At 41.4% G+C, this 60,948-nt stretch overlaps 2 protein-coding genes across 6 annotated transcripts; both read left to right on the forward strand.

Moving 5' to 3' along the window:
* Positions 1-11,032: 11,032 nt before the first annotated feature.
* Positions 11,033-12,092, forward strand: XCR1 (X-C motif chemokine receptor 1). Its single transcript, XM_027659374.1, has one exon. It carries the CDS (start codon positions 11,079-11,081, stop codon positions 12,090-12,092), a length of 1,014 nt encoding a protein of 337 aa, XP_027515175.1. The 5' UTR covers positions 11,033-11,078.
* Positions 12,093-18,405: 6,313 nt separating this feature from the next.
* Positions 18,406-60,660, forward strand: FYCO1 (FYVE and coiled-coil domain containing 1). Of its 5 annotated transcripts, none has more exons than XM_027659377.1 (19): positions 18,406-18,506; positions 27,849-28,031; positions 29,593-29,699; positions 30,725-30,850; positions 34,415-34,521; positions 35,395-35,538; positions 36,272-36,365; positions 36,759-39,389; positions 40,289-40,381; positions 41,426-41,544; positions 42,466-42,633; positions 43,063-43,212; positions 44,616-44,821; positions 45,169-45,313; positions 54,449-54,532; positions 57,409-57,504; positions 58,536-58,746; positions 60,016-60,125; positions 60,538-60,660. In XM_027659377.1, exons 2-19 carry the CDS (start codon positions 27,977-27,979, stop codon positions 60,611-60,613), a joined length of 4,722 nt encoding a protein of 1,573 aa, XP_027515178.1. In that variant the 5' UTR covers positions 18,406-18,506; positions 27,849-27,976; the 3' UTR covers positions 60,614-60,660. The 5 variants fall into 5 exon arrangements, with proteins under 5 accessions (XP_027515178.1, XP_027515176.1, XP_027515179.1 ...); XM_027659375.1 differs by lacking the exon at positions 18,406-18,506 and adding an exon at positions 19,064-19,456; XM_027659378.1 differs by lacking the exon at positions 18,406-18,506 and adding an exon at positions 19,064-19,300.
* The last annotated feature ends 288 nt before the right edge of the window (positions 60,661-60,948 follow it).

Raw genomic sequence — 60,948 nt, forward strand, 5'->3', positions numbered from 1 at the left:
AGTCTCAAAGCCTCTGCAGGGGAACATAAAAGCCTTGTCCTTCCTGGAGTTGAGACACCAGGGGTCTGATTCTTTGGATTGGGAGAGGGTAGGTGGGATCACATCCCAGTTTTGAAGAAGGAAATATATTTGTTGATTCTATGTCCGGAGTGGATTCTTCATGTCATCCATGGGTAATTAACCTGAATTTCCTTCTGAATTACCATCCATAAATGTAATTAAAATCCGTTTTAAGTAAGGAATAATTTGAAAAGAGAAAAGATACAAGGGGGCTGTTTTATAGATTATTTCACCTTTACACAAGCCTAAAGACTCGTGCTAACATCTCCTCATTGTCTTACTGCCTTCAGCTTCTTGCCTTTAGGTTCTCTGCTCTTTAATTTGAGTGAAGGAGTTGGCCATATTTCTCAGCTCACAAACTTGAATTTCCTTGAGATACAACAGTCGTTGTTTAACATGGTTGGAGCATAATATGACTAAAGAAGAAGAAAATGCCTCTGCCAGGCAAATTGAACAGAATAGATGGCCTGAGCGACTGGAGCTGTCTTGAGGTAAGCACAGTGCAATCTAGGAGCTAGGGAACAGTTTTGGGAAGAGCATGTTAACCCTTGTTGCATAAAGTATTGTTTGCCCTCACTGCACTTACCACAAGATCTTGCCAAAGGGCAGATGGCCAGAGGTGTTATGAAATGGCTCAGGAACTGGAATATTAAGATTTTGTCTCAGTTCACCAATGCTTCATGCACAGACCCCCTGATGTTACCTCCTGCTGTGGAATGCAGGCTACAGCTGACTTTTAGCTAAAGAACCCCTTATCTGGGTGGAGTTGCTGCTGCTGGCCACCTGCTTGTTCATACTTTGGTGCTGAAATATGTGCACACAAGCGACATGGTGTGGCAGATGGAAATGTGCAGATGCCTTCTGCAAAGCGGTAAAGAACTGTGAGATGCCTCTAGTAACAACAGTGAATCTTCAATATAAGAAAATGAGCAAAATGCTAGAGAAAAAGATGTCAGAGTATGAGACCACGTCAGGTCTAGCAGGATCCTAAGAATTGCTGGGCTCGGACTGAAGGTTTCAGCCAGCTGTATTTCAGCCCAAATCTTTGAAAGGAACAGCTGTGCTCACAGGGGTAGCCAAGGGAAAGGATTTCTTTTCTGAAAAGCCTACTGAGAGGAAAGCATGCACTGAGTCTGTCTGCCAGGAGATGGGTCTCACCTGGTGGCATGGACCAAGCGCAGTCCAGGGCTATCTGAACTGCAATCAGTGCAGGATCAGCTTGAGAAGTCACTGTTCTTGCAGTTGTTCTGGGGAACTGGGGGAAAATATTTGAAGACATGGGTTCCCCTCTTCAAATGAAGCTTTGCAAATGTACCATGCCTGGGCTGTGCCTCTGGCCTGTGAGCAGACATGGCACACCAGGAGGAAGTTGCTGGTGTTTGGGGAAGTAGTGGCTAAAACAGCACAGGAATGTTTTCGGTTGTGGTCAATCGTTTCTGGTGCAAGCTATTAATTGCCTCATTGTTAACGTAAACAGTGCTCTGAATGTACTATGTTTTGTAGGTTTTTTTATCAAATATGATTTATTTTGCTTTGACTCATGAGACAAAGAGAGTTGGGAAACAGTGGCTGTGGTTTGGAAAGATCCTTGCACAAGGAAATTCCTCCTGTTCTGTCTTCTGTAGAACTTAATTTTAATTATGAAAAGCTTTGCTTTCCACAGTCAGTTTTCTTTTCCCAAAGTCTGACTGAGCCAAACCCATCACTGAGCCACTTTCCCACCACAGTTCGAGATGCTGTCAGGTTATCAACCCAGTAAAGCCTCAGGCCATTTCTCCCTCCCGTTCTCCCTTGTAATTTTTTTTTTAAAGCTGTTATGCTCCTGACCACCCCTTATTTCTTTCTTTTCTCTGACTCCAAATTTAACCCAAAGAACAGTCCTGGCCTTTGGTTCTCTTCAGAAGCAGATGGTGACCGGGATCAAAGAGAATATTTTGCAGCATACAATCTTCTCTAAGACCTGAAGGAAATGAGTGGTCAGCGGTGAGCAGAGTGGTTTCTTTTGTTTTTGTTTATTGTTTCATCTGGTTTTCTAGTATCAACGTCTTCACAAGCTGCAGTGAGAAGTGGCAATTTTGGGGGCCCAGTAATTCAGTAAGGGGTGGCAGCAGAAAGAGCAGCACAGCAGCAGTAAGGTATGCTCAAATGCACTTTATCTCCATGGCAGGTCCACAGCCTCAAGAAGACTGTGCCAAAGATTGCCTCATCCAAACTGCTGTCAGACCACTAGCAGCTGCCACCTTGAGAAAAAGCAGGGACAGCACAGCAGCCAACAAAATTGACCTAGTGACAGAAAAATGCCATGATGTGATTTTCCTCATGTTGAACCACCTCTGGGCACAGTAGACTGCTCGTACATCAGGTCTTAGTCCTCACAAGAGCTGCAGTGTGTCCATTCAAGAGAAAAACTAACAGTTCATACTGGTAGAAGAGGGAGCATCATACAGCCAATGGAGAGTGGGACACAGCGGTGCTTTGTTCATTGACCTGGCTGCAGCCCTTTGTTCTTCAGTCTCGCTTCTGCTTCTGCAAGAAAAGGCTTCCCTTCACTGTCTCAACTGGGTGCCACGGTGTGGGAAGTGTGCAGCAAGGGGTCCCAGCATAGCCAGGGCTGTCCACTGGGAGAGGTGGAGGCCCACAGGGTGATACCCACTTGTGTCTGGGTGCCAAGGAGCATCCAGGATCAAAGTAGGCAGTAGCTGAGGCCGGCAAGTACCAATAGGGTAAATAAGGCAAACTCCGGCTCTGTGCTGCGCTGCAAACTGTAAGGGATGTGATGAAGGAAAAGCAAAACAAAACTGGTTACAAAGCAGTGACATACACAGTTATGTTGTTTGCTTCCTTATGCTACACCCAGCCTTTCATTTTGTGCAAACATGGCGCAGTGGGTAGCATTTTCTCTCTTTCACTTCTTTCTCTCTTTGGCTAAAGCCTTATGACTTTCCTGGACTTTAGCATCAGAATGGCTTACAAGTGTAAGTAGCCTGATACCAGCAAGCCCATTTCATAGCCAATAAAAACAGAGATGGGCTGCACTGCAGGGATGAGGACAGCCTCTGTGACAAAGCCAGGCTCCTTGCAGCAATGTTGCTCAGCTCTAGAAAACACACCTCCTTCTGCCTGCACCCACAGATGCTGAGGCTGCCCCCATCCCCTGTCACATCCCAGGGCTGCAGTCAAAAGCGTGGCCTCAGGAACAGGGCTGCACTCCCTTGTACATACTGGTCACATCAGTGGCTGACAGTGTAGTTTCTGTCTGTTTCAGCATCATTCCTGCAGTAATGGGCTCAGCAGGAACACTGGAAATCCCACTAAAGATGTGGTACATAAATTTTCTAGACATATGGCTTATAATCCTTCTGAATAAAAAAAGGTGCATATAGCCTAAATACACCAGTAGCAATGGAATTCTATAGAAAAATACAACCCTGTTCTTCATGTTGTCTCTGAGCCACAAAATTGAGTTCATGAACTTTATATGGAGGCTTGAGTTTTGCTAAATTTATGAGTGAAGACACATGACTATTTCTCCCAAAAGTGTGTTGTGCTCCTTTGTCTTAATAGTTGTCTTTATTTTGCTACTGTAAGGGTTTGTGAGAGAATAGAGCCAGCTTCTTTACACACATTTTACATAAAAGACTTCTTATTCAGCTTTAAGATTGCTATTTAAATATAGCATAGTGTCTGGTGAGATCTTTTAAGGACAGACCTTGTCTTCCAGTACTTTGTCAGACAGATACATGTAGACCTGCACATAGAGAGACAAAGGTGGGTGGGTGTGTGTCAACATTTTGTTGGCAGAAGAAACCTGCAGATATGTTCTGCTTTAACCAGAAAAATAAGAAGTGGATTTGCTTGGTTTCTACTGCCAACAAACCCAGCTACTAAGAACCAAAGTGATGCTCTTTTCACGGCCAAATAATGGAACCATATTCTCTATGGAGCAGATGTGAAAGCGATATGTCATGTCACTGCTGCCTGGCCTGAGAGAAACAAGCTAGTGTTCAGTGCCTGCCAGGAGTGTTACTATTAAGACAAATCAGAATTACATGTCAGACACAGGGATCAGTGTAAGCTCTTTGTTTGCAAAAAATATACTGTAAGATCTCACTTGTCTACACTGTAGAAACAAACAGACAATTTCTCCACTCAGAAAATCCCAGGAAGCTCCAGTTTTCCATTTCCTCACAGCCAGTTATTACCTAAAGGACTATTTCTTATCATCCCTGCCTGGCTGCAAGAAGGAAACGATGTTCTCCTTTGCACCATTCCAGCCAAATTAAGGGGTTGGTTGGATCGCTCCTCACCCTTGCCCTTGGGAACATGGGGAATACCCATAGCTGGAACCGCAGTGGCACAAAACCTGTTGGAGGAAACCACAGGCAGGATACCAACCACCCTCGCTTCCACACAAGCCTCCTTGCTAAGGTTGCTCCAGTCTGTGCTCTGTTGTACAGCTGCTGCCCAGCTGCTGCCCAGCTGCTGCCACCACATCCTTTCTGACCAGCCTTAGTGCCAATAAAACCTACTGATCAAATAGACATGGGGTCGTGGTTTCATCGTCACGCACCACAAACCTCCAGATAATATACTCTCACCCCAGCACCCCTTAAGGGGGCACAGAGGAGTACATTTGTGCTTTGGACCAAGTCTACATAGCAATCATGACTTCCAGGACCTTGCTGTCCATGTGACTCTGAGACAGATACCAGTCATAGTTAGGGTAGCAGAGATATTAATGTGTTTTAGCTTCCTTTAAATCAAGGCTTTAAATCAAATGGCTTCTCCATTAATCTGTTTGAAAAACTAAAATCTCTTCCTACCAGAAAAAGTCACATTGGGATTTTTTATTCCTATCCCAATCTGGAACAAGAGATTGGCTAAGGAAGCAGCTACCAGATAAATTCCAGTTTAGGGGAACAGAAATTTATTTTCTGAGTCAACCTTTTTTGTCTGGGTAGCTAAAGTGCAAACCAGCCTGCAAAACCAGATAACTTTTTCCCCTCCCTGAGAAACCTGGAGAACAATCTGTGAAGTGCAGATTACTTTTTGAATAAAGTGAGTAAAAAATGTCATCAGTGTATGCCTTATGGTAGGGGGCATTATTTTCCAATTAAGATGAAATTAACCTCAATTTGGCTGTGTAAATGCAAGGAATCCCCTTAAAGGGGGCTCTCTCAGCTTCCTCTGCCTGGGGAGGAGACTGGCATAGAATAGAGCGAGGGGTGATATGGCTCCTGCCAGTGCCTCTCTGACAGTCCCTCAGCTGACTGCAAAGTGAGCAGACAACTTCTCCCAGCCACTCTTTCAAATGCTCAGTTTGAAAATGAAATAAACTGATGAACAATATGTACCTTCCGCTGACGGAATTCTGACTGAATTTTCAAAGAAAAAGAAAATTGAACTGGTGGCCACTAATAATATCACTTCCCCATTTCTGTATTAGAATCCTTTTTTTTTTTTGTGATGCTCCAAGGCAAAGCACAGCACTGCTAGAAAATGAAGACTTCTGGAAAAGCAGTTTTTCTGGATAAAGGGGGAAATGAATGTTGAATGCCTTGCTCTTCAGAAGGGTAGGAATGACTTTAAACTGTATGATGTTTTTCCTCTGTTCCTCTTTGTCCTGACAACAGAAAATAAGGTAATTTCCATTTTTCAGCCAACTTCTGCTCTCAGTTGTACCATAATATATACAATGAAAACAGTTGTATGATTTGTATTTCCTGTTTGACGCTAACAGGTTATTAGCCTGTTGATCCAACCACATAATTTTTTATATCCCTCACATTATCTTAACTGAAAATCCATGCACAGTAGGAAGGGGGAATTAAAATACAATAGAGCAAAAATATAGGGTTTGATTCTAGGAGTTTTGAGGTAAAAAGGAAAAGATCCAAGTGCCTTAGGTTCTTGCAAGGTTCTCCTTACCATTACTGACCTGATGGAGGGTTTCCCAGCTGGTACAAATGTAATATCAAAGCCCATAATCCTGATCAACCATCCAGGAGGGCTGATGCTTTGTAGGCTAGAGCCTCCATCTGTAATTCCCTGGAGCCTGCACCAGGCAATATGGCACAGCATGCTGTACCATATAGATCAGTTATAACTGAACACAAAGTGCAAAGCTGTGTTTACCCTGAGAACGCTGAGATTCTTCCAATGGCAAGTCAGCAGTGAAGATCCTCCATCGAGATCTCACCTGCACTGGGAGCAGAGTGCAGAGGTATCATGCTCCGGGCAGCCCGACATCACTGTGAACAACAGAGTGAACAACATCTGCAGGGCCTGGCCCTGCAGCAAAGAGGAAAGAAGGAGCCAGTTTGAACTTCAGATTCCTCAGTGGACTGGAAGCAAGGAGGAAAGCTGAGGACACCATCTGGGAAAGGCACAATAGTTGAGGGAGAAAGAGCAACAGCTGAGGTAAGCAGAGGCATTACCACCTCTCCAAGAGTGAGCTGTGGAGACGATGCAACCTCAAGAGGGCAAGGAGTTGGTGGGCACTTGGAAACTGAGGAGCTGAATGTGATGGTGGATGTTGCAGTGCACCACAGTCTCCTCCAGACTACCTGGATCAAGGTGATGAGATCTTGGCAGCAGGGTCTACACCTCGCTGTGTAGCTTTGCTCAGGAAAGCAAAGCTTGCTCAGCCCTCAAGTTTGTCTACAGATTGACTGTTCAAATGCCTAATGTCCAGATTTATGGGTTTAGCAGTGACACTGAGGGAGAAACCCAAGACAGACAAACGAACTTGTTTTGTGAACTGTGGCATTATCCAAGAGCTAACTTTGTGGCACTGAAAAAGAAATAGGAAAAAGCTACTTCACAGAAGCATTTTTCTACTTTCTCTGGAAATTCTGGACACAAAATCAGAGGGAGGACACCTGTGCCCTTGCAACTGTTCCTTGCAACTGAGGCTTTTGAGTCAAATGGGTAAGATGCCAAGGCACACAGAGATTTAGAAATGGAAACAGCAAGAGTTTCTGACAGTTTCCGGTCACAGCTATGCACCTGCCTTCCTAGACACTCAACATCAGTGCTCTGAGGGAAGATGGACACAGGAAAATGGAGATTGTTTGGACTGTAAGAACTATTTACCATCTCCTATCATCTGAACTGTGAAGAAAATAGATGGGTTGATATACTTGTTTTATTTTGGCACTTAACTGTTACTTGACATAATCTCAAAATACCTTTGCAAAATGGTTCTTTCTCCCTTGCAAGTGTTGCTCAGCTCCTGACAACAAGCAGGAGGATGAGCAATGCTCCACAGCAGATATCTGGTCTCTAACCACTGCCTGCCCTTCAGCAGGGGTGGGAGGAGCAGAATAACATGGGGTGATGCAGGACAGGACATGTGCAGGTCAGAATAACTCTCAGACAGAGGTAGGGAGTAGGGGCTGAGGTCTTTGTGAGAAAGTTCCTGTGTTAGGGGCCAGCAGAAACTGCAGCAGAGGCAAGGAGCAGCCCAGCAGCCCAGCAACTGTGTAGCTCCTGGCAAGTGGTAGTCCTGCTCTGGGGCTTACTGTCACTGAGTGGCCAGCATGGGAGGTGAGTGTAAGTGGGGAAGACAGTGGTCAGCACTGTCATCTCATCCATGGAGCACCTTAACAATTTGTAAAGAGTTTTCTTTTCTCCCTTAGGACTGTTGCTAAGGAGGAGTCATACCCTCCAACCTGAGCTGAAACAGGACATGATGACGGTCAGGACCTCAATCTAACCTATTTATTACTTAAGTGTCATCAGTACTATCAAGTAAAACCAGAGAGGATGACTGCCTTGACAAGGACTTATCCTGCATGCCTGAAGATTGCAGCATGGGGCCAGAAGTGTCTTTCCAGTTAGGACTGTGAATCTGGTGGCAAATGTTCCAGGGTCATTTGAATCATAGAATCATAGAATCATAGAATAGATTGGGTTGGAAAAGACCTCCAAGATCATCAAGTCCAACCCCTGATCCAACTCCAATTACTATATCATGGCACTAAGGGCCACGTCCAATCTCTTTTTAAAAACCTCCAGGGATGGTGAATCCACCACCTCTCTGGGTAGGCCGTTCCAATGCCTGATAACCCTCTCTGTAAAGAATTTCTTCCTAACATCTAACCTAAACCTCCCCTGGCAGAGCTTGAGCCCATGTCCCCTTGTCCTATTGTTGGTTGCCTGGGAGAAGAGACCAACCCCCACCTGGCTATAACCTCCCTTCAGGTAGTTGAAGAGAGTGATGAGGTCGCCTCTAAGCCTTCTCTTCTCCAGACTGAACAACCCCAGCTCTCTCAGCCTCTCCTCATAGGACTTGTGCTCCAGTCCCTTCACCAGCCTCGTTGCTCTTCTTTGGACCCGCTCCAGCACCTCAATATCCTTCCTGAACTGAGGGGCCCAGAGCTGAACACAATACTCCAGGTGTGGCCTCACCAGTGCAGAGTACAGGGGAAGGATCACTTCCCTGCTCCTGTTGGCCACACTGTTCTTGATGCAGGCCAGGATGCCATTGGCCTTCTTGGCCACCTGGGCACACTGCTGGCTCATGTTCAGCCTCCTGTCGATCAGCACCCCCAGGTCCCTTTCCGCCTGGCTGCTCTCTAGCCACTCTGTGCCCAGCCTATAGCGCTGCAGGGGGTTGTTGTGGCCAAAGTGCAGGACCCGGCACTTGGCCTTGTTGAACTTCATTCCATTGGAGTCAGCCCATCTCTCCAGTCTATCCAGATCCCTCTGCAGAGCCCTCCTGCCTTCCGGCGGGTCGACACTCCCTCCCAATTTGGTGTCATCAGCAAATTTGCTGATGATGGACTCAATCCCCTCATCTAAATCATCGATAAAGATGTTAAAAAGGACTGGGCCCAGCACTGACCCCTGGGGAACACCACTGGTGACCGGTCGCCAATTGGATGCAGCTCCGTTCACCAGCACTCTCTGGGCCCGGCCCTTGAGCCAGTTCCTGACCCAGCACAGAGTGCCCCTGTCCAAGCCGTGGGCTGCCAGCTTTTCCAGGAGTATGCTATGGGAGACAGTGTCAAAGGCTTTGCTGAAGTCCAGATAGACCACATCCACAGCCTTTCCCTCATCCACCAGGTGGGTCACCTGATCGTAAAAGGAGATCAGGTTGGTCAAACAGGATCTGCCCTTCCTAAACCCATGTTGGCTGGGTCTGATCCCTTGTCCATCCTGTAGCTGCTGTGTGATTTCACACAGGATGATCTGCTCCATAACTCTGCCAGGCACCGAGGTCAGGCTGACAGGCCTGTAGTTACCAGGGTCAGCCTTGCAGCCTTTTTTATGGATTGGGGTGATATTTGCCAACTTCCAGTCATATGGGACCTCCCCAGTGAGCCAGGATTGTTGGAAGATGATGGAGAGCGGCTTGGCAAGCTCTTCTGCCAGCTCCCTCATTACCCTAGGATGGATCCCATCTGGTCCCATAGACTTGTGAGGATCCAGATGACTCAGTAAGTCACTAACAATTTCCTCCTGGAATACAAGGGGGCTATTTGGTTTCCTATCTCTGTCTACCAGCTCCAGAGGCCGGTTGCCTTGAGGGCCACCTGTCCTACTGGTAAAAACTGAGGCAAAGTAAGTGTTAAGTACCTCAGCCTTCTCCTCATCTCTATTAACTATGTTTCCCTCCAAGTCCCTCAAAGAATGAAGGTTTTCTTTGCTCCTCCTTTTGTTATTAATGTATTTATAGAAGGACTTTTTGTTATCCCTAACAGAAGTGGCTAATTTAACTTCAAATTGCGCTTTTGTATCCCTGATTTTCTTTCTGCATGATCTAGCTGTCTTCCTGAATTCTTCGTAAGTAGCCAGCCCTTTCTTCCACAGTCGGTAAGTTCTCTTTTTATCCCTGATTTCCTTCAGAATCTCCCAGTTTAACCAAGCTGGTTGTCTTCCCCGCCGGCTTGCCTTTCGGCACACTGGTACGGCCTGTTCCTGTGCACTCAAAACTTCTTGCTTGAAGCACGTCACAGTACTGCTGTCACAGTACTGAGTCCCACACATCCCTTGCCTCCAAAAGTGTGTGACCACATCCCAATGGATAGGTGGCCCCTGAACCTGTGCTGCCTGTGCTACATTCTTGCTGAACTGAACCACCTACCCCCATGTACGGCATTAAATTAAACCAGGATCCAAACATGGTGCTGCAGGTAAGCCTTCATCTGGGATAAAGTGAATTTAGACTTTGAACCATTGGTTGGAGTGATTATTGATTTTTCTGGACCTATTTTTTAGCTTAATTTCATAAAGAAATGAGGCTACTGTGACCGTGTATATTCACCTGATTGTATGCCATCTTCTAATAGGAGGGCAGCACCCCCAGAAAAGGGGTTTGATGTGATCTTTGCTCCTGTTGCATCCTGGAGAGTCAGCAGGCCACAGAGATGCACAGAGAGCCCAGTATGATGATGCTTCTGCCAAAGCTTGGAGATGTTTAGATGTCAACAAACCTCAGGACAAAAAACTGTAAGAAACATGGCTTTTCCCATTCTTAGTGCTTACACTTGTTGATACTGGTATTGTTCAGCTTTTTAGGTTTATGCAGTGCTGAACCTTGATGACAAAGAATCATATATACTGTGAAGTGCTTAGGGGTTTGATACCATTCCAGAAAACTGAAAAAACAGTAGCACATTTGAAAGTCTTGGCACCTCAGATATTTACATCAAAAAACAATGCACCCTCATCCTTCACATGGTAGAAACTTAATAAATGACAGTTGTCACCAACCATATTGGTTCAGAAACATCTTAGTTTCTGACTTCTTAAGCAATTAAGATCTTGATGTTGCTTTGAAGGTAAATTTTTTGTATCTGTCTGGTCATGCTCTAGTCATAAGAAGAAATGAGTCCTTCTTCTCCCAAAAACAGGACAAACAAGGTAGTTTCACTGCTTCTTTTTCTATCTTAAAACAGAAGCCTCCACAATGGGAGTTTAGTCATTGGATTCATTTTCACGAAAGGTTTTGTTTGATTGTTGCGGTCCTGTGAAGTAGCTGCTGGAGAACAGGGAAAGATTTCCACGGACAAATGGATGAAGAATATTATTCAGCCAATTTAGATGATAATTACTCATATGAACACACTAATGAAAGCAACATCTGTGAAATGGGTGACTATTTCATATTTAACACCCATCTCACTACTGTCCTCTACACTCTGGTATTTTTGCTCAGCCTGCTAGGAAACACTTTAGTGTTATGGATCCTACTTAAATACGAAAACCTTACATCTTTAACAAACACCTTCATCATGAATCTTTGTGTCTCTGATTTAGTCTTCTCCTGCATGCTGCCTTTTTGGATAGTGGACCAGTCTTTCGGATGGATTTTTGGTGAGTTCCTTTGCAAAGCCGTGAATGCCGTTTTCTCCATTGGCTACTACAGCGGTGTTTTCTTTTTGACTCTCATGACTATCCTGCGGTACGTATGTGTAGTGAACCCCCTTTCAACTTTGAGATCCCAGACACGGTGCTACAGTTTTCTGGTGTGCTTGGCTGTTTGGACTGGTAGCGCATTAATTGTGGTTCCCGAGGTGATTTACACCACAGTGCACGAAAACTTTGAAGGGGACAGGACCTGTGATTATGCTGACTGGAAATGGAAGAAGGTGGACATTTATCTGAGAAATGTACTCTTCCTGTTTTCCTTTGGAGTTATCGTATTCTGTTACTTCAAGATACTCATAATCCTGCTCAGAGCAAGATCTCGCAGAAAGCACAGAACTGTGAAACTCATTCTCATTATTGTGGTGGCTTTTTTCCTGTGCTGGGCACCCTACAACATCCTCAGCTTTCTGATTAGCTTTCCACCATCTACTTGTCAGTATGCAAAAGACTCCATTCTTGCCTTTCACATCAGCCGTAACATTGCTTTCTCCCACTGCTGCCTCAACCCTGTGCTCTATGTATTTATTGGAGTCAAGTTCAAGAAGCATTTGGCACAGTTATGCAGTTGCTGCTCACACTGTGGCAATGGTCAAGTCTCCAGCCCCAGGATCTGCTCTCAAGGTAAATTCCAGCACGAAGGTGCATCCATCTACTGAAGCAAGACCTAACTATTAGGACTAGTCCTGGAGGAACTTCCAGATTTTGCATGCCATGGATAACCTCTAATTCTTAGAGGCACTTGCCTGAGAAAGACACACAAATTTACTCTTTGTAAACATTCTGTGTATGGAAAATAACAAAATGTATTTGCAGTGGGATGGAGAGCTGAGAATGCTGAGAAATTATTTCATTGGCCTGTAAATCTTAACTTTAAATTTTTTGCACAGTGAGATGGATTTTCTCTCATTTATACTCTGTTTTTAAAAAAAAAAAATAAAAAATTTACCTATTCTCTTGGGCTCTAAAACATCAAGTTTTAACAGAAATATTATTGCATATCTCTTTCTTGGCAGACTTAAAATACTTGGATTGTATATAGCAATGGACACATAAGTATTTTAATAGCTTTTAATGCTTTTCAGTGTTTATCAGTGCTAAACTCATTGGACTTTCTGGAGGGGGCTTTGAGGATTAACTGTCCTGAAAATAGCTACAAGACCTCTGAATTTCTGAAGTTCTCAGTGCAAATGTTCTTTTATCTTTTGGTAGACAAATACATATATAAAACTAGATTAGTATAAAGGCAGTATTTTGGGTCTGAAATGGAAAGTTTGGGAGAGTCCTAGAAGGAACACAAGCTGTTAAGAAGATACTTCAGTAAGGTACTAGTTTTCCTCCTGTTACTGCTCCTTGCCTCAGGATTCTTCCAGTCTTTGAATACCCCCTTCAGGTGGTTGCAGCAGATTGACAGCCCATCTCCTGAGCAGTGCAGGAGCATATTTGCCTCTAAATGCTCTTTCCCTCCTTTTCTCCCTTTGCAATGGTACTGAAAAAGAATTAAACTTCTATAGTGCAAGAACAAATGGCTTCATAAATAGAAATAGCTTGCTTTATTTGTAAAATTAATGTTTGGCTATTTTTTTAATGGAAACTAATATTCTTCTTCCTGCTAGCTCAGTAGGTCTTTTTTCCCCAGGGAGGGTAACATATAGTGTGTACTCCAGTGTTGCTGGATGACAAAGCCCCTGGAAACCAGAATATTTCATTTCCTAGCATTTGTATAGAAAGCCAAGGTAGTTTTGCTGTGGTATCAAGCATTGATTTGGCAGTGGTTCTAAGTAACGATTTGGCTTTTTGGGCATCCATCTTAAAATGTCTATGCTTTTTCTGCACTATTTCATTTGATCTCTAAAGATCATCTGGAGCAAACTGCAGATTCTTCACAGCTGTTCTATAGTTTACAAAAAGCAGGTATGCCCATAGTACAATATCCTATTTATGAGTAAATCCAGAAGCAATAATACCTAAAGAAAAGCCTAAGAATGGGACAAACATATATGACGTAGTCCCAAATAGTCTTCCTAGGACTTGCCCATGGTTTCTAGTTTGTGCATCAGTTTACTTGCCAGAACAAAGTGATCATATTATGTCTCTTATCATCAGATGAGCCTTTGTGAACAGATCAGTCCTGGTATCCCATTACTACAGTTACAGACTAAAACTTAAAAAATTAGAGAGGTTACTAATTAACACCACAGGGGAACTCGCTCATGTTCAAACAAACCACAGAAAAGTAGAAGTTGTCATTTTTGCTGGCTGTGGTAGAGACTTGCCTTTGTGTCTTGTCTCCTGATAAGAAACATTTGAAATTAATGTGGTTGCCTCTATGCACTTCAAGAGACTTTGGATTGAGGACTCAATAGCAGAGATAACCTATTGAAGGACAAATGAGTCCAAATTCTTTTTCTGTTCTGGTAAGCCAGGACCACTTCACAGGCACCAGCAAAGCTCTACAAGACAAAAATACTGTGATCATGAGCATAAGAAGGCCTTGTGCACCGACATCATTTCAACAAGTTGTCATTCAACTCATAGACCTAGAGCCACACAACACTGAAATCTTTACTGTCAATACATTTTATATTTATCTTTAAAAAGTTGAGAAGTATAACAGAAGCATGGAAGACTGAAATGATCCTGCTCTGCCCAGTTTTTAACAAGTTATTTTAATCTATTTGTTGCTTGAGTATATTTTGTTACAGTATATCTGAGCATGTAAAGGGGATGCTTAATATTACCTGACTGTATTGCTGCCATAACCAAAGTAAGTCAGAATGTGGATATTTTGCCTCCTGATATAATGAAATGGTACTAATAAACATTCAGAAATTCAATGGAATACTACGTTGTAAGTATTGTTCTCAGCTGTTGACAACTGTCTATTATACAAAAGGTATTTTTAATTGAAGAAGTAATTATGAATTTTCAAAGCTTAATTTGGCTTGGAAGAGACTTTTTGAGGTCATGCACTCCTCCATGCTGCTCACAGAAGTTCTATCATTCCTGTCAGGAAAGGTTACTCAGAGCTTTGTCTGGTCAAATTCTCAAGATCCCCAAGAACAGGGACTCCATAATTCCTCTGGGTCCTTGTTCCAATGCTTAACAACTCTTAGGGTGGATTTCTTTCCTTCTACATGAGTAAAATTTCTTTTCCTGCAACCTGGTGACATTGCATTTTCCCTTGCCTTCTCTTTGTCTTCGTATCATGTAATGGAAAAGAGCCAACAGATCTCCCCTAAGCCTTTTTTTTTCCTGGGACTGAACATATCCCAACCAATCTAGTCTTCTCATACGTCATGTACACCAACTCCCTGTAAGGCACTTGGAGCTGTATCCACTGTCAAGTGGAAATATGTTGTTGCTTATACACATATGCCATTAAAGATTTGTATTACTAAAGCCACTGGATATGTCTGGGGATTGGCGGTCTGTGCATCTCTCTCCTTCTGGGAACTCCAGATGCTTGGAAAAAACAGACTGTTCTGGATACAACATCATGCTTGGGACCTTGAGTCTTTAATTTCAATCAATCAACTATTACATGGTCTGAGCAAATGCAGAACAGAGAGAAAGAAGTTTGTGAAGTGAAAAAGGAGAAACTAATTGCTTTTGGAAGCCTATTTGGGGAGCAGTGACACGTTGAGCAGTGACAGTACTACAATTACTGTATAGTGTCAGGGGTGCCTTTATGCAGGATGGCACCACTAACCCTAATTTCAAGTTACAATTAAATAGATACGCTCTTGCTGCTCTGGTTAAGTACATATTAAGTTCCACCCAGCGGGAATGGCAGAGCAACAGCTTCTCTCACAAGCATCTTAGCTGGATTAGGCTCTTCCCTACCTGTATTTTTGGCAGGTTAACACAAAACTGACCCTCACTGCTAGAGCCTGTTGGAGCTCCCACCTTCTGTGCAGCCATGGGAGCCTGTATCAGTCAGTGATCTGCCAGCAGGGAAAATCCTCACTGGTAAGGGTTAAGGCAGGTAACCAAATTAATCCTTTCCATCACTAATGCAAACTGTCTTAAACAAAACAAGCAAACTTAAAATCCACACGTTTAAGAAAGCGTCCTACTCAAATCAATGATAATTTTGCTTTTGCAAGATTCAGACTCATAATATGTGCATTGCATTGGCAAAGCACAGCATGCACTTCTTACTGCCAGAAATATTTTCACTGAGAGTCAGGATACCTTCATTTATATATCATTTCCAAATATTGAGTGTATTGAAATCATAAATAAAATTCTATTTTATCTTCTCCTTATGGTTACTCAGCAATTCAAAATGCCCTTGCTCATCCAGTGAAGCAAGAAACCAAGAAGAACAAAGGAAAGTGCAAGGAGTGGATTACTCTCTCCATATTCAGGAACTGCTGAGGTAACAGAAGTAAAATATTTTTGAGTTTGTTTCATACCTCCAAACAATGCTGCTTTATAAGGTCAAGTTCTGTTTCTTGATGGCAGTATCAGTACAGTCACCATAATTATCTCTTAATCTCCTAAACCTTAGTGTGCTCTTTATCCATGTGCCATCCATCTATATGCACGTAGGGGACTTGGGTTCATTTAAACTGCACAGTTCAGAGTCTACATCCTGGCTCTGCCATATCATTGCTGATTCAGCTGAATCAGCACCAACAGCTCAAAATCTTGGTACCTACTTTGTCCACATAGGAGTGAAATGCAGCCAGTCCTAAGCAGTGATAACTCCTAAGCCCAGTGTGCTCTGGTGGAAGTCAGTCTCAGAATCTGACCTGATATTAGCAGAATACTCCTCCAAGCTCCTCAGCCATCTTGTCTAAAATGCTTCTAGAGGTTTTCCAGAGCTTTGCTGGTTTTTTTTATGTTGTCTGTTTCCAGCTTTATACCTACTGACAATTATTTGTCCACCTATTCAAAACAGAATGCAATCAAATGCAAAAAGTGCTTCCAAAGCTTTCTCCCCACAGTCAAAGAAGGTCTCTGATGATGAACAGCAGCCTGTTGTTCAGTCTAGCTACAATGGTATGTTAATCCACTGAGGGTGACCAGGGAAACTGGGAGTTTTCTGCTCTCATAAAATACCTCAAGCGCCTAGAGGAAGCAAAACCCTCTCCAGTCATTATATAACATCAACTAACTCTTTAAAAATTCTAAAGAAAATATGTAGCACATGTAACAATAATGTCAGACAGATGGAAAGAATGTATTCTATGGACACATACTCCGAGAACATGACAAAATATTTCCAGAATCTACTATCCACAGGAGACCACATTTTTTTTCTGTTATTCCTTGTTTGGTTGGTTTTTTTGTTTTGACTTTTTTTTTTTTAATAGATCCCAGTTATTTAGAAGGTTTGGTAAAGACCTGCTCTAGTCAATGAGGTACCAAAGTGTTGCCAGCATTAAATGGTTGATGACAGTGTATGATTTTTTCATCACAATTAAAACTAAAGGATCCTATATTTATTTGCAAACTTTGTATAGAAATGGTGGCATCTAGTGAAATGTGAAAAAAAACCCCACCCAAACCCAAACCACTCAATATTCAAATTGTATTTTCAGAATCACTCTCAAGGAACTGCATCTAACATTAGATTTAACTTCTGATGTCAGAAGTCAGTTTCAGCCCTGAAATATTTATCTTGGCCTACATTTCAGCAATATGGAACAGAATGTAAACACAATCTTTAAGGATCCTTAATATATGTTAAGCAGCAATTTATTTATTTGAGTTGATTGAGGTGGCTACCTCTGTTACATTCCACCGAGCAGTGAAAAAATTTTTCCCAACAAAGGTTTTACTTTTGCTGGGATGACTGACATTGCCTTTCCCAAGCAAGTAAAATTGATAATAATCTCCATCCCTCTTACCACAGTTTATGAAGAAGTTATTAAATGAATTTTATCAGAATAAAAATAAAGGAAAGCAACACACATGGAGCAGATAACGCATTTTTTTCTAGTGCAGTTTCCAAAAAGGAAAAATCTTGAACTTCTTTTATTGCTAAGAAATGAGAAAATATAGAAAATTATAAGGAAGTGTTGGTCAGCTACGGACCTAGTTGGAAACAGCATATTTTCCACTGAAGAAATTGATATGTATGTAAACATGATTCAATAATTAATGTCAATAATTAAATATTTCAGAAAGTAGTTTGTAACTACATAATTAAAAGGAGGAACAATTCAATCTAATTGATTATTTTTAAATGAAAAGTAGAATTGCACACCAACTTTTTGAAAATACGTAAAAAAAAATCCATTGCAGTAAATTATATGGGATTTGATTTACCATTATTTGCATCTGATGACTCTGAGATTACTTTTGGAAGACAGCCAGTTGTCTACAGATCAATGGAAAACAAACATTTGTTTTCAGTAGGTGCTCCTGGCACTGTGCTGCATGATTCAGCAAAGCATGCCAAGAAAATTCAGCTCGAAGGTTCCTTCCAAACTATGTTAGGTATCCCATTGCATTTCACAAGTCATGTGCCCACAACATGTGAAGCTCTATAACCTGTATTTCTGAGGACATTAAAATGCTTTTGAGCTATTCAAAAACCATACATTAGATTAATCACCAAAACTTAAGGTCACTTAGTCATTCTTCTGCATGGAGGATGAAAAAGTGAGGATGATGGAAACCATGTACAGTGACTATGTACAAAATGTACTTCCTCAAGAGTCTTGAAAATGGGATGCTTTGATCTTATGGCTGCCTAAGCTGAAGTTCATGAAACTAATAAAGTCACAAGCATTGTGGCTTTAATCCTGTAATTCTGTAAAAAGCGACCTTGTCTGAGGGTACCAGAAACACACCTCCTGAGAGGAAACCACCCCAACCCTGCAGCTGTAGCCGAAAGCAGCGACTTTTCCCCCCACAGCCACTTAAACCCCTCCTGTTTTCACCAAAGACCTTTTCCCCCCCACGGCCTCTGGGAGTCCCGGGCGGGGCTCCAGCCACCGCCCCGGGGGTGGGGAGGCCCGTCCAGCGGCCTCACGGGAGTTGTAGTCGGGCGGGGAGCGGTGGAGCCTCACCCCGGGCCGCCTCTCCGCGACATGGCGGCGGCGGCGGCCGCGCAGGTACCGAGCGACACCTCCCGCACACCCGCCGGGGGAGCGCGGCGGGGCCGGGGGGGAGGAGGCAGCGGCTGCCAGAGGGAGCGGGGGCGGGGGGGAAGTAACTTCAGCGGCTTCCACTTGTTGCTGCTTGGAGCTGCGTTTCGAGGGGTGGAGCCCCGGAGGGGAGAGAGATGCCGGCGGCCTTTGGGGTGCCGGGGTCGGCCTTGTGGCGGAGTGAGCGCGGGCAGGGCAGGGGCACGGGCACGGGCACGGGCACGGGCACATTAGCCCAGGGTGGGCTCTGGTTGCTGGCCTGGGATACCCCTCGAACGGAGATTCCCCAGCCCTCAGGGGCACCGCCGAGGCGGACATCGGCCACCAGCCAGAGCCAGTCCCCCCTAAGTGTCATCGTGTCCACCTGGTGAGGGATGACTTTAAACCGACACGAACACTGTCCTCTGTTTTCTCCCCTCCTGCGGCTGTAGGAGGAGCGGAGTCACCGTGCTGGAAACCAAACACCCTCCCGTGTCCGTGCCCTCACCCCGCTATAAAGTGCTGACAGGCAAATATTTGCCGCTTGCCCCTAATCCCGTTTTGCCCTTGTGTCGGCAAATCTCCGGCGGATGGAGAGGGAGAGAGTTTTGCTGGCACACGGGGCGGCTGGGTCTGTCTCCAGAGCAGATGCCGGGGTTGCAGCCTCCTCCTCCGGCTTATGTTGATCCTGGTAATCCAGAGTGAGCAAGGAAAAGGGAAAAAAAGAAAGGTTTTAGCGAACTGGTTGTCCGCCGCCTTTGTGCTCTGGATTCTCCTTGGTGGTGAGTCCTGCGGTGGTGAGTTGGACTGTGGAGGGGCTGTGCCGTGTTTTGGAAGCTGGTGAATTCCTTGCTGCTGCAGCTGCCTGTTCAGGAGCTCAGGACCCGGGTGTTTTCGGGCTGGGTCATCGCACTCACCCTCCTGCTGATGTGTGCAAGGTTTGTTTCAAATACAGAGTTGGTCGGCTGCAGGTGTCACAATCCTGGTTCTGCTTCTCACTTGAAATCAAGTTTGAAGTTTCAAGTTTAAACAGAGGGAGCAGTACCAGGCCTTTGCCTCTTTAACGCTGAAGATCGAAAGTGGGTGTTTGATTTTATCCAGCTCAGACTTCATGCACACACGAGGCAAGCTAGGATGAAACTTTGAGGGTAAAACATGTTCTCTGTCTTGTCAGGAACAAGGCAACATGTTCTTTCTTGATGTTTTTCTTATTTTCAGTTCTGACATGGTGTTTCAGAACATGCGGCAGAGGAGATAGACTGCCTTGCAGTAGCGTGTTTTATGTTTTCCAGATTTTATTGTGTACAGGGCAGTTTCCTGTAGTCTTTAAATGATCCTCGTGGGAGTGCTTGAATTTAAAAAATGTGCTAGATAATCCAAATAGTGTCTCCAAACATTCACATTCAGAAGACTGCACTGCAGTTAAAAAGTTGTATCTAAGATGCTTCGGTGCAAAACAAGTGATAGTCTATTTTGCTCTGCTTGTTGTAGTATAGAAAAGACCATGCAGAAAGAATCGTGTCTTGCGGAATATACCACCTAAGGAGTCTTTCTGCTGTGCCTTTTGCAATCGGACATGTCTATCTCGTATTGGCCTCATTAGCCACCAGCGTGCTTGTAACAAATGTGGATAGAGCCTTCCTAAATCTTCGATTGCGAAGCCTAGCCGTGATATTTGACAGCATTTGTTGTAAACATGGTTTCACTGCTTCTTCTGAAGAACCTGTTAGTTCGTTATGGAGTCTAATTTTGACGTATAAAAGAGTCTCTTATGTACACCATCTGATAACAATGAGTGTATTGTATTTGCAGTCCCTCTCTCCACTGCTAGGGGGTTACATAAAAGGAATAGGAATTTGTCCTAATGTCCTGGAGGCCAGGATCCTCTAAGACTTGTTCTGTGAGTGATCCAGATCTAAACAAACAACTAGGGAGAGAAAACTCTTAAAGACATAAAGGAAACTATGTAAAATTGTGGAAATTATGCAATGCACTCAAGGAAAAGTAGTGCTGATTTTTTTTTAATCTCAAATTCTTATTTGTTTTTCTTAGTTGATTACATTTAAAAATTAACAATTGCCTATTTGTCACATAAACCCTGAACTCTTCTAGTATTCTTTAGATGTTGTTGAGATTATTAAACTGAAGGGAACTGTAAGAGCCCTGAGTGCTTTCATTGTTACATATTACTGGGTTTGTTTATTTATTTGTATTACTATGTTTTTATGTGTTTGGTTTTGCCAAAGCAAGGAAACTTTTTAGCAGCTTGTATCCAGTCTAGTTCATATTTTCATGTAGTAATTCCTGTTTGTCCAGGGAGTGGTGGCTGTTTGTGTCCAAAAATTCTGTAGTAGTACTAATTTAAAGTACTTTGCCCAAATGTATTCTGAAGATGGTTTTACATTTGTAACACTGGTAGAAGGAGCAGAGCCTTTTTGCAGAGTGCCCGGATCTTGGTGCTTGGTACAGTGCTGGGAAACTTGCTGCACAGGGCCTTGACTTGTATACCCTTCCCTGTGATTTAATATTTTTGTCCATCAGAGTATTCTGTGTTTGTTCATGGTATAGTGATCTCGGCAAAGATATTTAGAAACAGTTAACCCCTAAATGTGTCCACCATGACATTTAATTTCCTGCTGGGAAGAAGAATGAGAACAGGAAAGCTCTTGCTACTGCTACAAGCCAATTTAGGTTTTGAAAGTGAACCGGTTGGATCAGGGTATCCCTGAATAACTGGGCTCATGCCAAGCCTGCGTCATCTGTGAGCCTGTCTGTTCCCAGCCAGCCCAGCAGTGGCAGTCTCATACAGGCCTCTCTTCCAAACTTTGGGGCTTGAAACTCTGAAATTTCCCCTTCCCTACGAAATGGTGACCTACACTAGAAAACCCACAAGAAAAGAGGGAGAGGAAATACTCTGTTCTTCCTGCTACAGAGGAAGGAAAACAAGAATTCTTTCTGTTGGCTCTGGGGCAGCATGAATCACTTGGTGGCCTGTCAGTCTGAGTTGTCTCAGCGTGCTTTTCGCTTGCCTTGCCCTCTATTTGATCTATGTGCATGTGGCCAAAACCTGTAATTTTCAGTGTTGCAGGCTGCTAGTTCACTGGGAAGTATATACAGGCCAGGAGTTGTCCTAGGGAGCTGCCACTGCTGTTGGACATATGCAGTGCTACTGGTGGGCAAGTCTCAACACCCACCTGCCAAACTTCTCAAACCCATTAGCTTGAGGAAGCCCCTTTTCAAGTACCTTTGAAACTTTGTCTTGGAAAGCCTGCGTGGAGTGGTAGATACAGAGGTAAAAAAATCCTGCTAAGGAAAGGTCCCATTCCAAAGAGCCGGGATGTAATAGTTGTTGCTTTTAACCTATCCCAAAGTCTCGGAGGTGGCTGAAATGCTTTAGTCAGGCTGAGCTTGCTGAGGGAGTTAACAAAACTCAGAGACCAACTTTGGAGACCTGAAAAACATGAGAGTTTTTGAAATCTCCAGGCTTGGACCATGAGCAAGTTGGGTGTCATGAATCACCAACACTCCTTTGCAGCTGGAAGTCCTCTGCTGTTTCTATTTCTCTAGGTGTTCTGTAGGTTTCTATTTCTGTAGGTGTCTACAGGGTGCTCCTCAGAGTAGCACCTGAGCATCAGGTGTATGGCTTGAAGAATGTGTCAATAGTTGTGTGAGTTATGGAGAGGAAGAGCAGGTTTTCTGGCAGGGAGGGTACACGAGGACATGGGGAGAATGGTTTAGGAGTATGAGAACACGAATGGGGAAAAACCTTTTAACTTCTGAATGAAATTTATCTTTTCAACTCACCATACAGGCAGAGGGATACCTTCTCGAGGGGGAGTGAAATAGGATGGGAGCAGCTGAGAAGAAGCAAGTCTCTGGGAGAGTTATGGTTAGGTTAATTGGTAGATATTAGTAAACAAGGTAGAACTCCTGACATGGGGCGAGGTCTGGTGTGTTCTAAGGAAAAAGGGCACAGGAGTTTGTTAAAAGTGATACTAGTGCAATTCCTGTTATCAGAAGAGTGCTCTTCTCTTTGTAAACTGACTGCTTCCTCAAACAGGGAATTTCTCTGGTCATGAGATAGGGCTGAGACAGGGTTGTCTTTGTGAGATATGTACAAGCCTGTGATGTTGTTTGAAGAAAGTGATCGTTTGAGTTCATGTTGTTTAACAGGAGTCTCTGTCTCTCCTCTGATGCAAAGTCTGATCTCTTGTCCTGTGTGGCAAAGTTCAGTGTAAGGTTTTAAAGAGTTTTAAGCCAGGTCTTAGAGTGGAGGTGCAATTCAGTAGGTGCAGCATTAAAAAAAATTGTTAGGGTTGCCAGCTTTGCCCACTTGAGGTTAAAAATTAACTCTGTCTCATGGAGTTCTTACCGTGCCACTAGTATAGTCATGTCTATTGCCTAGTTTTGATCTTTTTCTGAGAACAGGTTGCAAATACAAGGAATAGGGCTGGAATGCAGGTCAGTTGTTCATAGAAAGGGAAGATTGCACAAAGAAATTTATAAAACTTTACTGATTCTTCTGTGTCAGTCTCTCCTTCAGATTAGGGGTGCAAGCAGCATTTTATGAATGTTGTTAGTTTGTGCTGTAAAATGCAAATATCCTTAGAACACAAGAGCCTTCCCACAAAAACAGCTTTACTCTAAGGAGTCCTTAACTATAAAAATGCTTCTTCTCTGTGAGGCATTTGTGAAATACATGATTGTTTTTATGCACTTCATCTCGTTACTCTATTCTGCTATGCCAAAATAAACTTCAAAACAAGGTTTGTGTGTGTCAGCATGGATTTGCAGCATGGTCTCATGCTTGAGGTACTAGAAGAAATAAAAAACATTCCTCCAAAACATTTTTGTTTGTCATTGAAATGTGAAGGTTTGTTGGTGTAGAAAATGCAGGGGGAAGATTAATTTAGCAAGAAAATTTCACTTCTCAGAATGGAAACCCTAGCTGACATTCAGGCTGCGCCTGCCTTTTGTTTTTAATTGTCCTATGTATTGTAGTCCAGCGTGTGTTTATATCAGTCACATTTCTTTGCATGCGGTGTTAAAGCACAAAGGTTTGAGTTGCCCAGTAAAAGCGTGTGTGTGGTTATGACAGAAGAGTCACTCTGTCCTTTTTACAGCTCACTTCAGACTCTTACTTCCAGCAAACAGTTCTTCAGCTTCATGGATGTGCAGCTTTATTTACCTGCATGGTACAAAATGGGAAAAGCTAGCAGCACAGTTGCCAAGAATTCCACTGGGGCTCTGTTTCCTGTAACAACAAAGTACCAAGTAGTTTTTCCAGACAATTACTGGAATGAAATTATTTAGCTAAATCAGTGGTGTTGCAGTCCTGAGAGTTAGGGATTTTCTTTTCCCAGTTCTTTCTTCATCTTTGCTGTGAGGTTTGTATTCAGTGTTCTTTTGTTAGTGTGTCTTGTAGCCAACTGTATGACCAGATAGGTTGGGGTTTTTTTCCACAGTGTGCTTTGCTGTTATCAGTCAGTATCTGCTTTTATAGGACAAATCATGTTCACACCACACAAGGGAATAACACAGTTAAGGTTGTTGTGACTCACAAACATAAGTTTTATCTCAGTATCCTCACTTGTCTGTTTCGTTTCATATAGAATGTTAGAACAGGCATAGGACTGCAGGCACCAAATATTTAAAGGTCTTATGATAATGTTGAGGGACATGTGATGAAGTGTCCTTGTTTATAATGGCTAGACCAGAGTAGTTATGTTAACAGGAAATATTTCTGTAAGCAGTACAAAGTAGTGGATCTTGGTTTCCAATGAGTAGTTCTTGTAAATCTGATTTACTACTTAGTTGAATTACACCAAGTCTGCAGTGTGAGCTCTGCTCTTAGAGTACGCTGAAAAGGCACATGAGTGGGGAGTGGATTCTCTGATATCAGGCTATAACAGAGGTCTCACTGCAGCCTTTTTATCAATGAAGGGACACTCCGCTCATGGTCTTCCTCCCAAATTACTGTTCTGATTGCGCATGGGGAAGTGTAATATTTTGAAGACAACTACCTTCTGTCAAAGTTGGCCAAAATTGACCAATGAAGTAAAAAAAAAATGTACCTGCTGGAGATGCAGACATGATGTAGAAAATTTTATACAATCAGATAAAAAGTAGGTCATTGTAGCTACTCCACTAACCAATTTAATTACAGTCATTAAACTTTGTTTCCTGTTTTATATGTGTCTCACTCCCCTTCAGGTAAATCTTTTCTTTTCCTGGACGTGGGCTATTTCCTTTCTGCTTCTTTCTTTAATCTCCAGGATATCCTCCTCTGTAAAGAAGATTGTCACCCCCACACTAGTACTTATGCCAGCAAGAGAGGCAGGAACCACCTTCAGAGATCAACAGGCACAGCCCAAGAGTGTGAGGAGGGACTGATGACGTGTTGCCTCCTCTGTGCCACGTCCTTAGTGTAGCTGCACTGATGTCATGGCAGCTCTGCAGTTCTTGTGCAAGTTAATGCCATCAGCCTTAGTCCAGTGCTGTTATGTTGTTATGTAAGAGGTAATGATGCATCATCTGAAAAGCTTTTGACCCCCGCAGCAGGTCATTTGTGCCTGGCGAATGTATCATGCTGGTTTTGCATAGCAGATATTTACAGGCGTGCATAATAGGATAGGAAATGCTGGAGGAACAAGGTTGTGCTCCAAATTCTGTGATCAGGAAGGATTAGATCAGGTGTTTACAGAAGTTCTTCCTATTTTGAAACATTGAGAAAACAGCTAAGGTACGTTACCAGCTTTCTTTATCACTAGAAGTGGGAGCTCTGCACCTTTCTGAGGGATGGACTGTGTTTTCTAACACCTCTGGAAGGACCATGGAGGGGAGAAGTACCTTTCTCCCCATTTTGCAGAGGAGAAGGCAAGTAAAAAAGTTTCAGCACATTTGCCTTATGTAATAGCCCAGGTCAAAAGATCCCCTTCACCTCTGGAAAGAGAAGGCATTAAATGGATGTCTCAGGGGTTGGGAACTGATGCAAGGAAGGGGGAGCTGTGAGACCTTGCTCCAGGTATTGAGAAAAGGGGTGACAGGGAGTAGACAGAGGAGTGGGCTGTGCAGCCACATCCCTCCAGCTGAGTTGTGGTCTCTGTTCGGGATTTTCACATTCTGCCTAGGAGATCCCAGTGGGAATAAAGATGCATGTCTTGGGCAGATTTGACACAAGAGAATCAATCCATTGGGAACACAGCCTTCCCCTGTGCTGTGCCACTGAGCTGTTGTGACTTCTGGGCAAACACACTCACTTAAGCAGTGCTAGTGGTGCTGGGGAAACTCTAAACTGCCTTAGTCCTCCTCCAGTGAATATCTGACTGGGCACCCTGCTGGGAATTAGCACTTGACAAGGTCCTGTGCTGTGCCTGTCTGCTGTAGGATGCCCCATATCCTCCTCCCTGCTGGTTATTGCAAAATAAGGGCTCAATTCCCAATTACCTTATCTTCCAGGCTCTCTGTACATGCCTGCCGTTGGCCTGGTCATTGTTTTCCTGGCATGCCTCTTTGTGCCTCTGAAGTCTTGAATGGGAGCTTGTTCTGGCCTTTGGGAAGGATAGGCAAGATCCCCTTGTTTGGTCCTTGCTCTTTTCCCTCTTTGTGTGAGGAAGAGCATTTGGTTTGGTCACACTTTTTAGCTTGCATTGCCCACATGGCACAATCTTCTCCCTTAATCTCCTTTCTGTAGCAGTTGCCAAACTGAACAGATATGGCTGATGTTACTGTGTGTGCTTAGAAAAGGAAACATCGACTCAGTCGGATTGTTATTCTTGCTTTTTTTTGTTGGTACCCAAGCTCAGCAAGTTGCCAGGAGGAGTCTTGGGTATGTAATGTTGTTGATTTAGGGTAAAAAATTGTGTTTGACACCACAGAAGGTCATCTGACCTTCTCTCCCCGAAGCTACCCAGTTGTGGTGACCAAGGCCCTTCACCGGACAGCACATGGCCCATGTGACACTTGAGTCATAACATAACAACTACCATCAAAATATGGAAATGGAAACTAGCAGGTAACGAAAGACAAGTGTTCAGAGAAACACACTGGTAAGCCTAGTTTCAGCCTTCTCTTTATACTTTATCGTGTTTCTGTCTCTGTGGCTTTGTTAAGGTTTGCTTTCCTTCAAATGGAAAAGAATGGGGGATCACATCAGGACCATTTTGTAACAATACCGTGATACATAGGGAAGGATGGTCCGTTTGATTAATTCAGACACCTACATCAGCCATGCCAATTCAGTTCTTTCGGGAGTGAAAGAAAGGAAAGAGAAAGGAGATGTAATAATTTGACCTAGTCACATTAGATTTCAAAAATTTGTAAGATTTTAATTAAAACTTAGTTTCGTTGTGGTTAATCTTGAATTATAACAAAAGCACTGAAGCGTAACAGCAAATTTTCTAAAGATTCAGTACTTTGGGTGTTGTGCTTGCTTGAAGATTTGGCTGTACCACTGCAGATGGAATTCTGAACAACCTTTGAACAGGATGCTTAGTAAGTTCCCTATACGGTTTCTGTGTGGCCTTTTTTTTTCTGAATGATTGTTCCCAGATTAGTGTTTGAAAGTTTGGATCCCCAGGCATAGTTATAGTAAAGTGTTTTAGGCTTTTAATTAATTTTACTTACAGAAAGATTATCTATGAGTGCTAGGTATAACTCATCGTTGTCCTAAGCAAGGGAGGTGGTGCAAGGTATGTTTGTCTGGCCAGGGATGTTGTAACAGAGCTTAAAATAAAGTGGTGTCCTCTTACATGTGTTGGGAACAGTGGGTTCTGAGAACGGGCTGAGAGGTGTTTCTCGTGCTAAAACCAGGCTCCAGTACTACATCTTTTAGTAGCTCTTATGCATTAAAAGTACTTTACAGTGCTAGAGAATCAAGAATGCATCATTTTTTGATTCCTTGGTCCCTGCCTACTCTATGTCTTGAAAGTCTCCCTGAAATGGAAAAGTTGTCATATCTTTTTACTCTGCAGCCTGTAGGGAAGATCTAGCAGAGGGCTTCGAGAGGGAAAATCACATGTCATTGGAACCTCCATCAGGGTCACGAGATGGATTGCATGAAATGCCAGCCTGAGCTGGGCTGTACAACTGACTGTGTTGTATCTACAGCAAGAGAAAATTGCTCTCTGAGGTTTGCTCAGTAGTTTTGAAAGATATAACTGAAGAAATAATTGAAATGGGAAGTGAAATCTAGAAGGAAATAAAAAAGGAGATTCCTGGAAAAGAGTTGGCCTTGGAATTCATCACTAAACAGGATCTAAAATGCCAAAGCACCTCTCTGATGCTCATTTGAACTGATAAAAACTTTCATTTAATTTTTGATTTTTACAGTTGCAGGTGTTACAGAGAAAAATAGTCAACGTCAACCCAATGGTCATCAAGGATATGAACTCTGCTGTTTTTATCTAGATGGATGAAAAGGTTAACAGCCCAGAAGGGGAGTTCCTTTTGTTTTCGAGATGGCAGCAGCTAGTGGTGAAAGCCAACTGCAGCGGATTATCAGAGACTTGCAAGGTACAGTGCCATGCTGGCAGAGGCATTCTGTGGGCTGGACTGCATCCTCTGTGTTTTAGATAACACAGAGTAGAAGTTGTGTTTTCAGTTGTTACTCTTTCGTGCAGCCATTATAGCAACATAATTCAAGGTGTGTGATGTGACTGACGTTTTTTTGTGAGACAAATGCTGTACTTTCTGCAGGACCCTAAATTCCTAAATCCTGCAAATTTAAATATACAAGATAAGAAATAAGAAATATTTTTCATGCAAGATAAGAGATAATTTTTAAATATAATTTTAAAAAAGGTGTCTGTGGAGTGTGCATTGTGAGCTAGGACTTTGTTGGCGTGCCTAGAGCTATGCTGTTACAAGACTTCATATGAGATAAGAAGGCCTGATTTTTAGACCCTTCCTTGATGGGAAGCTGGTGTGGAGTTGCTGCTAATGTGGGAAGGGGAAAAAAACAGGAGGCCAAACCAAACTAGGAAGGGAGATCCAGAGGAAGAGTGCTGGCGAATTGAACCTGCTGTTCTTGCTGCAGTGGAACCTAACTTATCCTCCACTGGACGTAGCCAACCTCATTTTCAACAGTTCTGTTGCAGGCAGAATTGGCAGCAGATTCTTAACAGTTTGCCTGCTCTCTGTCCTAATCAGCTGCTTATACAAAGATCCGGATATTTTTCCTTTAAATTTTTATTAAATATAAAGCATATGCACCAAAACTGGGAACCTTGATCTTCCCGCAATATAAAACAATGAGATCTGTGTACCTGCTAACAACAAGAGATTTTAATTTGCAAAGGCGATCGAGTCGGACTGGGAGCTGAGGCTCACTCAGTCACCTGAATTAAGTACAAAACCCAAGTGGAAAGCAAATTCAAAATCAGTAATTTCTGATGCTGAGAAGTACACCCGTTGGGGGTTAGGGTGTCCAGGAGGACAACAGAGTTTGTTTTGACTTGAGTTTTCCTCACCCACTATGGCTGTACATTTGAGGGAAGAGAAGTTACTGTATGCTTTTTTTATGTAAATTATTTTCCCCGTTTGTGTTTGTAACCAGCACAAGCTGAACCTTCCTGAATAAAGCATGGAGAAGATAAATGTGCTGACTGAATGACTGTTCTTGTGTTACTGATCCCCTTTAGCAGATTACATGCTTTGTCCTTTCTAATCAGAATTCTGTTTGTTCTGTGGCAGTACCTTAATGTGCACATGAAACAGCAAAAAGTTATTTCTCTTTCCTCTGCTGAGGTAGCAGTTAGCAATTGTCTGTTACCAGTTTTTGGTATGTGTCAGAAGTGCTAAGTGTCCTTTTAAGAAGAAGAAATAGTCCACACAGCAGATTGACATAGCTTGAGCTCTAGTTTTCTTACAGGTGGTCTTAAATTGCAAGCATATCAGTAATTTTTTTGCCCTGTCATTAAGACATTTCAGCTAAAAGAAACTGAATACACATGCAAAACATCCATGAAGACACATGCAAAAAATATCCATGAAGAAACCATTTATTTAGTTGTTTATGGATTCAGTGCTATATATCATTTGCATTAGTTAACAATTTTGGTGTCTTGTTTCACAGATGCTGTGACTGAGTTAAGTAAAGAATTTAAAGAAGGAGGGGAACCGATCACAGATGACAGTGGCAACTTGCAAAAATTCTCCTACAAGCTTGAGTACCTTCTACAGGTAGAAAATGATGTGTGTCATTTGTAATCCACCAGCAAAACTCAGCCTTGTTTTCTCTCACTGCCTGTTCAATATGTGGGGTTTAACTCAAATAATCATAAATGTCCAACTGAGTGTCTTTTTATTTTTTTTGTGTGTGTGTCTTTTAAGTGGACTGAAATGCATGCTGCTTATTGTACTTATTTCAAGTGAAAATAAATGTAATCAAAAGGAAGAGCTGGCAGTTTGATTGAAGAATGTAAGGCATTTCTTCATGGATCTGAAAGATCCGAGCTTGATTTTAGAGATATATCCTGCTAAGTTATCCTGGAAAAAAACTGTGGTAATGAGTTCTTGACAACATTTTGATGCAAAATAAATAGTAGTGAGCTGTTCATGGTGCAAATATAGTAGTGTGAGTAATTTACAGAATTTTTTGCAATTTCACTTCAGAAATTCTTTTTTATTGTATGGAAGGCTTAATGCAAAATGCTGATTTTTAATCTGGAATGCTATTTTTTTCCCCATCCTCAAAATTTAAGTAAAAGAGAACATTGCTGGGCAAACTGAAATTCAGTTTGCATAGTATCTTGTCCACATATACTGTAATCGTGTCACTGATTGCAACAAAGACATGCTAATCTAGCTTTAATCTAGGCAAGGGAGTTTTAATTGGGTTGCAGAGGCTTCAGCAGAAGCTGAAGAATCCTTCAGGATTTGAGTGGCCCAAGCTGCAACTGGTTGTTAGTTCATTGCCTTGAACAGCTACTGAATCTGTTGTAAATCTTTGTTTCAGCAGTTTTGAAAGGATGTCTGTATTTCAAAGAGACTCAAAACATTTTTATCTGTTACTGTCTGTAAAGTAGCTTTTGTAACTGCTGGATTGCATCAGTACAATGCAATGTCTCCTTCCTTTGTGAATACACTGGCTAAAGCTAAGAGGAGTCATGAAAGTGCATATTACTGGGAGAGGAACAGAATTCCAAGTAACTATATATAAATATTTTTAAGTTTTGCTCATTGCATTTTGTTTTCCCTCATTTAAGTTTGACCAGAAAGAAAAAAGCACATTGCTGGGCAACAGAAAAGACTACTGGGATTATTTCTGTGACTGTCTGGCAAAAATCAAAGGAGCTAATGATGGAATCCGCTTTGTCAAGTCTATTACAGAAGTAAGTATATCAGCTAAGTATTGTAATATGTGGTTTATGCCTTGATAGGTCTTTTTAGAGAGCATTAGAAACAAACCAAAAAACTCCGCTGCTTTTAACATACAGCAAAAAAAATAGGGGATTTTTATTTGTTAATTCTCATGTAGAGTATAAAAATGCAAGGTTACCTCTTTTACTAGAGCATTAAATTAGGGAGGATTAGGTAGCTTGACTCCTGTTTCGAAGGCCACTTACAACAAGTGAATGGACCTGTTTGGTTGTACCCTGCCTTTTCATAAACTTAGTGCCATTTTCTCTAAAAAGAAGTGAAAAATTAAGTCAAGGGTAGAGCCTGCCATCTTTAGCACAGCTTACAGCAGGACTTGGCTCTAAGAGTAAGATGAAAGGTTCACCGTATTTGACATTTCTTAAGACCTTTTCAACCGGTCTGTAGAGTTGAGGACTGACTGAGAGCAGCAATTTCATCTTCTGTCTCAGCTTTGTTCCTCTGTGTGAAATAGCATGATGAAATGACTTGGAATGGTTGTCTTTATTACCTGGGTTAAGCTGTTATGAACGGCACAAAAACCCTTGTTTCTGTTATATACAGTAATAAAAGCTTAATCTTGTAAAAGCCATGTTATGTCTTCAGCTCAATAAGTGGGTGGAATAAATACTGTGAGAAGCTTTCTGTGTTGATCCTGTCTGAGTCCTTAGAACCGTTTGAAGAGGCGGTGGTGTGGTGGTGCTGGCCAGCATTGTCCTGATGCTCAGTGCCATTATCTGTGAGCAAGGCTAACTTGTATTGGCAAGTTACTATTTACAGCACATTTCCCTATTAGCAACTCTTCCACAGCAGCTCTAGATAATGTTGTTTTGATCCACCTGAAAAAGAACCATGATACTGTAGCAGAGGCAGGCCCTGAGTTCTTTACCTTGCTTTCTTCTCCCTGCAACTTCAACAGTATTAAATTTTGCTGTTCCAAGGTGAACAATCCAAGGAAGGGCTCCAGTTTGTTTTACCACTGGGAAGGAAAAGAGGGGAGAGACATGGAAATTTGATTTGAATTTCCCATTACTTCCAGGAAGACTGGCAAAGTAAGGGCAGTAACTGCTGCAGCAGGAAAGATCCTCTGACTATAGATAGTGACCCCTAAATTCTTAGTAGCAGTAGCCAATCTGATTTCTCTGCAAAGGTGATTGTGCTGTAGTCTTTAACAGTCTGTCGCCTGTGGTATCACCTGCATATTACCACATGTAAAGACTTTGCTTTTTCCTCCTTCAATACCTCTGGCTGCTTGATTGTTAGCACAGTATCAGAAGTTATTGTTTGGAAGTAGGATACTTTCTATTTCAAATTATGTGCAACTATAGAATTTAGCTTGTGGAAAACTTCTTTTATTAACTTGTGCTTTAGGAATATGAACACTTAAAAAAGAATCAATCAGCCACTTCAGATAACTGAGCTGGCAGACTTGGGTCCATGACACAAAAATATGTTTGTTATTTCCCTTAATTACAGGTAGAAATCATCAGCCAATCTTTGAACCTGGCTGGATAGAACACAAAGGTTTCCAAATGTCATTTATTTGCTCATGGAACAAGACTTTGACTTTCAAAGGTGGAAGTGAACAGAAAGGAAAGAGCAATGGCAGTTAATTTTAAGAATGATCAAACATTTAACAGCATAATGCCTCCCCTTCTGGTCTGCCTTTAGTACTTCTAATATTAGGGTGCATGATATGCTAGAGAAGTGTTGCAAGGAGGCAAATGGAATACCCTGGAAACTGTTAGTTGTTAATTTCAGAGGGCTTTATTCTTTATGGCAGTAGGTGAGCAGGGAGAAGTGATTACACTGAATACACATCTTTCCAAATCTTGACAGCCATACATTGCACCTTAGCTACAGTGTTTGCTGTCTAAATGGAAACACTGCCAAAGCCAGACGCTGCCTGCCTCCCTGATTGCTAGTAGGGCTCTAGAGGGCAGTGGCATGGTTTTGTTTCGTAGTCAAATAGTCTTTGGCTATTTGTAGCTGCATATACATTTTCCTCTAGTCCTTATCATGTACATTTGTTCTGGTATCTCCATGCTTAAAAAAGGCATTGCAATTTAAATTGATAAACCAATGGGAGTAAGGATAGGATTAATTCTGTGGCTTCCAGTGGGGTTTTTTTTGGACAGTTCTTAATGTATTCACTAAATGTGCCTAGTTAGGAAAAAAGCTTGTAAGCTTCTGTGCACAGGGTGGGCATAGCATCTCCCTGAAGAAATCTTCAGACATCTCCAGGGGGAATGAAGGTGAAAACCTGTTGGTAAATTAAACTTGCTGTTTCTGGGGTACTTATTGTTTGGGGACCATGTTTTTTGCATTTTGTGTCCTATAGAATTCAAAACAAAAAGCATTAAAGACTGTTGCTTTCTTTGCTCCACATTTCATTTATGTTCCTTTTATAAAGAACATTTTTGTATGTAATGGGTTACTGAGCTAAATGATGAACCTGTGTCTTACTTCAGAGCATAAGCCCATTAACAGCAAAAACATGGAAGTTGAGAGTTTTAGGTATTGGTGTCACTTCACCACAGTGGAATATTGATCAGCAGGAGAGAAAGCTTGTGTGACCTTTGAGCCTTCTTTTACACTAACTTTTCAAGCAAAGTTTACAGTAACCTACCAACTTGTGCCTCAACTCATCTAATATTTGTCTTGTCTTCTATTTTTGATAATGAATTTATTTGCTTTGTTAGTTGGATGAGCAGTTTGGTGAGAAATTCTTTCATCACGTTCCATTTCCTTTCCTAAATTGATTACTGATTTTGATGGAAAGAAAAAGTGAAACACTACTATTTGGAGTTTCACTATTTTGCAGGACAGAAAATGGTTCAGATGTAAAAGACAAAACAAAATATCAATCCTTGAAGTCAATAGCTATAACAAAATTCAGTGCTGAGTTTTGTGATTCTGCTTATGTTGATTTACCAGCTGTCTTCCTAAAGAGATCCATCAGTTTCAGTCATGCAGCTGCTCTTGGTCTGAAGTAAGAATTAAGAATACTTAACGGCTAAGTGTTAAGAAAGGCTTTTTGCATCATCTGGGGTTACTGTGTCCATGGGGATGTATATTTGTATATGTGTACATTTTTGTTCTATGACTAGACCTTTCCTAAAGCTCTTCCAGCTGTGGCCATATACATCTTAAGCATCGTTCAGCAGTCACTTCTGGCTCTGCTGGGCATATTGAGGTTTTGGCTTATATTGGGAATTGTCCTTAGCATAGTCTGTATTTAGGTACTCCATATATTCTATGATTCATTGGTCCTGTGATGCCTTTTTTAGTATTATAAAGTGGACAACAGCCAGCTGCAGAAAGAAATTCATCCTTCAAAAAAGATTCCACCCAATGACAGACTTGGGAGAAGGTGTCTCTCAGTGGCAGTTCTTCCTGCTTTTCTTAACAACTTCTTCCTTTACAGTGGCTTACTGTGAGGGTTTTTTTATGGCGCTGTATAGACTGTTCTGGCCATGTTTCTACATGATTACAAATGATATTTAGAATTTTCTTTTCTTGTGGTTTCTCCCTTCCAGCTAAGAACATCTCTTGGAAAAGGAAGAGCATTTCTTCGTTACTCCCTGGTTCACCAAAGACTAGCAGACACCTTGCAGCAATGTTTTATGAACACCAAGGTGACCAGGTGAATAGCAAAGTACCTTATTAACTAATGGGTGTTTGCTCAGTGTGATCTAGCAACATCACCTAGTAGCTATTGAAAGAAGTTGAATCTCTTCCAAATGGGTGGCTTAGAGAGCTAGTAATAGGATATGAAGGATAATAGACCTTTTGGCCTAGGTCACTGGTTCATATCTATCTTGGGCTTGTAAAGATTGAAAGTTATTACAGCTAAATGTGTGTGGAATGGGTGGTACCGGTGCTTCCATGTGTCGATCTCAAAGGTCATGTTTTCATAAGTATGGAAGATCCTGGGTTTGATCAGCTGCACATCGTGAGGGAGGATTAATTTGAATATGTTGCACAAAGCCCTAGAAAGCATTTCCATATGCCTCTGGATTGTCATACAGAGGAACAACTTGCCCCTGGGCAGGGAACACCAAAGGTAGCTTGTAGTTGTTTGGAGGGACACCGCTAGGGCATTTAGAATAAGCCAACTATTTTCACAGTGTATTTAGCTCTGGATGCTGCTTTCTGTCCCTCATTTTTAATTTAGTAAGTGAGTGCTTTAGGTATTTACTGTGTGATTTTCTCATGTATAGCGAGTATATTGTATTGTCAGTGATTTGCCCAAGCACTAGAGGAAAAAGTCTTCTGTGCAGGGCCTCCTCTGAAGATATTTATGTGGAATAATTAAAGTTTAATTTTTTTTACATCAAAGGGATGGGATGTAGTTTGGTGGGTCTAGTTGCTTTCAGTTTGTGTTTAGAATAGTGTATCCTAATTTTTCTGGGGTGGAGTAAATAATGATGTTGTTGAGGTTTTTTGCAAGAGAAACTGCTTCTTCTCTTTTGCTTATGAATGAGTATTAATTCTTTTTTGTTTGTTTGTTTTCAAGTGACTGGTACTATGCAAGAAGTCCATTTCTGAATTCCAAAATGAGTTCTGACATTGTGGGTCAGCTCTATGAGCTCACTGATGTTCAGTTTGACTTGGCATCAAGAGGCTATGATTTAGATGCTGCTTGGCCAGCATTTGCCAGGTAAGATAGAACCACTTTGTCATTTTGTATTAACAGGGCCATAAACCACTTGTCTGCTAAAAAACCTGTAAAAGTTTATGCTTTTGAAGGTACGAATACTTGTGTTGGAGCAGGTATATACTTTTCCATGTAATTATTCTATGAACAAATTGGCCTGTTTTTCCTTCTAGTATACCATGTCCCAGCAACCAGAGCTGATGCTCTGTAGTACAGTACTTTCAGTAATGGCAGTTTAGGCCCAAATCCCAAGCCATTCTCATCTATACAGGCACAAGAAGAAATGTTCTTGGCTTCTGTTTTAAGAACTGAGACATACAGTGGGTGGACAGGCTAGCAGTGTGCTTCACTTGCAGCAATGGTGATCCCAGTAGACTTGGGGAATAACAAAAACTACCAGGTCTGGTCCAGATCTATTTGTATCAATGAGAATTTTCTAGGGCCACTTGCTGCCACCACCTGGTTGAGCTGCTGCCACACAGCAATACAATTCCTTAGAGTAAGACTGCACTGGTTCCTGTGGATGTCATGGCTACCAGCCCATAATCTTTTATAGGTGCCTTCGATATCCCTATTTTATTTTTCATCAACTTCAGTGGTTGTTGGCCAAGGCACCAGGTGCAGTTATGTCTTTTTGCATGTGGTAGATACCAGTAGATAAATCTTACATATAGGAGTGGAAAGACATGTATATATGTGCTCAGAGTTATATATTGTTTCTCTGTGTGATCAACAGAAGGACACTGTCCTCGCTTGGATCTTCAGCATATTTATGGAAGCCTCCAAGTCGCAGTTCCAGCATGAGCAGTTTAGTGAGCAACTATTTGCAGGTAAGCAGATTGCAAATAAGTATTTATGTGGCATGGTAGATCTTTAGTTGCCATAGTTCCAGAGAACTTGGTGGTTTTACCATGGTTGTGATTCTTACAATGGTAAACTACAAAAAAGGGTTCTTAGTTAAAAGTAAAGGGAATTGTCTGGTAGCTGAATCAACTGAATGAGCAAATATTGTAAAGGAAAAAAATATATTCAGAAGACTGCCTGCAGATAGGTATGCTTTCATCTATCTTTTGGGAAAACAAGTCCCATTTCCTATAAGTAGATATCTTGTAGTGCTATGAACACAACGTAGAATGTCACTGTGTGTTAAGAATCTGAACTTGCATTTATGTACATGTTTAATACTACTTAAACATTCTGGTTTTCCCCCTCTGTTCATTTAGGCCCAAGAGTTTCCCTCCAGCCCTGATGTAAATAGCTCACTAAATGTTGAACACCTTGAGGGCTATGAAGAGATGCGTTTAGAACTTGACCAGGCTGAGCTGAGGCAGAGGGAACTTCAAGATCGTATTCACCAGCTAGAAATGGAAAACCAGGAGCTCCAGGCAGCTGTCAGCCTTCAAAAAGAGCAAGTACAGGTAGAAAAGGAGAAGAGCAATAACTACAGTGAGGAGAACTCCCGGCTGACAAAGATGATCACAGAGTTACAGAAGCAGTGTGAGGTCTCACACTCCACTCAGAGCACTGTCCATGACCTGCAGAAGTGCCTACAATCATTGGAATTAAGTGCAGTGGAGCAGCAGAAAGAATATTCAACAAAAGTGGAGCAGCTGTTGACCAGCAAGGAAGACTATGCCTCAAAATTGCAGGTTTCAAATCAGGAGCTGGAGACCTCGAGGGCTTTGATTGCTGTGAATAATCTTTGCATTGATGAGCTCAAAGCCAAGCTGAGTTCTGCAGAACAGAAGAATCTCAGCCTCCTTGCAAAAGTTGATGCTGCCTTGGACGAAAAGGGGCAGCAAGCCACAGCCCAGTGTGACTCTGCCCTACAAATACATGCACTGTTAGAGAAGCTTCAGGAGATGGAGAAGGAAAAGGCAGATATGCAAAGACTCAATGATGAACGTGCATCTCAGCTGAAAGCAGCAAAGGAGGAGCTGCGGCTGAAAGAACAGGCACAGAAGGAACTGGAATCCAGATACAATCGCCTCACTGCTGACTCCAGAGAAGAAAGTGAAAAGCTGATTGGGAGCCTGGAAACTATGACAAAGGAAAAGGATGCACTTCAGGAGGCCCTGACTCTGAAAGGAAAGGAGATGGCTGAGCTCCAGACCCAGGTAATGGGGTCGCTGGCTCAGGTGGGGTCACTGGAAAAAAGTCTTGAGGAAGCCAGGAAAGAAAAAGAGAAACTTGAGGAGGAATATGGTAGGAGGGAAGGAGCACTGAAGCAGGCATCCCAGTCACAAGCAGAGCAACTTGCACTACAGGAGGGTCACTTAACAAAGGTGAGTCAGACTGTGTGTAGCCTTGAGGAGCAAAACCGCAAACTCATGTCTGAGAAAGAGCATCTCGGGCAGAAAGTTAAGGAGCTGGAGGAGCAGATGGAGCAGCAAAACTCTGCAGTGACCGAATTGGATGAGGAGAGCAGGAAGCTGAAAGCAGAGAATGTGAATTTGCAGCAGTCCAAGAACAAGATGGAAGCGAAGCTGAAAAATCTGGAAGCTTCTAAAGCTTCCCTGGAAGCTGAGGTAGCCAGGCTGAGAGCCTCTGAGAAGCAACTTCAGAGTGAGATAGATGATGCCCTGGTGTCAGTTGATGAAAAAGAAAGAAAGCTCCGGGGCGAGAACAAACAGCTGGATGAAGACTTGCAGAATGCTAGGAGGCAAAGCCAAATTCTGGAGGAGAGGTTGGAGGCTCTGCACTCAGAATATGAAGAACTAAGGCAAAGAGAGGAGACCACCAAGGAGACTTATGCCTCACTTGAAGGACAGCTAAAGAGTGCCAAACAGCATAGTTTAGAAATGGAAAAAAGCTTGGGCACCTTGAAGGAAAGCAAAGAGTGTCTCCAGTCACAGGTCACAGAGAAGGAAGTAGAACTGCAAGGCTTGGAGAGCCAGTGTGAGCAGCTGAGAGCAGAAGCTGAAAGACACAGAAAGAAAGCAGAGACTCTTGAGGCAGAAAAGCTCAGTGTTGAAAAGACATGCCTTCATCAGACAAAGCTTATAGAATCCCTCACATCAGAAAAAGAATCAGTGGAAAAACAGCAACTACAGCAGGCAGCTTCCCTGGAGAAGGAGGCAAAAGAGCTGGTCTTCAGACTGACCATGAGTGAAGAGCAGTTGGAGGTCAACCGAGGTGAAGTGTCTAGGCTGCAAGCAGAAGTCCTTGACCTGCGAGTCAAGCTTCAGCAGACCACTGATGAGAGAGAGAGGATGAGAGGTGAGCTGGCAGTCACTGTGACTGCCTTGAGTGAGCAGAAGGTGCTTGTTCAGCAGCTGAAAGAGCAGAGTGAGTGTCTCAACAGAAACCATGTGCAAGAACTGCTACAATGTAAAGAAAGGGAAGAAGTGCTGAAAAAAGAGCAGGAGACAACAGCCCATCAAAAAGCTGAGTTGGAAAATAATTTGCTGAACTTGAAGGAAGAGCTATCCAAGGTTAAGCAGTACTTGGAAAATGCTAGAATGGAAAATGAAGAAAACAAGGATCTCCTCCACAGGACCAACACAGATATGGCTGAACTTGGTATTCAGATTTGTGGCTTGTCCTCTGAAAAGATGGATGCAGAAGAGCAGTTAGCCCAGGCCAGAGAAAGGCTCAAAGAACTGGAAGAACAGGCGGCAGAGCAACAGAAGAAGCTGAAGCTTGAAATCTCTAATCTCAAAGAGGAGAACAAGAGCCTGCAAGAGAAATTAGAGGAGGCTCAAATATGTGCCGCAGCTGTCCCAAATCTGCAATTGCAGCTGGAGACAGTAAAGAAACAGGCACAGAGTTTCCAAGAGACCAGCCAAGAAGAGCTGTCTGCAATAAAATTTCAAATGAGCACAGAGATTCTAAATTATCAGACAAAATTCAAGGTAAATTAATGTAATTATTATAGCTGAGGGAGCTGCTTTACCTTCTGCTGCAACAATTACTGCATGAAATCCTAAGTTTTGTGTAGGTCAGTCTCTGAGACTAGCATGCAACTAACCTTAGCCTGGGAATCTGAAAATGTCTCTACACTCATGACCTAGGCCTATCTGAGATAAAATCACTCTTCAGAGTGTTATGGACCTGTACAGTGTGGCCGTCCAAGCCCAGTGGAGAAGCCATCCACTCCTTGAGAGGGTGATGATTTCTTATGCTGGCACTGAAGGTGGCATCTGCTATAATTATTCCCTCTGGTTACAGCTGTGGTTGTTCTCTTTTTTGGTAGGAACATTGCAAGACCTGTTCCCCACACCTCTAACACTGCTTCTCCTTAGAACTGATTCTGATGAAAGCAGACTTAAACTGAAAACATATGCTTTTGCAGTTAATTCCCTAATGTATTTTTGCTTTCAGCTACTCAAGGTAGCAGCTGAGAAGATCAAAGTTTGGCTTCCAGAAAAACCTGAATCAGCCCTGTATATGTGAAACAGCACACCTAAAGGCTGAAGATTTTATTGTGGATTTTTTGCCATTCTGAGATAACGTCTAAGACTGGTGGTTGATCAGAGACTTATGCCATTGCATGAGTTTGACCTTCTTTTTGTTCAGAATTGTAATAACCTATGGAAAGTAGCAGTAAAACACAGCTAGTGCCACCACAGAGGGAGTTTCCTTGATTCCAAGAGCTGAGTGTCTTTTTAGCTGTCTTTCATAAGCCTGAAAGTGGTGCTGCATTTATCACACGCATGGCACTAAGAGCACTCATGATTCACAACTGGGAATTTTGTAAATGAAGGGGTGGCCGCTAGAAGATTTCTAACTCCTGGCTCAATCTCTCTGCTAGGCAGTCAGTGAGGAGTGTGGGAAAGTGAGAGAGCAACTTGAGGAGCAGAAGCGACAACAGCATGCTGTGGAGGAAGAGATTACCGAGTTACAGGTAGGTGCTTGATCTGATTTAAAACCAGAGGCGTTTGTGTCAGCAGGCATTAGTGTTATAGCTGAGAAGGCAAGCAGCATTTCTGATGACTGGCTGTGAGTCTGAGAATGCCCTTGAATAAATACACCATGCTGCAGACAAAATACTCAGCAGCTGACAGCCACCAAAGCAGAGATTATGAAAGGCACAACTTCACTTAGGATTTGTTCTGTTTTGAAAGCTAGCCAGGTTTTCTGTAAGACCTGGCTAAGTGTTCTCTTCTTGAATGGGAGTGCAGGTTCAAAATGTGTCTTTCTTAGGCCCAGCATGCAGCTGTACACAGTTACATGTCTGGATCCTTCTGTTTTCAGGCTTCAAAGGGCACTGAATCAGAGAGTTAATCTGTCTGAGAAATAACCCAGCCAGAAAAAAAATAGAATTTTTGCAATAAATTTATTGAACAGTTGAGTTAGGAGGGTCATACTGAGTTGTAAGAAATCCAGAAACAAGGAAGTTAAGGTTACTGAATGTGGCCCTGCCTGTTAACAGAAATACACACACCTTTAGATGCAGTTGGATATGTTCCCTGAGGACTCCAAGTTTGGCATACACATAGCCTCTGGAGAGGCTAACTGTGAAAGGAGTTGGTTTTGTTGTCCATTGGTCTTCATATTCCATATGGCTTTAATAAAGAACATTTTTCTCCTACTTAATTTTTTACTTTTCAATTTTTTAGGTGGCGAAAAAGCTTTCAAGGTGTATTCTTTTGCCATTATCTTTGAGAGATTTTCCTTGATAAAGAGGCAAAAGCTCAACTGACATGAACTAACAAGAATTACAGACTTAATGCTCTCTTAGTTTAGAGTTTATCCCTTATTCAGTGTGACAGAAGTAATCAGTCACTAGTACACAACTAATTACCACCTGCTTATACAATAATATCTTAATTGGTTGTGTGGCTGTAACTGATTCTTCTGAAACATAGTTAGCTGTCCTGGTAATGGTCCTATGCATGATAAAGTGTTATTTCTATATGTAAGGAAATGTGGTCATTTATTTTACTAGGCTGCAAACACGAGTTTGTCCAGAAAGCTGGATGAAGCAAGAGAGCAGCTGTCTGAGTCAGAATCTGCTCGGCTGCAGAGGGAAGAAGAGGTGACATCTCTTAGAGAACTCTTGGAAAGGTGAGTGTTTAGGTTCTTTACACAAGCCATTAATTGTAAGCCCAGCAAGGGAACAATAACCAAAACATAATGAAAATCTCTGGGGTTTATGAAGTACTGTGTGCCACAGGGTTTATATAGGGCAAATAGTGCATGGGCACTGATGAGGAATATCAGATTGACACTTCAGATAAGAAATAGATAAATTACACAGCACACATGAATGAGCGGTTTAGGTTTTACTGTATTGTTAGCTGAGGACACAAATTCATTGTATGTCTTCCTTCATGAAACTTAAAGATGTTTTTATTACCTTCTTTTACCTTATAGGTTAAGCACAAAATTAAAACAATATTGGGGGGGGGGGGTTGTAAGGAATGGAAAATTTAAGGTTTTGGGCTGTTTGTTTTTTCTCTCCTCTACATGAGCTTCAGGGAATCAGCAAGAATTATTTGAATGGGACCACATACTGCTTGTCTTTGCCACGTTTCTTATCAGCTTTAATTATCTAACTCAGACTGTGTTTTCAAGGTCTGTAATGTGGGCCTGTGTGGTGTGGATAATCTGGAAATCAGAAATAGAACTCTGAGGCATGGACTCACACAGAGTCTAATGGGTTAACCAAAGCCTATGTATTTTTATGTTTTTTGCTGATATCATCTGTTTTATTCCCAGTGTGGTAGCCATCATAAGCTTTACTATAAGCAGACCATCCAAGAAATTGCTGATTACTGACTGTGTTCACTAGATGGTGGACTATGTGCATTTTCAGTGATGCAGAAAAGTGGAGAGATTCTGTCTAGCTCTAAAAAATTCACAAAATTGAGAACAATTTCACTGAAACTATCTGTTTATCAGGGTGGAGTAGCCCATTCTTCCATGGGAAAGACTTAAATGCACATGAGCTAAAAATGATTCTTAATTGCCTTTATATTTGATCAGGATCCAAAAAGAAGCTGATGAAGCAAAAGAGAAGATCCTGGATTACACTGAGAAGCTCAGCAAGGTGGCAGCAGACAAAGACAGCAGTGACCAGAAATTATTTGCTGAACTGGATGACCTGACAAGAACTAAACACTTCCTTGAAGAGCGTTTGATAGAACTTATCAGGTTGGCATCAAAACAAACAGCAAGCAGAAATTAAAATCCTAGCTTAGGATGTTGAGGGATACTGCCTAGGTGGTCCAGTCTTGTATTCCTGAATTAAAGATACAAGTAATAGCCAAATTCATCAGCAGCTGAAATTTTGCATTTCCCTAATACAGTAAAAAAATGTAACACCTAATGTTATCTCCTTAATTTGCTGTCTGTTTTGCAAAAATATGTAGTTCTCCACATGGCATGTGTTCTTCTCCTTGCCTTCCCAGAAGCTTCAGGAGGTTTTTTATCTATCTTTATTTCTGAAAGCTCCTCAGAAATTTAGAGCAAAGGAATTTTTACTGTGAAGCTTTCACCAGCATTCCATTTGAGGTTAGTTAACAGTAAACCAGCACTGATAACTTCTGTGTGTTTTTCTTTCCTTTAACTGTGTCTCTGCAGAGATAAGGATGCTTTGTGGCAAAAGTCTGATGCTCTGGAGTTCCAGCAGAAGCTCAGTGCAGAGCAGAGGTGGCAGGGGGACACAGAAGTTAATCATTGTCTGGACTGCCAGAGAGTGTTCTCATGGATGGTGCGCCGACACCACTGCAGGTCAGTTTGTTCAACTGTATTGCACCGTTCAAAAGCAAAATTCAGTATGATCATCTACATGGATGAAAGATTTCTTAATGTTTGCAGTTCAATGATAAAAATCATTGATATATGACATTATAGAGGCTGAAAGAACACATGAGCTTAGAAGGGGATACGAGACGTTAATGGAAAGGTCCCTTGACATGTATTAAGGCAAAGATCTGGATGCAACTCTGATAGTATCTCATTTCTGGAAACAAAGATAATCACACTCTACCTGGTGTGTTTCTTCTCTCTTCATGCTCTAAACAATATTCACTAGGATGGTTTTGCTATTGTGATGTAAGTATTCCAAAACAAATTCCAACCTGCTGTGCAAATGTAAATTTTTTTACTTACACTAGATATGTTCAGAGATAATTACCAATTGCAGAGTAATCTTTTTTTAAAAAGTTGATATTAAATTATTTCCCCTACAGTTAGTATTATTTATCCAATCTAGATTTATTAAACTATATTTAAGTGGATACATTTCGGGGTCCCAGTGATATGTTTGGTTTGGCTCTTCACAGTTCCTTATTCTCATGACCTGATTTGTCATGTAAGGAAAGAAATACTGGGACTGTTTCAACTGCATATAAATGTAAACAGCTTTCCATGGGGATTAGTGAATAATGAAGTCATTTTAGGTAAAAACTTCCAAATTACTCATTTCTGCTGAAGTCTGTGAAAGGTATTCGTGTTGATGATTTAAATGATTATGAAAAACAAAACCATTAAAACTTCATGAGTAGCAGTCATCCCTTCCGGGTGCTTTTCTTCATGAAAATCTTTAAATGCTCATTAAAAAATACTGAGAGACTTCAGAGTGGGGAGGGCAGGAGGGATAAATGTACATGTATGAGTCCAATACTGTTTTTTCTTTCTTGTCTGAAGGGGAGAGGGGTTATTATGAAGCAGAGACTTATAGATGTGTTCTTACAGTCCTTACAATCAAGTTGAGTTTTGCTGTACCTTAGTATGAGATTTGGCCTATGTGATATTATTAAGCTCATTTCCTTTCTATGTACTTAGTATAAATATTATTTATTTGTATTGCATATTTGTGTGCATTTGGTTGTTTTATGTCTTTATATTTAAATGTAATTTTATTTCTTTTTTAGTATTTTTAGTTTTTTCTGTTTTCTCTGTTTATTAAGGTAGCAAAGTGTGAATGTGAATTTCTGTCCTGTGCTTGTCAAGAAGGCTTGTTTCACTTCAGAAAGGAGCACAGTCTGTATAATGAGTTCTGCCATGGATGTAGTTTTCACTCTTTTGCAGAAAACAAGACTGTTATGACAAAGCCCCAAACTCTGTCACGTAGATATGTTCCAGCTGTATGTGGTGCTTTTCTAACACCTTTGGTTTTGAATCATTTCTAGAATGTGTGGTCGCATTTTCTGCTACTACTGCTGCAACAACTACATGGTGACAAAACCTGGTGGAAAAAAGGAGCGTTGCTGCAGAGCTTGCTTTAATAAGCCTAGAGTCATTGTGGACAGTACAGATGACTCTGGATCCAGTGCCAACCAGGAAGGATCACCAGCTTCATTGGAATCGCCTGTGTCACCATCTGAGAGGACTTTTGGTTAGTTTATTGTTTGCATGCTGTGGAGAAATAAGTAGGGTTCTTTGGCAGTCTCCAAGAAACCACATGGTCACCTCCTGCTCTGAGGACCTGCAGGATGGTCATGGAGTGTTTTCAGGGTGTGACTGATCCCATCTTTGAATTTGATTGGTATTGACAGAAACATGTATGTACATTAAATGAGTGTCAGTCAGCCCAAGGTTTTATATTAGTTCTGGTAGTTACTTAATGCTTCTGTAAAGGCAAAGGAATGGCCCAGTCTTCCCCCTTAAGGGCTTTGCTTGTTTATTTTCCAGACAACCAGCTAATATTGTTTATGTTTATTTTCATGTCCTTTTATGGCACAGTTGCAAGTGAAGCCTCTAAACCACCAGATGATGCAGCATTTGATATAATCACTGATGAGGAGCTGTGCCAAGTACAGGAAACAGACTCTCTCCACAATGAAAGTCAGATGGAAAGAGTGTCCCTGGATCAAAGCATGACAGATTTGTGAGTAAACACCGGTTCATGGAGAGGGGACTCTTTTGGGTTTGCTTTAGAATGTTCTTTTTTTTTCCCATTGAGAACCTCTGCATAAAGAGAAGACACCACTGTTCCAAGGTCACATGTTCATTTTAGACCAACACTACATAATTTTGACCTATTTGAATAGTCAGCATCAAATCTAGTAAATATAAACAGCTCCATCCTCTCCCTCCACCTGTTTCTCCACAGCACAGGGGAGTAGTCCCAGCTCTGTGCTGTCATCAGGCCAGCTGTCACCTTTAAAGCAGCATTCAGGCCATGCTGGATCACTGGTCATGCACATGACTTGTAATAAGAGCTAAGTGATACTGTCAGAGTCACCACTGCGTAGTATCAACAGAACAAGGAGGTGGGGAAAAGTTGAGGAAAGATGTGTTCTTTTTATGACAGGCTTCATTTAACTAAATGTGAAAGAACCTGTCTGTGTCCATAGGATTCCTTTTTACCTTAAGATGACAGCTCACAGAAAAGAAAAAGAACAATTGTGCAGCTAAATCTGGCACAAGTTTGTTATTTCTTTCTTAAGAAAAGGAGAGTGAATGTGGATTTCAGTAATTTTTTTTTTACATCCATTTCTACATTGAATTAGCAATGAAGAGGATCTCATCTGAATATCTAAATACTTGGTTTGCAAATTATGTTGTAGTATTATAGTGTAATATATATCGAGGTTTATACAAAATGTTGATTTACTATTGTTCAAGTATTTCAAGTATTTTACAAAACTTCCGTAAAATATATTATCTTTTGAGAAGAAAAAAGAAAGACAAATTTCATCTAAATTATGCACTTGCTTTGCTTCTGAGCAGAAAAATAAACTTGATAAATCTAAATGCTAAACTGAAAATAGCCACAGAGTAACTAGTCTGTTGCTGAGAAAGCAGTCCTACACTCTTTTGCCTTCAGCAGACACATTTCTGATATAAACCACAGTGACTTGCAGTTTGTTTATTTGGTAAAAAAAAATTTCTAAATTCTATGTTTTTGTTTCTTGGTAAATAACTTGTCTTTATTCTGCCTATTTTGTATACTGTTGACGCTGACAGTATATTTCTGCTTGTGATGTGCTGAGCATACATGAATGAACTGAGCTCCACAATGCTCTTGCGAATTGTTTTGCAAAGGGGCAGTTTGTGGTGGTGCGTTTTTGTATGTTTGTTTGTTTTATAAAGGAAAAAGTGTAATGTACTACTAATTTGAATTTGTGCTGTCTGCAGAGGGTATATCACAGTTGAATGAGCTCTGGAGAAAACAACCAGAAGAAATAAGTGTGGGTCACCATTTGTTTCAGTTTGGGATTGATCTAGATTTGTCTTGTCCCACAAAGTATTCAAGCTAGAAGGAAGGATTGCCACTAACAGTGGAACACTATTCTTGAAGAGTGCCCATGCAACAACCTGCTTACACCATGTAAACTTTTGCATGTTGTCCATCTCCCCTTGTTCACATATTATAGGCAGGAGAGCCAGGAAGTAGTGTTTTATCTCTGCTGCTCTTGGTTATCAGTTTCCTGAGCAGGTGGGAGAGTCTACTATGGTCATACTTGGAGCGAGAACGGCCTTCTTACATCGCAGATGACTTGATCATCTCATGTTGATTGTGTGGTTTTGTGTTATGGGAGAGATCTAGAAACTGATAAATGAGTCAAGTGATGGTCTGGTGCCGGTGGTCTGTGTTGAGAGGAAAAAAACAGAGCACAGTGTTGATTGTGACAGCAGAGTTTTCTCACTTGTTTCTGTGGCGAGGAGTGTATGTGTACCTGAAGCTTGAGTGTCGCTTAGCAGATGAGCAGATAATGCAGCACAAGATGCTTTGGGGGTTTGAGAGTAAATGTACCAGAGGCACTATACTGAGAACAAGCAAAGATTCTGCTAACCCTCTGTTCTGTCTTTGATAGCAGCCCATGGCAGATGTACTGAAAATTTCCCACATTTCAAGGATCTGCAGTTCGGTTACTTTCTGAATTTCTTTGCTGCAGATTTCTTGGCTGTACTGGACTGAACACCCTGAACTTCATATAGACCTCTAGTCCTTTTATTGTTTTTTGAAAGTGTCCAGCTAAATGTGGCCTGATGGAAACTTTCGATAGTCTCCACTGGCATTCCAATAATGTTCTCCTTGCATGAAATTGAATACTTTGAGCAGAATTTACTTTGATATTGTGCCTGGGGAAGACATGAAGGATCCAATATTGTGCTTGCTAGATGCAGGTCTGAGAAATACATACAAATAAGTAAGTTTTCAGGCCAGACTTCTTTGTTGAGATCTCCTGAAAATAATCCAGTCTAGTTGGGTTTTGCCAGAGATGTGAACTAATTGGTGCGGCTCTATAAATGAGGGAGATAAGCAGCCAAGAGAGGGAAGAGAAGGGAAGCTTGGTGTCCAAATAGAAGATCTGTGATACACATGCTCTGTTGACATAGTTTCTTATGACCTTACTCTGGCTGACTGGCAGTCACACTGACCATATCTATTCTAGGTGTGAGTCCTTTCTGGATTGGCAATGCGAGCTTCTGCTCAAAGAAGTGAATTATCTTAAAGGACATTCCTGTTTCTATTTGTCATCCTTTTAGTGCCTATTGTACTGTTACTCTATTTTTCACTTGTTTTCTTCACCTAGCCTGCCACTGTAGTTCTTTCCTTGAAGTGACACGAAGCAATTACAACAAAAATATTTCATAACAGCAAATTTTGAGAGTCTGCCTTTACTAGTATAGGTCAGTTGAGAATCAATTAAAACTCAACTTGGTCATGAACTGCACAGATGTGTGATAAGATAGTTGATGTACCAGCATAACTCTGGCTGACTTTGAAGCAACTCTTTCCTACAGGTTAGGATTAAGCAGCAGTTGCTTCATTCTTTCAAGTCTGTTATGTGTGTTTGGAGCAACCTGATAAAAATCTTAATGTGAGAAGCTAAGTTGTGTAATTGTGGTAGATCCTGCTACTTCAAGGCTCATGGGTTTTCTTTTGAAGTGTTGTATTTTTAAACTCTTATTTCTAAAGCATTCACATTTGCAGATTGTGTTCTAAAACAGAGGTCAGGATAGTGTATAGCACTGGATCAAAATCCTCAGGGTAAACCAGTGCACTGTGTTTCCATTTTTACATATCACAGACATTACATGCCTGCTATACATGTTGCAGCAGCAGAACCAAGATCATAGACAGCAGAATAATAATAAAAAAAAAACAAAACAACAAAAAACCCCCTTGCCACCACCCTGGTACAGAAACAAAGAGTTTATTCACACCTTGGTAGTGGTAGAAAGAACATCTCAGCCTATCTGCACTGTGGTTGCTTTGGTTTGCATTCTTTTTTTTCTTAAAAAAGGCTCATAACACTCTTTCCTAACCTAATTACTACTAACATGGCCAAGTGCCAGTGTAGCCAAAAGGGGGAACTGAATGTGGCAAAGCATTCACTGTGCAGAACCAGCCAGGAAGGAGTGGGGGCAGAACCTCTTGCCATCCTCTTGCTGGCAAAGCCTGCCTTGCTGTCTATGGGGATAGCAGTTTTACTTGCCATACACATGTAAAAGCACAATATGTTCCTTCCTGGTTTTACTTAAGGATATTTCACTGTGGGAGGAACGAGAGATTGTGTAGTAAGGAAAGGATTACCTAAGCAGCTGTTTTCTAAGGGGGAAAAGGGACATGGACACAATAGGTCAGGTACCACTGAGCTGCACTGCTCTGATAAGAAGGACTGAGACTTAATGGGGAGAAAAGGAACATCCAGAGTGAGTGTGATTATTTAAAAAATGGTTTGAAACAGTTTAAACTGGTATTTTAAAGCTGTAATGCAAAGGACTTTCAACCTTTGGGCCACACCCAACCCTGCCTTCATCACAGCTGCATAAAGCCTCCTGCTCCTCTCCAACATCCCTTCTTTTTCCTATTCCAGTCTGTTCTCCAGCCTGTTCTCCTACTCTCTGCAAGAGCTTTTACATACTTTCGGTCCCAATCTGCCCTGCTCCCTGCAGACCTTTTTGCCTCCCACTGGGAAGTGAAAAGGCCAGAGGTTGAAAGGGAGGAGTGGAGGAGCAAGGTTGGAAAACAACTAAGGAGTCCACAGTTTCATGGCAAGGGAACCGGGATGCCAGGAGAAACAGACTGGAAAGATGTCAGAAAAATGTGTGGGAGTGGGGATGTGAGAGTTTGGATCTAGGGAAGCAGTGCTTAGTGTTGGAGACCACATGTGACATGATGTCCCTTCTGTTTACCAGGGGTCTGGTCAACTGGCACCCTGAGCTCTGTTATCAGAAGTAAGATACAAAGATGTGTAGGGGACGTTCAGACCATGAACTTGATAGTAGATGAAAGGCAGATGAAAATGCTGCTTTATTACAGAAATTTTAGACTAATACTAAAGGATTATGTGTAGAGAACTCCCAAATGGGAAAAAAAAACCCACCCAAAAAAACCCAATCACACAGGAAACCCAGCATGAAGATTGAAATGTATATGTTTTTAATCCAGGAATTCTCATGAAATGAGAAATGAAAGGCTGAACTAAAATATGTGATATATTTGAAACAAAACTCATAAAAGTTTTTATTAACAAATACTATTCATGGAAAACCAGCATGCCAAACTCCAGAGGTTTATGAGTCAGGAAATTCAAGTTAGCTTTATGTCATGAAGCGTGGGCTCTGCATAGCTAACTCAGGTACCAGCTTTGGCTGGAAAAGCAGGAGACACTGAAGTATCATGATTAAGACAGGTTGGTCTAAAGTTGATCACAGTGTTTATTAATGGCATTGTATTTCCTCTTTCACTCAGGCTACCCATCTCAGCATTTACAAAAAAACAATGTGAAACAGAAACAGTGAGATAGTTGACAGATTTTCTAGGCAGTTTTTGTAGCTTTTGGCATCTGCATTATTTGAAGCAGTAGGTTGAGAGTCTTCCTGTTCAGGGGTTTGCCACTGTTTAGCCATAACTTGTTGTTTGATACATCTTGAGATTTTAATAATTTCCTGTAAGTACCTTCTGATTTTCATCCCCATGAAGAAATGCAGAACAGGGTTAAGACAGCCATGGAAATAAGCAAGAGTTCCTGTTATGATAATTGCATATTCAAAACTGCTATTCAAGTTAAAACTCCAGTCTATGTTAATTATCAGTCTCAAGAAAGTATAGGGTAACTGAGAGGGGATAAACGGGACAACTATAGAAAATATTTTTTATAGATTTGTTCTTTTGAAGAATTCTGACATGCAGTGAAGTTCTAATAATTAGTGAGTAGCCAATGATCATGGCTAGCATAGGAATACAATATGCAAGAGTCACTTGGATCACTTCAAGAGCCAATTCTGTGTGATGGTTTGGCTATTCTTCCTGACATAATGCCTTATCAATATTAAACACCTCACTAAAAAGTATGGTGTGGCAAATGCTGGCGTGATCGCTGAGATCAAGACACAGATTAATTTGCCCCATGTCATTTGTTGTTTGGTTTGACACATACGTATTTTGGTGGCAAAAGTGATAGCAATAAGTCAGTCAGAGGTGATAGACATTAGAGTTAACATTGAAGTGTATACAAGCTTCATATAATACAACATGCCATGGTGCCTAAAGTCCACTCCTGAGCAACAGAATATCCCTACAGTGGCAGCATCCAAAGGAAGACCTGTCAGCTATAGCCAAGTTCACCAAAAACATGTCTGTCAGCATATTCAGTTTCACATGGAAAACTAGTATGGCAAAGACCAGTGCATTTTCTGCTGGGCCAAGGATGAAAACAACTGAATACATACAGAGCAGGAAGACTCTTGTAAATATGAAAATTCTCACTTCTGTTTTCATTGAGATCAGTGATGGAGAAGTTATAATAAAAGTTAGCAGCCTCTGTAGTTGCCACGTTGCCTTCTTTTTAAAGGCAGCCTGTAAGGAGATACATTGAGGTTTTTTTTACTGAGCAAATAATTAAATCCTAATGCATCCAGGAGACAGGAAAAATCCGAAGTGCTAACAGATAAGAGTTGTAATAAAGCATACATGACAGACAAAAGCAAATCTATTTATTTGCTTAAGAGGATTGGCTTGACAGTCAAGACCCAAACACAACAGCTGGTGGATTTGAATACATCATCTGTTACCAGATTTATACTGTTAGGGACTCAAAAGCATACTCAAAAGACAATTACAAAGAAGCTTCTGAAAATAGTGTAAGGATTAAGCTTTCAAATACATCAGTGCTTAAGTGTTTGAATTGAGGTCTTCTGGGGAAACCCATGAGAGAAACAGAATTCATTTTGCCAAATCTAGCCTTTGGGCTCAGGTTGCAGGCTCTGAGTGCCAGAGTCATTTGTCTTGGGTTGGACCTGTCCTGAAAGGCATGGTTTGAGTCTCAGCAAGTGAGCACCTGTGGTTCAGTTCAGCCTCATCTTGTTTTTTAGATGTTAGTCACATCATCAGATGGTGGCACTTCTTCCTTTCCCCTTCTCAAGTGACTTACTGGAAACATGGAGGATTTTCATTAATGTATTTCTAACAGCCATCTTTACAAGTTGTTTACCTGGTAAATTAAATCTTTCATAAGACGGGTTTTTAAAGATTTAGTCCAAAAGTTAAATGTCCTCTCTCTTGAGCTACAGAGAATGTTTCTGTGAGACTAATCCTACTACAAGATATTTCTCAGCATAAGATTAGCAGAATTCACCTCTGAATCATTAACATTGGCTGAAAGGCCTTAACTGGTGTGTTGTAACATACAGCAGTTTGAATGTCTCTTGATTCTGCAAGGGAGGGAAACAGTATTCAGAGAAAGCAACCCATGCAGTTAGATCTTCATAGCAGCCTGTGGTACCATTGCTGGAGTGCTTCTGGGACTCTGACTTTTAGAGCAGTGTGCTTGTACCTCTGAGTACTTGAGTTTGGAACCTGTGGATGTGTATATAAAAAAACCCAAACAACTCCAAGTTTGACTTAATCCTGCAGCATATTTACTAAAGTAAGACTACTGACACAAAGCTCTGTGATGCCCTTTAAAATTGAGTTGTTCCTTGTGCTTCATTGCATGTGGTAGCAGTTTCTCTGCCTCTGAGAAAGAAACTTGAGCAAGGTGCTAAATATTCACAAACTGCTCCTGTCAAATAGAGTAGCAATGGGTTGTGAAAACCACCTGCTTTTATCAGTTATTTTCAGATGCAGAACAGAGTATGAGGATGATACAGCAGTGGCTAAGCTATGTGGTAGCATCTGTACCCTAAAGCAGTGTGAATGTCTGCCTTGAGAAAAGATAAAAGTTCTCACTGTACTGCAGAGGGCCAGTGATTGGCCCTTTCTAACAATGAGGCCCATTTAAACTCCTTAAACCCAGAAAATGTCACTTGTGAAGTGTCTTAATCATGCATTTATGGAGAGCTCATCTAAGCTACTCTGGTCACCCTAGTTCGCAGTGACCTCAAGTCACCAGAGATGCTTCTTTCTCAGACTGTATGGGCAGGGATGGCCTTCCCATGGATATCACTACTCTTCCTCCCAACATCCATTTGCCCTTATCCGTACACAATAAATCTTGGGATCAATTCTGTAACTTTTAACAAACTCTTTACCGAAGATGACTGCAGTATCAGCAGTATTCAACCCTTAGTCCTGCATTCGGGATCAAAAGAAACTCATACATACTTCATTTCTGCTTGCTAACCTACCTGTAATTTGACCTGTTTCCTCCTTTGTTTCATAATCTGTGTTTCCATATAATATCTTTTTGATGGACTGCTCAAAGAAGCCCTCTCTGGCATAGGAATGGTAAAAACAGAGGTGGGCTGTGTGAGTTCACCTCAGGTAGTGGGCTGAGAGATTAGCTGTTACTTCTGTACAGGTCAGTCTGAAAACATTTAATTGTATAGCTATGAAGCTCCCTGTGTGCAGAAACCACCTCGGCTGCAGGGAACCTGCAGGCTCTGGGATGGAGCAGCCTCTGTGGAGGTACAGGCTGGGCATAGAGGGCTAGGGAGCAGCTCTGCTGAAAGGGCCTGGGATCCTGGTGGATAGTGATCTAAACACATGCCAGAAACAGCCTCTGCTATACCTCTCCTATAATTCTGCCTCAGCTTCCTTGTAATAACCTCTAAAGAACTGTGCAAAGAAAAAAATCTAAGCTAGTGTTACCCACAGAGGTGGCTGTAGCCTTGGTGATCTACAGACTGTGCAGTATTTGGGATATTTGGGCAGCAGCTTGCCAGTGTTTGTAGTGTTGATTCTCATAGTCATCTGTTTGCTGCCTCCTGCTGGGGAGGGGACGTGAAAGTACCCTGGTAATCCCTAATCACTTATTCTATACCTTTTGCAAATGAGCATTTGAAAGCTGTCTGCATCTCAGAGCCTTTGCCAAACCTCTTCCTTATCACAATACTGAAAAAAGAACCATCATAAGATTTTGCATGTTGTCCCTTGAAGCATGGAAATATTCCTTTGTCGTGATTGTTTCCCTAGCTTGCTTTCTCTGTATTGTCTCTGGTCTTACAGATAGAATGTAACCAATTTTAATACCAATTTTAAGTCAGGAGAATCCTCTTGTATTATTGCTTCTTTTGTTGGTTTGTTTGTTGTTTGTTTTTTTCTTTTTCATACAGGATATGGCGTAGTTAAATCATACAGAGGTTTTTTTTGAGAAATAGATGGGATTTCCTATGTACCAATAAGCAGGTCACCCACAGCACATGGTGGTAGATCTTCACGTCCATCCATCGTTTTTTCCCATCAATTATCTCCATGATGCTTTCCCATCCCAACATATGTCAGGGTTTGCTCATAACCTTCCCATCCCTTTCCCACCCATACACCATGCAAGACACTGTCATGCACCCTGTTAAAAACAGTGAGCTCTGTATCCCCCATGCTCCACCCCAAATCAGCCTCTTTTCCTGCCCTTGTCAAGGGCAGTCTGTGGCATCCTTTCTTCCGATCCTTCACCGTCTTCTTTCTTTTTCTTGTTCTTTGTTGGGCTGGAGGGGAAGGCTAATAACTAAGTTAGGGTGCTTAGGGGGTGTTAGGGGTGGTTCTGACCTGCTAGATAACAGCAGGCCCAGGGAATTATTGGTGCACTTCAGCATAATGCCTTTGATTGTTTCTTTGCATTTTCAGATGTGTTTGCTGGGCTAAGCAGCTGTTAGGGGCTCTGTACAGCCTCCACTCTCCGTTTCAGGTTTCTGGCTTTCACAGAATTCGGTAAGATTCTCACCCTGGATGCCTGAAGTTCTCTCCAGAAATTACTGCGCTGCTGACAGGCAGATGGCTTTTGGGATTTCACTGCTTAGCCATGTGAAACCAACACCTCAGACACATAGCTATAGCTGTCAGAGCTCAGGTGTTTATGAAAGCAGAAAATTGCCAAGTGCAGAGTTGAACCAGCTTCCTTCAGGATTTAATTCTGAAAGGGACTTCTAACTCTCAAAGCCACTTATGATGTTGATCACAGCATTTTTAGTATCATTTGTTAGAAATGCTTTCCATGTATAAGAACAGGCATACTGGTCAAGACCATCCACTGAGGGACAGTGACCAACACCAGGTGCCTGAGGAAGAGCATAAGAACAGGACAGGCATGAAGTGATACTTCAAAATGCTCCACCAGCCTGTGACAACCTGTGTCTTGAGGATTTGCTGAATCAGAGCTGTTCTCTTCCTCCTGTAGTGTCTTTTCCATGCTTCAGTTCTTCCTGCTTTTCATCCCCACTTCATTTCACTTAAAAAAAAAAAAAAAAGAGAAGAAAAAAGTCCAGACTGTTTAAATAGATAGAGGATACGTACTCATAAGCTGGCAAACTGGAGGAACATCTTAATGCTGCCACATAAGGTGAATAGGTCATGCAAGAATAAATTCTCTGGTCAGGGGGACAAGAGCTTCAGTTAAATCCTGAGACTGTTTCTTATATTTTCCACATAGGCTAGCAGACCTCAGTTTAGACTGTTGGACTGAATGGGATATTATAAAGAGAAGGAGGATTTGCTTTGTGATTATAATGCACTTTGGTTTAATATACAGAGTGAGAGACTTAGCATTTCCTTAGCCTATAGTGAGTAGATGTGTGGTGAATTTATTTATTGGAGCAGCCAGGTGGAAAGCTAACCACCTAACCATGTACTGGGTTGCAGCAGCAGGAATAAGGAAAATCACATGTTAGAGGAGAACATGGAAAATATATTGGTCCTGGGATTTAATTTACATTTCAGAGTTCCAAACAAAAGGTGAAATTAATGACTTAAATAATGAACTCTAATGGTATTTTGTAATAAATCATGGAGTTTGACACTTCTGGAAGCCTGTAGTCATGTTCTCTTTGTCTACATTAATTCAAGACTGTGAAATTAAAGCTGTGTAGCTATCATGGTGGGAAGGGAGACTTATATGGATCACAGCATGAAATCTGTTGCTGTTAACCACTATGCAAGTGGTTAACATATAGGTTTACAAACTACAGTTTAGTTTTCTAGGTGTTGGGGTTTTTTTTGTTTCCAGAATCAGTTTTCTTATCTAGTTGTATAAAGATATTTAACAATGAAATTATTTTTATCACTTGCTAAGTATTTTCATAGATGTTGCATTAACCTTTATGGGCCAGCTTTTAGTATGTCATTTCTACATTTCAACTGGGAGGTAGTGTTTGATTATAGCTCAAGTTCTGGCACTTAATTACAGCTGTGAGTGTTCTGTACATATCCCAACTGTCTCTTTAGGGTATAAACAGTAGTGGCATGAATCTGAAGAAGTCAAAAGTTATCCAAGTGGCTACAGGAATAAGAAAACAGGAATAACAGAACATGAATTCTGCAGGTAACAGTGCTTTGACTTCAGGAAATATGTAGACAGTGGGTGCAGCTTTTTTTTTGCTGCATTCATTTGCTGCATATTGCAGTCATAAAAGTAAATTCTTCATGTTTCCAATAATACCACTACACTAGACTTAAACCTGGTTGCATGTGCTGCCACAGTATATTCAGATGCTGCTAGTGACAAGCTGAAGGAGTTGTTACCTGGAGATATTTTCTCCTGCTCTTGTGGAGAAATGTCCCATTGGATTTAAAAGAAAATGCTAAACTGTGCAGTGCTTTTGAGAATTGCTCTACAGCAAGTATGGCAATTATGCCCTTTTGGGGCATGATTACACTTGGTGGTTCAGAAGTGCATATGGTATTACATTTTATTAGATTCCACTGGTTTTTGGAAGGAACTGACCAGTTGGTTTCCTGTATATAAGAATCCTTGGCATTTTTTCTGGCAATGACAGTCTTATTGTCTCAGTTACCAACCTGCTGAAATGCTGAGAAGCAAAACAAGAAATAGTTAGAGAAGCTCTAACTTACTTGGAAACTATCAGCATTTGTTTACTGACTCTCAAACTCGTCCTACTCCCTTGTGTCCAGCCCTGTAATTTTTAACTGATGCTACTCCATTGTTCACCCAGAGCATACACCCTTTTGGGGGTAAGGAGTGATTAGCAGGTTCTTCCATCCTCTTCCTCTGCTCTTCTGGACACATCATGCTGTGGAGGAGAGGTCCTGCTTTGTCATCTCGTATTCCTTGTATGAAAAGAAGACACACAGTAGTGATTCTACAGTGATAAAATATGTTTTGTGTACAGTTGTCAGAGTAAGGAACTGGATAATATGCTCAAACACCTCACAGATTAAATCCAGGGAAATGTCTTATCCGTTTGCCAGCTTTGATTAAGGGACAAGTGCAGACTGTTTTGTTTGTGTCTGGCCTCCATGAAGTTTCCACCTGCCAGGGAATCTTTAAAACCTGACAGCATCTCAGTATTGTCTTACGATTGCAGAAGAGATGTTTTGGATGTACTTATGTATTCTTCTTAGCTCATGAAACCAGGATAGGAACAGTTTTATGTTCGTGCCCAGTGGTGAGCAAACAGGGCTGCAGTTTTGCCCAGGCAGTTTTGTCGCTAGAATGTACAAAATAAGAACCCTAGAATTTGGTATTAGAACTATCAAAGTGTTTCTATTTTAGGAAGGAATCAGCATGCAGATGGTATTTGACCACATACTACTCAGGTAATCATGATTTTCCTTTTTTTCCCTTGTTCTAGAAACAGTACATGTAATTCTTCAACCTTTGATGAATCTGAAGAGTGGCAACTTGCTCAAGATGCTGAGATATGCTTGTTGAAGTCAGGAGAAATCATGTAAGCAGAACAGTTTCATTACCTCCAGGTTGAAAGAATAAAGGCTTGAGATCAGATATCAGCTATGTGAGCACAAGTCTTGCAGGCTCCTGGAAGAGCTGATCCCTTGTGTCCTGCAGTAGAATTTGATCTGAGGAGGATGAGAGAGTGTAACTCAACTACACAGAGCAGCAGCAATAAGCCAGGTCCTCCCTCTTCAGTCCTACAAAACTTTAGTGCAAGTGGGAAACAAGAAGGAAAGATGTAGGTGCACATCACACCAGAAAATCTTCCTTTCTATTCTTAGAAGGAGGTCAACAGGAAGGGGGCTTAGAGGGCTGTGCAGTTCTAGCAGTCGCTGAAAGAGACTGCAGGGACGAGTTGGGGAGTGCACTGCTAGTTGGACCTGTTTGCAGTCTGAAATAGATATCTGAATGAGGTCAGCTCATATAAGGCTTTAGGACTTTAGCACCAAGATAATGCTTCATCTAGGTGCTAAGAACTTCCTTTTTAATTGGAAGTATTTTGAGGCAGCTTTTTACAGCTTGTTTGAGTAAAATAGACCAAGATGTAGCATTAAGTGCTTCAGAGGATCTAGAAGGATCTGCTGTTCACATTTCATCCATCCATCCCCTCTGTACTCCTGATCCCCATTTCCTGTACAAATGATACCGAGAAAGATGAATAAATTAGGTAACTTATTTTTTGTTTAAATTTGTGTTTAAAAAGAACAGTAGAGGGCAGCAGATGCTTTTTTAATTGTAGTGACTCTAAAAGGCTTTACTCCAGCACTGGTTTTCTCTAGCTGAAATGAAATAAATAAGTGAACAAAATCCACATTTGCCAGAGCAGTGAAAGTTCTTACTATCAGTCAGCTTTTCTGTAGTTTTTGCCTTCCTCTAAGGCTGAATTTTCATGCATTTTGTGGACCTGTCCTAAATATGCTGTGGAGTCTACCCCAAATAGATGCAAAATAAAAAGCAGTGATTAGTGGGTTTGTCTGAGTAAGTGGATTGGATCTCTTCAAGTAATTATATTTTTCTCACTCACAGGATCAAATTACCCCTTACAGTGGAAGAGATCATAAACTTTGGAGAAAGCAACAAAGAGCTGTTCATTAAATCCAGCACCTACAGTATCATTCCCATCACTGTTACAGAGATGGGGCTAACAATTAGCTGGATCTTTTCATCAGACCCCAAAAGCATATCCTTCAGCGTTGTCTACCAAGAATCTGAAGACACACCACTGGATCAGTGCAAAGTAAGACCTTTGTTTCCTTACTACCTTAGAGACTGTAGTACTCTACAGTCGGCTGCCTAAAGGAATCAGCAAGTATCACTAGGAGGTCTCACCAAAATGTCAGTTGCTATTGCATTAAGGATTTGTTTCTCCAGTTAAGCTGCAGTTCTGCTAAAGGCAGGGCTACATCTGTAGTTATTTAATGTCGCCTGCAAAAGTTCAGTTGAAAAGCACTGTAGCTTTACTGGTTGCATCTGAAATTCACCCACTATTATTAAACAAAACCAAAAGTTCCAAGCCTGCAAAATTCTTCTTTTTTCCCCCTTTTTCAAACTTACTTAATTTCAAGCCCTTTAGGGCAAATTTGCCAGGTCTTGAGCAGAAGCCACAAGAAAACATAAATTGCTTGAGTTATCTACATTTCTTACAATGAAGCATAAGCTTGATGGTGTTCAAAATTGCTTTGCCAGTGACCAAGATACCAGTTTTTATATGTGCTGTCCATATTTCATGAGGATTATGGATTAAGCGAATCTATTTTACTCAAGTAATTGCAAAGTTTTACTAAGGACAAGGCAGCTGTTGGTTTAATCCACCATGGTAGAGGGAACTCTACAGCTGTGATTTACTAGGGGAATAAGACATTTATATAGCGTGTGTTAATTCACTCCATGGCTTCCAACTCCATGTAAAATATCTCTTAATCTGAAAGACGAATGAAGTGTGAATGTTGCTTTTGTCTTGATACATTTATTTGATATAACTTCTGAGTTTTATGGGGTCATTCTTGATCTATGTCAGCTGCTCTTCTGACAACTGTGCTAGGGTTTTACAGCAAGACACATAGAGTCATAGATACACATGCTTTTGCTGTAAGCTCAGATAAACAATTAAGATTTGCTGAGAAAGCTTATTTTATAATACAGGGAGTATAAAAGCATATATTAAAAGACACATTTAGCTAAATCTTGCTCTTCGATATATGGATTTAAGGCAGTGTTAGTAAAGTTGCTTAGATTAACATTTAAAAGATCAGAATTTGATTCTGTCTCTAAAGCAGAGATTTATAGGTTATTGCTGTAAAGAGATTATCAGAGGAAAACAGGTATCTCAGTGTGAGATTTTAGCTTGGGTGAGGTTTTAATGCTCATCAGTTAAAATAATTAGTTTTGCAGGCATATATGCACTTTGGGAGTTTCAAGATGGCTGAAGTCTAAATACGTTTCTGAAGGCAAATGTCAATTTATAGGGCAAATAGCAAGCTTCATTTTGATTTGTATTGAATTCCAGGTTCTTATCCCTATGACTCGCTGCAACTCTCATAAGGAAACTATCAGAGGACAGGTGAAAGTCAGAAACCCTGGAATCTACACACTGATATTTGACAATACATTCTCTAGGTAAGTCCTAGCTGGGTGTAAAAGGTGAAATAAGCTTAGTTTTAGAGACTGTGGAACTGATCAGATGTATCATTATTCTTCCATTCAGAAGTAAGTATGAGAAATTGGCTAAGAGATCTTCAAGGTCGAGTTTTGGTTCTTGTTCTTGTTTGGGTTTTTCTCTCCCCAGAACAGAATTTCACTCTTCTGTTTCCACCTCTGGGAAGGTAAACAGAAGTAAGCAAGACAGTTTGGTCAGGATTATCATTTTATTAACAGGAAGCTTAACAGCCCTTGCACAGGCAGACTTTCTTTTGACAACAGTCAATTTTTTACTTACATATAAAGTGAAAGACTGAATACACTTTTAAGGCTTATTGCTTAGTTGACTTCAGCTGACATGATCTTTTTGCTCTCTCTTCTTCCTTGACAGGTTTATCTCAAAAAGAGTGTTTTATCACTTGGCTGTTGAGCGACCCGTCATCTATGATGGAAGTGATTTTCCATAGCCTTGACTATACTGTGTTATTTTTAATTAAATTTTTAAGAAATTATATTATTTATGTACATGTAAGCAGACTGATTACCACTGTGTTTGAAGACTCTGAAACTATGCAATAGTTATAATGCACTTAAGAAGAGATGGATACACTAAAAAATGGAAGCCTTTTCAGGAACACTAATGGTTCTGTACTATGTACAGATTGCTGAAAAGCCAATGTTTGATTTAACAGGTCAATAATAACCAATTTTTTTGTGGGGAGAAAAATAAGTGTGTGGGTGTCTAAATGCAAATTGAAATTCTCTGCTGAATTATCGCATTATTTTTCTTCCAAAAAATATC

This window comes from Corapipo altera, unplaced genomic scaffold (genome assembly GCF_003945725.1).
Source record: "Corapipo altera isolate COAL_440 unplaced genomic scaffold, ASM394572v1 44b, whole genome shotgun sequence".
NCBI classification, from domain to species: domain Eukaryota; kingdom Metazoa; phylum Chordata; class Aves; order Passeriformes; family Pipridae; genus Corapipo; species Corapipo altera.

What these genes read in the sequence shown, in the direction of transcription:
- XCR1 (XM_027659374.1), top strand. Translation starts at nt 11,079, where the DNA reads ATGGATGAAGAATATTATTCAGCCAATTTAGATGATAATTACTCATAT.
- FYCO1 (XM_027659377.1), top strand. Translation starts at nt 27,977, where the DNA reads ATGGCAGCAGCTAGTGGTGAAAGCCAACTGCAGCGGATTATCAGAGAC. An exon ending in AAGAGATTACCGAGTTACAG is followed by an intron (nt 40,382 to 41,425) that starts GTAGGTGCTTGA and finishes TTATTTTACTAG; the next exon opens with GCTGCAAACACGAGTTTGTC. An exon ending in GATCAAAGCATGACAGATTT is followed by an intron (nt 45,314 to 54,448) that starts GTGAGTAAACAC and finishes TTGCATTTTCAG; the next exon opens with ATGTGTTTGCTGGGCTAAGC.